A 72,089-nucleotide genomic window follows, 5' to 3' on the forward strand; every position below is an offset into this window, starting at 1 on the left:
AGCTTTTACCCACTTATGCGCATCTTCCTTAACTAAATAACCTCCCGTTCCAGCAGCTTACGATGTTCGGTGCCATAATAGCTAAATGGAATCTTTCCAGAGTGACTTGAGTGTGGCAAGAGAGAGGGCGATCTTGAAAAAGCTTCACTCTGACACAAAAGAAATTTCTGGGCAAACGGAGCTGGGTGGGCAGAGTATATAAAGTCAGAGCGCTCTAGTACTTTGGAGAGGCACCAGCAGCTCTTATTTTTTCAAAAAGCAGAACTTCCCCATTCGAAAACCAAGCTCTTGTTTGTGAAACAGAATCTGTAATCACAAAGTAAAAAGAAGCTTTGATTAAAAATATTAGCTAGGGAAGTCAGTGTTTCATGAATGATGGTGTTTGTTCTTTGCTACTGACCTGCCATCTTTTAACATTATTGTTTTTCTAAGATATGAGCTATAGAAACACATGTTGCACGCCTACAACAAGAATTCTGCTGCAGAGTATAAGACAACCATCTCCAACCCTACAATCATTGAGACAGATGCACCATTTCTCTAGCAAACCTCATCAGTCCATGCACCTATTTTAGCATTTCCCAAACTCTTTAGGAGATAGACTATAATTGTTCAGGTACAGACAAGTTACCAAGGAGGCACCCACTCCATGTTTGCTGCAGGCAAAAGATTAACAACAAAGAAGTTCTGTTTATAAGCCCTGACCCATTATGTCATAAATAATCTCATAAGGCAGCAGATGTACTGATGGAGCTGTATGGATTAAGCAAAATCCTAATAAGCTTCAGTCTAATTGAGATTTTCTACTGAGGATATATTATTGCACAAGTGGATTTTTGGAATAAGGCAACTTTAAAGTATCTGTCTAGCCATCATATTTATAGCCTGTACTGTCTGTAGAGATTATGCCCGTTTTCTCACAGAAAAAAACATGTGAAGCAGGTAGGGTTGCCAGCCTCCAGGTGTTGGCTGGAGATCTCCCAAAATTACAACTGATCTCCGGCCAACAGAGGTCAGTCTCCCTGGAGAAAATGGCTGGTTTGGAGGGTGGACTCTATGGCATTATACTCTGCTGAGGTCCCTCCCTTCCCCCAAACCCACCCTCTTCAGGCTCCACCCCTGAAATCTCCAGGAATTTCCCTACCTGGAGCTGGCAACCCTAGAAGAAGATCAGTTTGAGCCACAGTGACTGGCCGAAGGTCCCCCAATGAACTAAAAGAGGATTTGAACCCAGGTCTCCTTAGCCACTGAATCACACGTGTAAGGTTGTCTCCAGGGCTTTTTTTCTGGGGAAAGAGGTGGTGGAACTCAGTGGGTTGCCCTCGGAGAAAATGGTCACATGGCTGGTGGCCCCGCCCCCTGATCTCCAGGCAGAGGGGAGTTGAGATTGCCCTCTGCACCAGCGGCACGGAGGGCAACCTAAACTCCTCTCTGTCTGGAGATCAGGGGGCGGGGCCACCAGCCATGTGACCATTTTCAAGAAATTCCGGAACTCCGTTCCACCATGTTCCAGCTGAAAAAAAGCCCTGGTTGTCTCAATTACTGACACACACAGCTGGCAGACAGAGGAAGTTTTAGGCATCTGAGTTTATCCAAGTACTGTTCCAAGTTTCAGGCAACACTCTGGGCTTTGCATCCAAAGGGCCAAACTACAAGTGACGAATTACACTTGCCTGGCAAGTGAACAGACTCACGTGTATTCCTCCCTGTTCACTTGCGCTCCACTTGATCAAGTGGAGCGCAAGTGAATGGCAAGTGAACAGGGAGGAATAGACGTGAGTCTGTTCACTTGCCAGGCAAGTGTAATTCGTCACTTGTAGTTTGGCCCTAAGTCACTTATCTAGCAAGATGTAGTCTGCTTAGCAATTTATTATTTTCTCCAAATGTAACCCTAATTTTTATCCTTTAGTAAAGTATTTTTACAGAGCTACACTGGAGTGTGTGTTTGTGAATCTGTTCTCATTACTTCCAATGCGCAATCTTTGCACAAACTCTGCTATATTTTCCTACACAAAATGCAATCAATGAATCTAATGGCTGTTATGTACAGGATGCACCTGAATGCACTGTAGCAAAGAAGAAGGGATGAGGTGTTCAGTTATTCTGTATTTGACAAGGAGGTTATCCTAACGAGGCAACCTGGACCCTGCAGGTTACATAAGATTTGCAATGCCATCCTAAGCAGAGTTAAACCCTTCTAAATCCATTGAAAACTATCAGAAAGATATAACACTGCTTAGGATTGCACCGTTAGTTTGAAGACTGTGCATGAGAAAACGCATCTGAAAGCTGCAACAGATTTGTTGCTCACGATCAAGACACAACCTGGCCCTGCAGAGAAGTGACTGCTGCAAAGCTGCTCAGCACAGCTCCCATGACAAAATTTGACCAAAAACATCCAGATGATGTGATTAGGCACGTGGCTGCAGTGTGAAGTTTAAAATATTTGGTGGGTGATACAGCCCCGGGCTGCCTGTCAACATCTCTGATTTGCAAGAATATCTATGAATATCAGATTTGAGGGGGGGAGATTTGGGCTTAAGTTACAAGAGGGTAGATTTCATTAGGAGCAACTTCTTCAAGGCACGAGTGGTTCACCCTAGGAAACTATTACCTCGGGGAGCCAGAGGTGAGACCCCTTCCAGCTGGATCTCTTCCACTCTGCCTTGGGGGCTTCCTGTGGGCCTTTATTTCTGGCCGCTGTTGCAAACAGGATGTGTGCCTAGCAGCAAGTGATCTGATGTGATGTTCTAATTCATTCCATCACACTGAGCAAAGATAGCCAGTCTTAATGAAAGAGCGAAAGTGTGATAGTGGCGACCAATATAAATCAGACCATTAGCGGCAGCGAGACAACACCTCTGTTACATTACGGAAGCCTGTAAATCAAAATGACCGCATTGATTTATGCATAGGGCCTCGCTGTGCGGTAAACAATCGATACGACAATGCAAAGAGCTTTGCTGTTCCCCAAGCCAAAGTGGCTCCTTCTCAGCTCTGCCCTAGCACTTGTGTGACTTTATTTTTCTTCTTGATTAAGTGTGTAGTTCCCCCCCCCATCACTTCCTTCCCCCCCCTTTTCATTACCTGGGTATAAAACAGACTGGGGGGAGAATGCTAAAAGGCACAACAGTCTAAAAAAAATAGACTAAAAAATGACAAGCAATTCCCTGTGCTCGTGACAAGCAGTAGACCCCAAAGTAATAACTGTCTTCTGCTTTTTTCAGTGAATTAATGCATTTTCTTTGCAGTGGAGCACAAAACGAGACTAGAGATAAATATAAAATAAGCTTTGACCTATAATTGCTGCAATTCAAGCAGAAAGCAGATTGTCTTAGACAGATGGAAAGGGCAAAAGATAAATGCCTTCCCAGCTCACCTGGGTCAAAGTTAAATAGAGCGCTCCCAGTCAGCATTGGAGGAGTAGCTTGCTAAATGAGCAGCCATGATTTGCATTACATGCAGCCACTTGTCTGAGTGGCAGGAAGTTCCAGGGGCAGCACTTACCTTGGAGGAGGAAAGCGCTGGAGATGTACCCCATTTTTACAATATTTGTTTTATTTACAAATATACAAGCAGAACAGAGGTGGAGGTAAAGTGGCATTCCTACTGAGAAGCAGATCCACTAGCCTCTAACAACAACAACAACAACAGTAATAGTAGTGGTAGTAGTAATAAACAGTAACAACAACATTTGATTTATATACTGCCCTTCAGGACAACTTAACACCCACTCAGAGTGGTTTACAAAGTGTGTTATTACTATCCTCACGATAATCACCATGTGAGGTAGGTGGAGCTGAGAGAGCTCTGAGAGAGCTGTGACTGACCCAAGGTCACCCAGCTGGCTTCAAGTGGAGGAGTGGGGAATCAAACCCAGTTCTCCAGATTAGAGTCCTGATGGTCTTAACCACTACACCAAACTGGCTCTCCAGTACCAGATCCCTGCACCCCTAAGGCCTTTCAGCCAACTCCCAGCAATGTCCGTCAGCATTTCTGTCTGTCTTTTCCACCATACAGAAACAGTTCTTTCTTCAGATACATCTTCCCCCTCTCTTAAGCTGAAAGGGGTGCTGCCTCTTCCAAGGCCTGATGGCTGCTTGGATAGAGCTACTTTTCAACAATTGAAGAGATAATTTTCTGTCTTTTCCAGTTCTTTTGCTAGAAATCCCTCCACTTTAGGCTGGGCCCATTAGACAGACTGCCTCCCAATATTTAGAACCCAATCTCAGGACAATATAGTCCATTGCAAGTATCATTATAGTAGACTGAAACACTGAGGGTAAACTCCCTTGGTGTCTCAAGCGGGCTAAAGCAACATCATTTTTTTTTCAGAGTTAGTATTTTGCTCCGTAAATAAAATGCAGAGAGTATTCCAAAGGCGCAGCACCCATGCGGACGGAACCACACCAGGTAAGATCAAAGCTTTCCCCTGTCAATGAAAGCTGAAGAATTTTGGGGATAGATTTCAAAAAGGGTGACTAAATGAAAGGGAATTTGATAGGATATGAAATTGTGAGATACGTAATTAGAGAGAGAATTATTATTTCTGGGCACAGGGAATGATTAATGTGGAATTCACTGTCATTGGCTGTGGAAATGGCTATGAGCTAGCTTAGATATTTTGAGGGGAAAAACAGATACCTTCTTGGAGGATGGATCTATCGATGGTGATCAGCCACAACACCTAAACAGATCCAGAGGAGTTAGCCGTGTTAGTCTGTAGTAGCAAAATCAAAAAGAGTCCAGTAGCACCTTTAAGACTAACCAATTTTATTGTAGCATAAGCTTTTGAGAACCACAGCTCTCTTCGTCAGACGCATGGTACAGAAACTGGTCAAATACAGAAGAGGAGGGGAGATAGGGGAGAGAAGGAGACATATATCAGAAGGGGACAGGATGCCTCCCCGCTAATTGCATCCTGTCCCCTTCTGATATATGTATCCTTCTCTCCCCTTTCCCTCCTCCTCTTCCGTATTTGACCAGTCTCTGTATCATGCATCTGACGAAGAGAGCTGTGGTTCTCGAAAGCTTATGCTACAATAAAATTGGTTAGTCTTGAAGGTGCTACTGGACTCTTTTTGATTTTAACACCTAAACAGAAATTTTATGGCTGGAGGCGCTGTGCCACTGAAAACCAGTTGCCGGCCAGATGAAGAGGGGAGACTCTTGTCACCTGGCTGGCGAGTGCTGGAAACAGAATACTGAAGTATTTATTAATCTAGTGACATTTATGCCCTGTCTTTCTCATTCCATGGGGACCCAAAGTGGCTTACATTATTCTCCTCTGAGTTATCATTACAACCAACCCTGTAAGGTAGGTTAGGCTGAGAACATGTGACAGCGAGCTTCCACAACAGAGAGTCTCTCTACACAAGACATCTTACATGGGGAACGCTCAAGTGAGAGATCTCACACTTGTTCTCCCATTGTGGAGACACGCGCACCACTAAGGAGAGAGAGTACACTTGAATATAAGACCACGCGGAAAGTAAGTCACTCGAGCATCCCCGTGTAACATGTCTTGTGCAGAGAGACTCAGAGCAGGGATTCAAACCTAGGTCTCCCAGATCCTAGCCTGACACTCTAACCCAACCACTATACCATGCTGGTTCTCAGACACTCATCCGGAAAGTCAGCATTGACTTTTCTCATGGAGCACTGATAGTTCTCAGTGTTCCATGAGATTTATAATTACCAGAGCTTTCTTCGGTATTAAGTTCCAGGGATACAGTGATTTACTAGTGAAGTGGTCTCTAACCGAAACGGTGTGTATCTACGTATCCAGGAGTATCTGAGTATATTTACACACACATTCTCTCTCTCTCTCTCTCTCTCTCTCTCTCTCTCTCTCTCTCTCTCTCTCTCTCTCTTACACACACACACACACACACACACGTAGATTTCCTTGAGTGTTTCATCTGTGTATCCCCCTATTTCTCCAGCCACCTCTTAGAATGTCTCTGCATATATTTCCTTCCATCTACCCAGCGAATTCATTAGCGCGCTCTCTCTGTTAAAAGGAACATGTCCAATTCATTACGTCCCCATCCGTCTAGCTATTAGCAGATCCTAATCATGATAAATGGCTTTTTATCCACGCGCCCCTTGGGGGATTTCCTCCAAGTCCCGAGCTTGACTCAGCGCTCTCTTTCTCCCGCGTCGAGACCGGGCTTGGACTCCCTTCCTCCCTCCGCACATGCCTGCCCGGGCCCCGTCTTCTTTCTGCCTTCCCCGCTGCTTCTCCTGCGCCCCTCCCCAGAGGCAGCTGCCTCGGAGGGGGCGGGCGGCAGGCAGCTGCGCCCTGGTTCCCAGCGAGCCGCGGGCAGCCTGGGGCGGGCGGCGGGGCCGGGCGGGCGGCGGGCGGCTCCTTACCCCGAGAGGGCTCGCCGCACCCTCCCGAGGAGCTGTCCGGTCTGGTGGTGCTGAAAACTCCACCCGCCGCCGCTGCGCCCGCCCCGGTGGCGCTTCTACGCCCAGCGCTCCAAAACCGGGTCGGGTTGAGGCGCTTTCTGCAAGCCCCTCGCCCAGCATCCGCCTCCTCCATCGCGCTTGCCCCCCCCCCAAGTACCTGCTCCTCAATCGAAGTTCCTTCTTCCCAGTTGAAAGCCAAGGGGAGTCCTGTTTGCGGGAGCCCCCACCCCCGGTCAGATGACTGGAGAAGTTGAAGAGGCACCATCTTCAAAGAGGAGCCCCAAAAGAGCGGTGCCTGTGCTCCAAGCAGTGGAAGGATCTCTCCAAGAAGAAAAAGGCAGAGCCAGAGTTCACACCTAGGCAAGAGGTTGATCCTCCTTAACAGTCTGAAAACTGGCCCCATGCCCTTGGGGGCATATCAAGAGCCGCGTCTGCCTCTTTCTTACTGAGGGGGATCCAGAGACCCTTTGTTGTGGGGTCTGGAAGGATCCCAGCCTCGCCTTCTCTTTGGGTATTCTAAACAGAGCACCAGTGGAAAAGGGAAGTCAGTAAACAAGCTTGGAAGAGCGAGAGAAGCAAAACACCCTGGAAAGTTGTGGATATACAAGAGGAATTGCTGCTGTATCTGCTATTGGCACTCTTATGGCTTGAAGGTAAGAGCAGAAATGTCAGGGTTTGCCTTTATGGAACAGACTCTTGCAAAATCCACAGTGTTGGGCATGAGTGGATAACTGATAAAATAAATCTATGGGGGTGCACAAGAGAATGGACAAGTCTTCCCCAGGAGGCAAATTTATCTTGTATGAGAACATTGCTGGAGAGGGAGGCTGAATATATTTTCATTAGATATGTTTGTACGACAATGGAAATAAGGAGGGAGACGGTTTTTAGAGATGCTTCGAAAACTGCTATGATACTCTCTGATGACATTCTGAATTTTGATCTGGGTAGTGGTGGAGAAATCTCTTTGTGGTGTGTTAATGCTACCTACTTCTCTTTCCTTCTCCAAGTCGGCTTTATGGGTGCTTAACTGTGATTATCTGTTAAGTGCAATTATAGGAACTGTATTAGGGAAGCTGATAGAACTAATATTTCTCACTCACAGGGATAAGACAGCAAAGTTGTGGGAGGGTGGGGGGGGAAATAGCTCCTGTGTGGACAGCGAATCCTTATTTGGATCATTTTAGATTCCCAGCCCAGAAGGGCTAGTGAGGATGATCCATAGGGGCTAGTTTCCAAAGCCTTCAAGCCCCCCCCATCAGCTTGCGAATAGGATGATCCATGGGGGCCAGTTTCCAAAGCCTTCAAGCCCCATCGGCTCCATCAGCTTGCGAATTCATCCCATCATCACAGGAAACAGCAGATTAACATTTGTTATAATTCATCATTTAATACAACATTTGAAAATGCATGAAGCAGTTTTACTCTTCATCTTGGCTGCTGTCACAGCCCAGGGAAGTCAGTTGCTCTTCCCATTTTACAGATGGAAACTAATGTGAAAGCAACCTTGTTGTTCTCCAGCATGCATTGTGGTTGCTTGGCTGTCAGGTTTACTCTCTCATTCTTCCCCTGGAAATCAGTGGGAAATATTCCATGACAGTTTTGAGGGGAGGTCTCATGATCTCCAGACATCAGATAGCAACAGAAGAATCCGAAATGTTAACAGAGAACTTGATTGGAAAATGAATTAGAAAAGCTGGATCTCTGTCAGAGTATAAGAATTTTCCCCATACAAATTGTTCCAACTAACCCCAGGTTCCCATTTGTTATTATGTGAATGAGGTGAACACAAATAGACCCACCAGTAAATCCCAAGATTACAGAGGCTGGACAAGAAGCCTCCCAGTGTCTGAAGGAAATGTCCAACTTCTGTATCCACGATCACTCCATTTGTATATTGTGTTAACCACAGCCAAGATCATCTTTAACAATGCATGGGACTGTTTGTGTATAACTTAAAGGAGCTGGGGAGAACGCGCCTTGTGTGAATTGCGCCCTTTTTAACCGGCTATGAAACCACAGGGCAAGACAATGTGAGATTAATTTAATGTTGTGGTTAAAAACTTTTGATTTCTTGTTGTAACATTTTGTGATCATATTGAGAAAGGGCAAGGAAAGTTGTCGATAAAAAAGTAGCTGAGCGACACACCACAACCAGCCTCTTCTCAGTAGACATGTGCTGTCCGCACTGGCAAGATCGGGATGCTTTTTAAGAGCTTTGCTCATTTATTGCATGTAAATATGATTAATCACTTCAAAGCCCTTGACAATGTGTAGTCTCCTATTTATGTATTTTTACGCCTTTTCAAACAACTCTTGGTGGGTTGCTAATGGCAACCCAGAAGGAGTTGGCTGCTTTTTTGTCTTTTGTCCGCAAAAGAAGGAATTGCTCGATACATAGCAAAGTCTTGTTCATTTATTTCCCTGGAGGAATGTGGTTTTCTTCTATGTACAAGGAGAATGAGAGATTTGTTTTTCTACTTAGGAAACCTCAATTAACATTTAATATTAATGCCATATCAAGGGAATGTGTTCCTTTTTTTAAACACCCTTAGTTGCTGTTTGATTTTGAGCAGTTAAAATACAAATAATTTACAATGATACTGTGTACTGAAGCAAGCGAACAAGTCCATAAATTCTTGATGTTGGCCTGAGAAAGTTGAGTGTTGTTTTTTTTTAACAAAATAAGATCAAAAAGAAAAACGAGGAGTTTAAACAGAAGTTCTGTTGATTGGACTGCGAACTGTGCCAGCAGAGATGATTCTGGGAAAGATTTAGGATCTTATCTACCTCCCGTTTGCACTGTTCAGAAGTTATCTCCGTGATAATCGAGGGAGCTGCATTTCTGTAGGATATCTAGAGGACCTAGAGAATAAAACTCTCCTTAGATAACAGAAACCCCCGTAGCTTTCTGCGCACAAGCTGGCACATCCGAATTACTTCCTTCTTTATGCAGAAAGGTAGAGTCTTTTAGCTTAGAAAATAAATACAGTATGGCTAACATCATAAACTGTGTGAGGAGATGAACAATTCGTCTTTAAGATGTCAAAAGACACCTTTTTGTAATCGCTGGAAATAGACTACCAAAGCAATCCCTTTGGAAAGAAAAATAAAGTTCACATTCCCCAAACACCAAAACTTGGAGGCATTTTCAGAGATGAATAGTTTATTGGTGGACAACAAAGCAAAAGAAATAACTCTTTGGAGAAGTTAAAATTAGCCCATAGGACTCAACGTTGTCATAGAAAAACTTGGATGAAGATACGGGGCCTTTTGCTCTTATTTCTAATAGCTATGGTCAAGTTGGCACTGACTCCAGCATACCTTTGATTATCGCATACTATGTACTACCAACCAAGAATGAATCAGGGCTTTTTTTCTGGGAAAAGAGGTGGTGGAACTCAGTGGTGGAACTCAGGACTACACAATGGTGTCACTTTGGGTCAGCTGGAACAAGGGGGGGGATTTTTTAAAGTTTAAATTGTCCTTGGCGAAAATGGTCACATGGCTGGTGGCCCCGCCCCCTGATCTCCAGACAGAGGGGAGTGTAGATCGCCCTCCGCACCGCTCCAGCGGCATGGAGGGCGATCTACACTCCCCTCCATCTGGAGATCAGGGGGTGGGGCCACCGGCCATGTGACCATTTTCAAGAGGTGCCAGAACTCCGTTCCACCATGTTCCAGCTGAAAAAAAAGCCCTTGATGGTATTGCTGTTTTTTTTAAAAAAAAATCTTTTGATATAGCTGCATGATAGATGGTGGCCGTTTCCAGATGGCTTACCCGAAGCCGCTCCATGCAGCAATGTTGTGGATCTTGCCGGGGAAAACACGAAATATCGCGTTTTCTCACGTGAGTTTTGTGCGACGTCGCACAAAACTCACGCGAGAAAACGCGATATTTCGTGTTTTCCCCGGCACGATCCACAACATTGCGGCATGGAGCGGCTTCAGGTAAGCCATCTGGAAACAGCCAGCAAGTGGGAGGGCAAGTGGATCTGTCCAAATAGCACACTGCCTGTCCTCTTCAGAGCAGCATCTCCATAACAATTGGAGCAAGCCAGAGACAGGCAGCTTCCTCTTAATCCTGCTGGCTGTTTTCTTTACCCCCATTTCAGTATTATTTTCTAGATAGGCCGCTGGCTTGGGGACTTCTTGATGGCCTCTGGTGTGCTTTATGCACTACTGACTGGCCTGACCGTTTCCTCATAGGAATTCTTACATCCTCTGTGCATATTGCAGGATTGGCCAGTATTCCATGTTGGCGGCTCGTGGCGGCAGGAGCTAGCTTCCTTTCCCCACCCAGATAAGGGCTTATAGACTATGCATGTATATGCAATAGAGCTTTGCATTTCGTGTTGTCCAGATCTCACGAGCTCTCAATTAACCTTAGCAAGCCACCCTTAATACCACAATACTGATTTCCGTAGCCTACCTATTGCTCTGCAGCCATCCTAATACGATCTCAATTAAAGAAAGAGCGCACGATTTCCATGTGCCACAAGTTTTTTCTATGTGCAGCAGCAGCTGGTTCAAGACCTTACTCATTATTAAAATGATTTTAATTTGCCAATTGATTATCTCCCCTAATAGTAGCAAGCATTGCTGTGCTTCTGAAAGCAAAGTGACTCTAGTTAGCATCTAGTCAGATTTGTACTATGCTGTTCTCATAGACCATGTAGTAATGCAAAAGAGCCCTTTTCTGCAGTTTTCTGGGCGAAGGGTGACCCTGGCATGAGAATGTGTGCTTAATGAGAGGAATAGAGGGAGGTTCGCATATTAATATCTATTGCTTGATTTCTGCAATGTGAAATGACACTTTGTGTGTGTGCCAAGGGGCCACGTCACAGTTCTTAACCCAAAGGCAGAACTTTCACATTGCCTCCAACACAATACTTTTCAATCAGCCACGAACCTTTAAAGGCTGATTTACGCCTCTGTGTAATCTGGGGCTTTTTGTTAGCAGATGAATGTGATTCCACTTAAAGATTATTTGGGGCGGATGTGGCCTGGCTTGTGGTGTGATATCAGTGAATTATGGCCCAGCTTGCTCATGCTGGTCCTCTCTGGATAGCTCAGTCATCAAGGGATAAAGAACTTGCATGTTGGAGGGGGCCAATCCTATGTCCAGATCTCACAACTGAAAAGACTTCATTTCTGCAGATCATTAGCTCTGTGACATGCCGGTTGCTGGGAGATCAGGCCTCCAGACAAGACTTCCTTGTCTTTGCCATTTTGAAGAGCGTTTATTAAAAATATTTGGGCATGCTGATAATGCATAACTGTGTACATCTGCAAAAAATTATCTAGTTATGATTATGCATTTCTGCTGACAGTAATTTCCTCTGTTACTAGCCAGTGGCTGAATGGTAGAAACAGGGTACGCCACCTTCCTGAACACTTAATTAGCATCCTTTCAACAGCACACTTAAGAGCCAGGATGTTGCACTAGGAAAGAAAGGATCGGCGCAGGGAGGTCTGGGTTCAAATCCTTCTCTACCACGAAGATTGCTGAGTGACCTTGGGCAAGCCTGACTCCCTCATAGGACTATTCTGCCTGTGCATTTTTATCCCGCCCTTCCTGCAAGCTCAAGGAAACATCGTTCTCCCTTCCGACACATTATCTTCACAACAACTCTGTGAGGTAGGCCAGGCAAGAGAGTGAGTGTGCAGCCAAAGTTCCTCCAGTTTGCTTTATAGATACAGTCCAAGCCTGGCATTCTGGCCCCTACAACACACTGACTCATGGTTGGGACAGAATTCAGGAGGACCTGTTCTGAATTCGTCAGAGCCTGCCAGAGGGTGCCTTTGAGAGTCACTCATAGCAGCAAAGAGAGGCTTTTTTCTCTGCTACCCCTTTGAACACTGAATCTCAGCCAGCGAAATTATGTAGGAAAGTTTAGGATGGACTGAAATAGAGATTATGATTTAGTCGTAAACTATGACACTTTTTTTTTTTTGCAAGATTCTTAGCGGATACAATCTCTCCTATCTGGTGTGACTTGAATGCTAACTTGGAAATGGGACAAAGCAGTAGAGGTGCCAGTAGGAGCATCTACTCAAGTCGTTATGGACAGATTCAGATCGGCCCTTCGGAAGGTTGCTCACAAGGTTCCTGGGGCCGTGAAAGCCACCCACCGCCTGTAAATGAGATGCTTGTACCCGCTGGGTTGTCAAATCTTGATGGGAGAAAATTGCCATTCCTCTTGCTAAGCTAGTAAATTGGTTCCTACCGGAAGAAAGTTGAGATTTTCAGAGTGCAAGCTTTCGAGAGTCAGAGCTCCCTTCTTCAGACACAAGAAGAAGGGAGCTCTTGTGTCTGAAGAAGGGAAGTTCAATACCAGCCCAACGCCCTGCTGTTCCAGCTAGCATCAACTCTGTCTCGTCTGGATTAAACTACTGTTTGTTCACCCTCAACCATACAATCACATCCTCAAGACACTGAGCCAAGACCTTCAGAGCTGTCTCTGTAGACTTAGAAAGTGAGAAACAAAGCTCAGTGCAGCCACATTTCAACGACAACCCACTCTGAATCTCCTGAGGAGTGAGCCGTGTTAGTCTGTAGTAGCAAAAATAGAAAAGAGTCCAGTAGCCCCTTTAAGACTAACCAACTTTACTGTAGCATAAGCTTACGAGAACCACAGTTCTCTTCTTCAGATGGAGAATCTCCTTGAGATCTTGCCCAAAGTTTAGCATCAAGATTAAAGAGAAGCGGGAGGTAAAATGGGCCCTCGGGCAACCTCGCATATCAGGTCCTGACTAGCTGATTCTGCCTCTCCTATGGAAACCCCTTGCTTCGGACCAACAAGAAAAGAACAAGAGCAGCTGAGGGTTATCGGATTGCAGACAATCGATCAAAAGATCCTAGTCAACCTCGTCAAATGCCGCTGAGAGGTCTAGAAATATCAGCAGTGATAGATTGTCCTTTTCCAATTGTAGCCAAAGAGCAGCAATGGCTGGTTCAGTCCCCGCCTGAAGACTGCTACAGAAGCATTTTTAATAAAACATCTGGGGTGTGTGTGTGTGTGTGTGTGTGTGTGTGTGTGTAGCTCAGTGGTGTGACACTTGCTTTCCCGGCAGAAGCTTCTCTGTTCAGTCCTTGGCATCTCGAGTTAAAGAGTCTCAGATATTAGGCCTTGGGGACCTGGAGGGAAGCAGCCAGTCAGAGAAGACACGAACGATGGACTGGGGAGGGGGCTCGGTTTCATTTGTTATTTATAACTGGTGCATTAGCTCACATCAGCACCCTTCTGCGCAACAAGCACGGACAGTTACCAGCGACAGAAGCCTTATTATTAGTGTCTTCAAAGCTGCTCATATGGCTTTTGGGAAAAAATGATTAGGCAGAGTCAAAGAACAGCTAACTAGCTAGTGTGGCTAAACAGAACAGAATATTAGACGGTAGAAGCAGACCATAAAAGATCAGGATGTTCGTGGCCACTTTGAGGATCTCCCGAGGCCTTAGGCTGGTTGCTGTTGGGGGCAGAATGCTGGATGATCAGATCCATTCGGTCTCACGCGTAAGGTGACCCCCCCACACACACACACACTGATGACAATCTCCCATGGTGAATTTCTCAAGTGGGATGTGATAGTGTAACCCCCCCAGAGTCCCGAGGGCCAGACGCTGTATGAATCCTGGAGCTTGCTTGTTGCCTTAGGAGCAGTTCTCCTTTCCTCCTGGCAAGACAAAGTGGGGCAGCTCTGTACTAAGGTGCTGGTCTCAGGCAGTCAACGAAGAATTCAGCTTCCAGCAATTCCTGATCTTTGCTCTTCGTTGCTTCTTCAGCTCTTCCTAGCTACTGCTGTTCTCCCAGGAAGAAAAGTTCAATTCTTCCCAGCTAGCAGTTTCAGTTCTATAACTTTCCTAGATCCAAAGCTCAAAAAAAAGCTTTATCTTCCAAAGAATACTAGCTTCACCACTCTTCTCTCCCTTCCAGTCTTTTCAGCTAGCCTAGTCCTGCATTATACCACCTCTCCAAGTCATGGTGACCTTTTCTAACACATGCCCCATGAGCCTTTGCTAAACATGCAAATTAATACAAACCTAGGAACTCATCAGTTATCTACTAGTCTGGTCTATCTATGAATCTGCAGTCTATTAATCAGACCTAGGCCCTAGGCCCCAAACCCTTTTTCCAGTACAGGCTTACACGGGTATTTGGAGGCTACAAATAACTACGTCTTTACGTGGTTACAACTGCTCAGTGAACTTTTAAAAAATGCAATTCAGACAGAGTGGGGCATATGATACTTCCAGGGTTTGGTGGTATCAGACCAGTTTATGCATTCCACAGAACCCGGTGATAAAACATTCCAGGTTTGTGCTGCAGGAAATGAAGCTTTAAATGTATATTGGAATTCTCCTCTGTGGGGAAAAAGAAATCCCTGCATGCCAAAAACCTAGCATACCAGGGAAAGGGTTTTGGCCTGGGCTTCCCCTGCCAAGCATCCTGTTTTTCTACCTGCCCCTCAAAATGCAATCTTCCACTTACAGTCTAAAGAATTACAGGCCAGCAACAGTTTTTTGGAATATATGACGTGGCCTTTTCAGGCAGAGGCCGAGTGGGAAGATCTTAAAACAGCCTTAGAGCAAGCTGAGCCAGGGAGCCTTTGCCGTAGTGGCCGAACCACAGGAGCGGCTCAGCTCATTCCCAGGTAGGATTGCCAACTCCTGGAGTTTGGGGGTTGGAGACTGAGAGGGTGGGGTTTAGGGAGGGGGACCTCAGTGGGACATAATTCTATAGTGTCCCAAAGCTGCCATTTTCTCCAGGGGAACTGATTGCGGTAGTCTGGAGATCAGTTGTAATTCTGGGAGATCTCAAGGACACACCTGGAGGCTGGCAACTGTATACCTGGGCCACAGCAAGGATGATACCCAGTCGCTGCCGGAGGCCCCTTGGTCCAGCTTGGCCCTCACACCAGTGGCCCTTCAAGACTGCAGCTGACCAGCACTTCTAGTGGCAAGTGAACAGTCCAGTCCTACTCACAACAACATCCTTTATGAAGGAGGAAGGTTTTGTTCAGTTCTGTGAGTCCACATAAAAGCAGTCGATGCCTCTCCCTTCAGCTCCTCTTAAAAGACCCGCCCTCCTCTCCCAATTGTTTCTTTCCCATTATAAGAACTTCAGCTGGCCCCCCACGTGTCTATTTTTAGCACTGCACTATTTTTAAAAAAGGAGATGTAACTGCGGTCGGTGCTGTCTCTTTTCTCCTTATCTCCTTTCTCATTATCTTCTCCTCTCTCCGAAAGTGATGTATTTCTGGTTTCGATCCCCTCCTCCATGGAGCTCTGGAGGTGGCAAACATGTGGAGAGCACAAAGTTGTGATTAGCCCATTCAGAAAATGCAAATGCTGTCTCCTTCTGGGCTGTGTAGCAAGCAAGATGGTGGAGGGAGAGGACTAAATTGCAAAGCCAGAACCAAAGGAGGAGGCCACGTTTCGATGTCGCCACAACAATCGGGAGTGGAATTGTAAATTTTTGGCAGTCGACAAAGACACAAAATTAACATGCTGAGTGTGTGTGAAAGTCCTCCGTGGCACCTTATCAGTTCACAGTCCAGGCCGGAGGCAATAACATATTATGCCCAGTCAGGTTTTGCAGCCAATATTAATTTTGTGCCGTGGCATACTTATCAGACTGTGAGCGCCCTCATTTATCTTGAGTGCCAGACCAACTGCTGGGAAACTTTGCTTTCTACAAGGTATGTGAAACATCATTTTGCCTTTGTGGCTCAGGATGTGAGTGGCTGTTTTAGGTAGTCTAATTTGCCCCAGACCTACTTGTACAAGTAATGGAAGATGTTTGTGAAAAGTTGGTTGGGGTGATGGGAATTCTTAACTCCTGGGTCAGGAGGCGTCTCACAGATTAGCCACCTAAAGAGTGGTGTTTCCCACCTGGCAGTCTTTTTTCATAAGAGATTATGGTTCATGTATCGGTCCATGGGGCAGGATGTACAAATGAAGAGAAACTATACCTTTTATTGGCCCATTTTAGACTGCTGAAGGAAGTCTGCAAAATTTTGGAGTGTCCAGGAACTCTTGGGAAGTTGAGAGCATAGTGTTCTAGGCTTGGTCCCATCTATCTTGCCTGCCTAAGGGACAGTAATGCATCTTAACAACCCCAGATATCTCCTCAATGGGTCTTGCCTGCCAGGAAATGGTTTGTTTAAGTGTCTGCCAGCCTCTGGGAAAGGTGAGCATCCTGCGTACCTGAGGAGAGGGAGCAGAGAGGTGTTGATGTGAAAAGGAAGTGCAGTTGAGATGCTGAAAGATAGACTGAGAGCGGAACTACAGGTGACAAAAGGCACAGGTTGGACACTAGTCAGCTTCCCTCAAGTTTTGATGGGAAATGTAGGCATCCTGATCTTGCAGCTTGGCTCTCTGACTGCTGTCCAACGGACTTTTCAACTGTCACTTGTCCAACATTCCGCCAAGCTGCCTACATTTCCCATCAAAACTTGAGGGAAGCTGACAAGTGTCCAACCTGTGCCTTTTGTCACTTGTAGTTCCGCTCTGAATCGCTGAATCGCTTTCTCTCTTCCTCCCTCTCTAACTGGGGATCTGAGGATCGGCTGCCCTCTAGGAGCGCCTCCACCTGTGTATGAGTAAATAAATCAAATACTAAGGAAATGCCAAAAATCTCTTGAGGCTGCCTTGTACTGAATCAGGCTGTCAGTCCATCAAAGTCAGCCTTCTCTACTCTGACTCCCATTGGCTCTCTAGGGTCTCAGGTGGAGGTCTTTCACCTTACCTACTGCCTGATCCTTTTAGTTGGAGATGCCAGGAATTGAGCCTGGGGCCTTCTGCCGGTCAAGCAGATGTTCTTCCACTGAGCTACGGCCCCTCCAGTGTTTCTTCCTCCCAAATAGTAAAGAAGTAGCACCTTTAAGACTGACCAACTTTATTGTCACATAAGCTTCTGCAAACCACAGCTCTCTTCATCAGATGCATCTGACGAAGAAAGCTGTGGCTCTCAAAAGCTTATGCTACAATAAAGTGGGTTAGTCTTAAAGGTGCTACTGGACTCTTTACTATTTTGCAACTACAGACTAACATGGCTAACTCCTCTGGATCCTCCTCCAAAGGGAACCAAACTGAGGTCCTGAACCTGGAACTTTTTGCCACAAACATGTAACCTCTTAGCTTTTTATGCATTTTGCTACTCTGGTCCATGTCTAGTAGTATGGAAGAAGAACTTACAGTTGAACCCTGGAGCCTGTTCACACACACAAGCCCCTCTGCAATAACCAACTGCACCAGTCCTGTTCTGAAAGAGTGTTTTCTGACTGAAGGGCAGGTTCACACATCCAGCACAATCAAGCAGGGAATCATTTCCTGAACTGGGCCTCTTCAGGCAGTAGGAGGGTGATTACAGAGGAAGGGTCCTGTGTCAGTTCAGCTTGCCCTCCTTGGAGCCTGTCTGGCCATCTTCTATTCCGTGGCTCTGCTCTTTCTGAGGTGCGCTCATCAGACTGGACCTTTCCCACCAAGGGCCCAGCTTTGACACTCTCTCCCTGCAGCTGTTCCCCCAGAGTTCCATTTTAGGCACTGGAGGAAGACTTTCCATTCTCATAGATCCAGAGGTGTTAGCCGTCTTAATCTGTAGTAGCAAAATAGTAAAGAGTCCAGTAGCACCTTTAAGACTAACCCACTTTATTATAGCATAAGCTTTCGAGAACCACAGCTCTCTTCGTCAGATGGCATCGCCAGCTTTCGAGAACCACAGCTCTCTTTGTCAGATGCGTCTGACAAAGAGAGATGTGGCTCTCCAAAGCTTATGCTACAATAAAGTTGGTTAGTCTTAAAGGTGCAACTGGATTCTACTATTTTCCATTCTTGTCTTCGGGCTGATTTCTCCCTCCCGTTACTTTCTCCTTCCCTCAGCGGAACCTGCCACTTATTAATTTTAGGTCCTAGTTTTTCCACGTGGTGATTGTAATGTTGATGCTTCAAAAGAAAGTTGATGCTTCTCTGTTCGGTTTACTGATTTTATGATGGCTGCATCTTCTTTAACGGCCACCTTATTATGGGGATTTGAGGATTTTTATTGCACAATTGTTAGTGTTTTTATTACAAATCTGAAAAGTACCTTGGGAGTCTTTGTGTGCTGAGCGATGCCGGCTATTGATGCTTTAAATAAGCAAGCAATTCATCTGAATGCTCCCCAAACATTAAAAAAAAACAACCCAAACCCTTTTCTTTATCCTGCTAGTTTTTGATGTGCACAGAAAAGTTCTTCGGTAAGGGGGCCATTCGCTTCTTGATGCCATGCCAGGTCAGTTACAGCAAATCGGCTGCTATTCCCAGGGATTTCATCCTGAAAGTAGGACGGACGAGACCTGTGGGTCTGCTCACCTGGCAGTCAGAGGGCTATTTCCTGAATTCCTCCGTGCAAGTAAGCAGGTGATGAACTTCTCCTCCCCTTGGGCTTGTTAAATGTCTTTTGCAATTCAACAGGAGCTCTTCGGCTCCCAATGAAATCAAATTGACTGGCTGAACTCCCCCCCCCCGAAATGCACAGAGATGGCAAAAACCATTAAAGCTTTTTCAGTTAGCTTGGTTCTCAGGAGGGAAACCCAAAGTCAACAGTTCCTTGCGTTTCAGCTTGGCAGATTGTGCATCTGTTGTGCAACCTGCGAGGGTGGTCTGGCCGACTCTGTAGCCGAAGGGCCCCCACCTATCTCTCTTCCATGCTTTTGTCTATCTCTGCACTTTGGGATGGGTTCTCGGAGCAGCTGGCATAAAAGGGGGATACGTGGCTGGGTATGGTGGCAGCCCCCTTCCCTGTGATGGAGGCTTCTCCCTTGTGGGTGGGAGCTTCTACGACTGGCCCATCACCAAACCAGCCCCGAATAAGCATCTTGGTGGTGGTGGAAAGTGCTATCAAGTCCTAGCTGACTTATGGTGACCCCTGCTGGTATTTTCAAGGCAAGAGACATTCAGAGGTGGTTCGCCATTGCTATGCCTCTGCATAGCAACACTGGTCTTCCTTGGAAGTCTCCCACCCAATTACTAACCAAGGCTGATCCGTTTAGTTTCCAAGATCTGACAAGATCAGGCTTGCCTTGGCTGTCCAGATCAGGGCAAGTATCTTGGTATTAACCTTTAAAAGAAGCAGTCTCTTCTTTTAGAAGAGCGATTAAACCCAGGATGAATCAGAAAAATACAACAGATGCTACGATCAGCAAAAGACAGTAGAGACCCCCTCACCTCTGCAGGAGTATACCGCATACCCTGCAGCTGTGGACAAGTTTACATCGGGACCACATAGCGTAGCATCCAGACAAGAATAAAAGAACATGAAAGACACTGCAGACTTGGACAACCTGAAAAATCAGCAGTGGCTGAACATAGCCTAACTCAAACAGGGCACAGTATCCTATTCCAGGACACTCAAGTACTGGACAACACTTCCAACTACTCCGTCAGATTGCACAGGGAAGCCATTGAAATTCATAAGCATAAGCACAATTTCAGCAGGAAAGAAGAGACTTTAAGAATGAATAGGGCATGGTTTCCAGTCCTGAAAAACACCAGGCTAACAAAATACTCTACACCCTACAATAGCCCTGCAGATAAGATTAGCATATCAAGCATAAATCCATATGCAAAAGAACCTCCTCAGGATACAGTGAAGCCTCCCGCCATTAGCATTCCACACCCTGGGAAACTCTTACAGGATGACTCAGCCCAACCCTACCTTCCTGAGTACATACAAATTACCTGCCAACTTCTTTTCCACACTGTGACACTGAGAGATCTCTGTCTTTCGGAGCTACACCTCTGAAGATGCCAGTCACAGCTGCTGGCAAAACATCAGGAACTACAATGCCAAGACCACGGCTATACAGCCCGGAAAATCCACAACAACCATCGTTCTCCGGCCGTGAAAGCCTTCGACAAAGTACATACATTCATCCCGGAGAGGCTGGCTGTGCAAAGAAAGTCAGCAGCTTCCAGCAGTCACAGTGCCCTCAGAGACACCTGTCTGTTGGATCTGAGTGGTGTGGCCTTTGCTGCCCTGCCATGGCACAGAGACGTGTGAGCCCTGCTGGCCAAGGGGGAAAGCGGAGGCAGAAGTGAAGAGGGTGAAATACAGTGGCAAAGCTACGAGCTACGGGTTTATCTATTTCCCACTTCTGCACCTCTCACGCCCTCTCTAGGTTCATTTCCTTTAGATTGCACCTCCTTCTGATATATCAGTGTGGACCAAGGGTTACATCAGTGCCTAGTTCTCGTGGCTCCTCCTTACGTGCCCAGGGTAATGCCGATCACCACCTTGGGGTCAGGTAGCAGTTTTCCCCAGGCCAGTTTGGCTAGGGATCCTGAAGGAGTTTTGCCATCTTCTGGGCATGGAGCAGGGGTCACTGGGGCAGCCAGGGGGGTAGTTGTGAATTTCTTGTATTGTGCAGGGGGTTGGACTAGATGACCCTAGAGGTACCTTCAAACCCTATGATTCTATGATTCTATTTCAAAATAACAAACAAGGCCTGGGAGGCGGGAATGGCTCAGTGGGAGAGCCCCAGCTTTGCACGCAGTTTTAATCCACAGCATCTTCAGTGAAAAGGAGGTGGCAGCTGGTGGGAGACCTTCCCCTGCCCAAGAACCTGGAGAGCTGCTGCTAGTCAGGGCAGGCAATATCCATCGAGATGGACCAAGGCTCCGACTCGCTTGGGCTCAGATGTCCTCAGGAGGCCCTGTGGTTCAGTGCTTAAGCATCCCCTTTGTATGCAGAAGGTCCCGGGCTGATTTGATGGCATCGCCTGTTAGCAGGGATCTCAGGTAGCAGGAGTGGGGAAGGACCCTTCTCTACCTGAGTCACAGAGAACCGCTGCCGGTCTGAGTATGGCGCTCAATGGACCAATCAGGGCTTTTTTTCAGGTGGAATGCATTGGAACGGAGTTCCGGCACCTCTTGAAAATGGTCACATGGCTGGTGGCCCCGCCTCCTGATCTTCAGACAGAGGAGAGTAAATTCCCCTCTGTCTGGAGATCAGGGAGCAGGGCCACTGGCCACGTGACCATTTTCGCTGAGGGCGATTTAAACCTTAAAAAACTCCCCCCTTGTTCCAGCTGACCCAAAGTGACATCATTGCATGGTCCCGGGAACATGCGCACACTTTGCACACGCGCATGTGGTACCAGGGGCACCACCTCCCACCAGGAGTTGCCCCCTGTGCTGGCAACCCACTGAGTTTCACCACCTCTTTTCCTAGAAAAAAAAGCCCTTGGACCAATAATCTAATTTGGAACAAGGCAGGTTCACATCTTTCCATTGCAGCCAATCTCTCATCCTTCCTGATCTTATCATGAGCCCAGGGGCGGCTGGGCCCGTCTTTTGCAATTTGTTTGGCACGGCACTGAGTTGCATGTGCCACATACATTACGGTTATTGCTTGTTCGTAAAATCAGGATTATTATGCCATCCCACAGTGACAAAGCTCTGAAAATTCCGTGCCTGGAAATATCAATCCATTTCTCTGATTCCATCTCTGGCCACAGGTTTTAGGTTAATCAGAGAAGCGATAAGATGGATCAAGGGGACTATTACATTAGCAAAGCAAACTACACAAAAAGTCAACCCAGGACAATGCAGGGGCGGTGCTGAGCACAGTTGCAGCCTCTCAGTGCAAGGGACAATGCTGCGTGTTTCCCACTGGATAGGACACAAAAGCAGAGTTGTGCAGACGGAGTTTTGTTCTTGATATCTGTGGAGCACCACTTCATTTTTGCATTTGGAAATTTACCTTGCATCTCCCTAGGACTCTGTCGTGGGGACATCAGTATAATAAAATGCTCCACAGTTAAGGAAGGGGTTTTCTTTTACAGGCAGCGTAAAAGAGCTTGCAAAAAGAGATGTTCTATGATTGAAAAACTTCATTCCCCAGATTTCACCACATTGTATGGTGAGCCAAGAAATAGAACCTAGGGTGGGACTATGTAGATGAAAGGGTGGAGTTATATACTCCTGTCATGAACTCAGAGGGTGGCCTTAGGAAAGCCACTCCACTCAGCCCCAGCTCCCCAGCTGTGTTGTGCGGGTAAGAATAACACTAACTTTGTTCACTGCTCTTGGTGGGGCACTAAGTGATTGGGCTGCAAATCAGCACTCTGCTGGTTCAAATCCTACTTCTGCTACAAGCTCAGCAGGTGCCTTGGGAAAGCCACTTCTCTCAGCCCAGCTCCCCAGCTGTATTGTGGGGATAAGAATGACACTGACTTTATTCACTGCTCTGAGTGGGGCACAAAGTGGTTGGGCTGCAAATCAGCATTCTGCTGGTTCGAATCCCACTTTTGCCACGAGCTCAGCAGGTGCCTTGTAAAAGCCGCTTCTCTCAGCCCAGCTCCCCAGCTATATTGTGGGGATAAGAATGACACTGACTTTGTTCGCTGCTCTGACTGGGGCACTGATCTGTCTTGAAGAGCAGTATATAAGCACAGTTATTATTATCAAGAGTTCCTAATTTCCACTTCCACTGTTACATGGAACTGGGTTGCCAATCTCTGTGCTGGGAACAGGGCTTGCATCATAGACATGCGAGGGTACAGCAATATCTCTGTCTCTGACTTTTCAACATCTGCAGAACATGGTAGGAGATGGCTTTCGATTGAGTAATGAAAACTGAGGCTCTGGGTGACCCTCATTTTTATTTTAAAAAAACCCTCTCTCGTTAAATCCCATCCCACCTCTGCAGGATTGCCAGCTCCATATTGGGAAATTTCTGGACATTTGGGGGCAGGAGCTTAGGAAGGGTGGAGTTGAGGGATGGGGGGAGCTCAGCAGATACGTCGTGTCATAGAAGCCGTCCTCCAAAACTGCCATTTCCTCCGGGGGAACTGGTCTGTGTTGCCTGGAGAATACTAGTTGTTATGGGAGAGCAGCTCCAGGCCGCACCTGGAGGTTGGCAGCCCAATTCCTGGGAGGAACTCTGGGGTTCCCCCTGCCTTCCGTTTTATACTCAGAGCCACCCTCTGGGGTAGGTTGACTGGCTCAAGGTCTCCCTGTGATCTTCAAGGCTGTGTAGGAATTTGGATCCTAGTCTTTCATGTACCAGAGCAATACTCTAAGCCCCACACTGGCTCTCTTTGGGCTTCTTAAGTGTATCACAGTTGGGGGGAGACACACCACTCTGAGCTTTACTGCTAGGTAAAAGTCATGTTCACGGAGAAATACAGAGGGGCCCTTTCCTGAAGAAAGGTTATTCTTCGAGAGAGGTCCCAGCAGCGTTACACCCTCCTCAATCCATTGCAGTCAATGGGCTTGCAAAGATGCGGCTATTTTGGACGGCACTCTTCATCTCAGACAATGGCTGATTCCACACGGCTTACCTGAAGCCGGGACATTGCGAAACGTTGCGGATCATGCCGGAAAAAACACGGAAGATCGCATTTTCTTGCGAGAGTTTTGCATGACGTCGCGCAAAACTCGCGCGAGAAAACGCAATCTTCCGCGTTTTTTCCAGCATGATCCGCAATGTTACGCAACGTCCCGGCTTCAGGTAAGCCGTTTGGAATCGGCCAATCTAAAAGCAATCTTTGGGTGATCTGCTTGATCTGTTCCTCATTTTAGTCAGAAAAGAGAGTGCCTTCACTCCTGGAAATCTGGAGAAAGCTGAGTTATTCCAACGTGCTGTGGGATATGCTTTGCAGATCTTGCGAGACTTCCTCTCTACTCAAATGACAAACTGCTACTAGTTTCCCACTTTTCTTGTCTCCCCCTCCAACGGCTACATTCTCCTTTTCCTCTGCAAATTAACATATATCCCATAATGAAATTTTATGTCTAATTCATTGGGTTCATTTGAGCTGTAACTGCCCCCCACCCGCCCTCAGCTCTGCAATTACCCACAACCAGGCCTTCAGTAATTAAAAACATTAGTGTACCATCTGACGTCTGTGTCTGAAAGAGTATACACTCCCAAAATAATGGGATGGAAACTTTTAATGAATATATGGAACACCAGTAACGACTTTTCAGAATGAACTGAAGACAATGCGAATGTATATTTTCTCATGGGGGGAACGATATTTTGAGGCTCCTAAAGGTGCAATTTAACACCCCACACACACACATACACACACTCCAATGACTTGGAATAAGGTGGGTAATGGACTGTATTTTTCTCTCCAGCTCCAAGGAACGTAGACAGTTGTGAGAATGCAGCCTGTAAAACGCTTTGTAGATGAAAGAGAGCAGTTATTGGGAATTGAGAGAACATTTAAGGAGAATATAGGCTCACAACGGCCATAAAAGCAAGATTGGTGTGCGCACACTTTGACTCTCCCTGTTTACAGTTTAGTCCTTATTTTCCAGGGACCTGCCGGGGATCCTTCTTTACATTTCTGTTAATTAGTACTAGTAACTCCCTTTTCTCGGGTCTAAGTTAAAGCTTGGGGTAGTGTGCGTGCCATATGCATGTGGACACGATGCAAGTGCATTGCTTCTCTTGCATCCATCCACACCCCACCATCCAGATACCAGATGTTACTGAATATATTTTGAGTTGCCGCTTAGGCTGCTGTATAATAGTGTCTGTCGTGGGACGTTTTCAGCTCTTACAGTCAGTCGAGCACATCCCACTCGTGTAGGACAAGTCTTTCCGCTGGAAGTGAACCTAGCATATGCAGCATCGAGAAGAGGGGTGAGAAATGTGTAATTGTCACCCAAGTGGGATCAGGCAAATGGAAGTACGAGCCAGTGTGGTGTAGTGGTTAGAGTGTCCGCCTTGGACCTGGGCCACCCAGGTTTGAATCCCCAATTTGCCATGAAAGCTCAGTGGGTGATCTTGGGCCAATCACATCCTCTCAACCTACTCTACTTCACAGGGTTGTTGTGAGTATAAAATGGAAGAGAAGGACGGAGGCTGCTTTGGGTCCCTGCTGGGGAGAAAGCCAGGATATAAATGGAGTAAATCAATACATAAGAAAAGAGCACACACATGAGTGTTTCCCTGTTTTTACCTGTGAGATGCTGGGCATAAGGTTTGCAGGGGCACAAAGCAAGGCATCAAAGGTCATGTTATTAAAGTACTGGCAAATGATGTTATATTTTTTGAATAATCAGGCATGTTTCAAGATTGGGGAGGGGATGAACAGTTAAATCTCAGTTTGTTCAGAAATGCCGTGAAGGGAGCAGGCCAGGCAGAGGTTACATGGATGACAGAGAACGAGCCCCAGGCAGGAATACGTGCGCATTGTGTGCAAAGCAGAGTAAAGACAGAGGTGTATGTCAAGGGACAGCATAGACATAGGGTTCAGGGGACATCTAGAAGGGTCACACCAATCTTGATAGCCCTTAAATTCAGCCAGATTTCCCCAGACAGGGTCTTCCTCTAAGCTTAATTTAGCTGTCTTAATTTAGTGGTGACTGCTCCATGGTCACCCAGCTGACCGTGGAGTGGGGAATCAAACCTGGTTCTCCAGATTAGAGTCCTGCCGCTCTTAACCACTACACCAAACTGGCTCCCACTCCTGCCATAAGCTCAGTAGGTGGCCTTAGGTCAGCCACTCCTCTCAGCCCAGCTCCCCAGCTGGGTTGTGGGGACAATAATACTGACTTTTTTCACTGCTCTGAGTGTGCACTTATCTGTCCAGAAGGGCAGTATACAAGCACACTGTTGGTGTTGTTATTCCCTCTCTGATCAATTTTCCCCTGCAGCTCAGCATCACCCTCCAGAGCCGCTTTTCCCCCTTTGAGTGGGAGAAACAAACTAGGACTGCCTCTCCTCCCCACTCAAGTATACTCAAGGGTGAAAAAACACCTTCGGCTGGAGAGAGATTTTCATATAAAGAAACAGAGGAAAGGGGGTAATCAACGTGCTCCCTTTCACCCTCCGATACTGGGCAGGCTGGGGTGGAGGAAAGGGCTGCTGAACTCTGGACGGCGCATGCCTTGGGCTTGTCTACAGATGTGCAAAATGCATTTCGGTCATGGGTGCTGGCCACACCAAAGTCTCAGAATAAAGCGGAGGGTCTCCCCTGCGGCAGATGACACAGCAGTTGCGATAGAATTCCTGTGATGGTCCCTGCCTCAAATAATCCTCCATAATCCAGTGGCTGTATAATCCTACGTTTACTCTCCCGAGCTTTCAAAAGATAGGCTGCGGACAGAAGGAATACCTGTAACCAGGCCGCGCCAGATGGATTGGGATGAGCAATCATGACCTTCCGCTCTGGTCAGGGGCTTGACATCTTCCTCTTTACACCACCGCACAGGCTCTGTGGAATTCATTTGAGCATTGGCAGGAGACACGCATAGCCTGGAGCTGGTTTTCTGTACCAGAGTGAATTTCAAGCTTTCATCTCCATGCAGGGAACTCTATAATCGTTACTGCAGGAACAAACAAACATGACCCTGGGTTTCCTGTTGGTGATGTCTGCTGCCTTTGATGCCGGGCCCAGAGGTCAGCGTGATCTTCAGCAGGCATCACAAAACGGGGCTTGTAATAACCTCTTCTTTCCTTATCTAAGGGTTTTACTTGTGGTTATGCCAATTTAATTTAATGTATTGGATTTGCTGCCTGCCCTCCCCGCAAGCGGGCTCAGGGCGGGTCACAACAGTATCATAATACAATAAGTTAAAACAACAATACACAATAATAAGACAGAATAACCATTTCAATACAGATTTAAAACCACATATCTAAAACGCAGCATATGATGTTCGATATCATGAGGGTTGGGCAGGTAGATAGCCAAGTATGTTAACAAATTGCAGACCACAGCAGAGAAGCTAATCGGGCAGGTTGCCCATGTCTCAACCACTATCATAGGCCTGGTGGAACAGCTCCGTCTAACAGGCCCAGCAGAACTGTAACAAGAGCATCAGAATGAGAGAAGAGGCTGCAGCAATTTTCTCAGAGCAACAGGCATAGAGGAGGGTGGAACGATCCCATCGAGTCTCTAGTCTGCAGACATGCTTGCAAAGGAGCAGTCCCAACAGGTGGGGTGTGGCCGGAAAACAGGTACCCTACATTAAGAGTAATCTGGCAGTGGAATCAACTGCCTAGGGGTATGGTGGCTTCCCCCTCATTGGCAGTCTTCAAGGAGAGGCTGGAGGAACGCGTGTCTGGGATGCTTTAGGCTGTTCCAGCATTGGGAAGGGGTTGGACTAGATGGTTTGCAAGACCCCTTCCAACTCTAGGATTCTATGGCTCATTTTTATATTTGTTTCGAGAGTGTGTATGTCACCTCTCTGGAATCTGCTTGAGGTAGCTCGCAACTAAAATGGGATAAAAGAAAACAAGGCTAAATGCCAGTGGAACAGTGGGAAAATCCCTGGCTGAATTTGCATGCAAAATGCATAGGTGCTTTTTTCAGTATCCATTCAATCCATTTGCATACTGCAGGGCTGGCATTTGGCCTTGCCTTCGTCCACCTTGGTGAGTGGTGAAGCCTCTTTGTTTTCTTGCTAACAACTCAAAACAACAACGTATTAACAAGTAAATAAAAACCAGCCAAGCCCACAAAGACAGGTCAATAAACAGATGTCAGAGCGTCAAAAAATTTTTTATCTAAAATGATGTTGATAGAACAATCCTTGAGCTCAGAGTACACTATATAAAATAGATGTAAAAGATTTTCAAAACCTTAATTAAAAGTTGGAGTAAAGAGAAATGTTTTAGCTCGGAGTATAAAGGTATGTAAAGTAAGTGCCAGGTGACCTGCTAAAAGGAGGGTGCATTCCAAAGGTGAGGTTTAACTATCTATATTTTTCAGGAAAACCCATGAGGCCAAACATTTCATTCATTCATTCATTCATTCATTCATTCATTTCCCTCGTATTCCACTCACCTTGGAAAAACAGGCTCAGAGAGGACCACATCAAAATAGAAAACAAGATAACAGTAATTAAAAAAATTTCAATTAATAAAACATAGTGGCATTTCTATTGCACAATCCCTCAGCAGCCAAAAACCTGTGGGCCCAGGTGGTGAGCTGCTTGATGTTCAGCAGACCAGGAGGCCGTTTAGGAGGGGAGGGCCGCTTGACTCCACCATCTTATGCCTGGTGGAACATCTCTGTCTTTCAGGTCCAGCAGAAAGATAATAGATCCTGCTAGATCCGTGTTCCTATAGACGGAGAGTTCCACCAGGATGGAACTCCTATAGCCTCTCTCCCTGAAAGCAAAAGGATGCTGCTATAACTGGCCCCGATCGAGGCAAGACGGACCTCCCTGGGGCCAGGTACCCCCAGCAGATGTTGGTCTGCCGAATGAGGGGCTCTCTGGGGAACTTATGCTGAGAAGGTTGTGCTGTTCCTTTAAGAGCTGCATAGCACTGAGACATCACCACAGCTCCTTCATGGGGGAAAATCCAGAGGAGTTAGCCGTGTTAGTCTATAGTTGCAAAATAGTAAAGAGTCCAGTAGCACCTTTAAGACTAACCCACTTTATTGAATCATAAGATTTCGAGAATCGCAGCTCTCTTCATCAGTGCATCATCAGATGCATTTGACGAAGAGAGCTGTGGTTCTCAAAAGCTGATGATGCATCTGACGAAGAGAGCTGTGGTTCTCGAAAGCTTATACATCAATAAAATTGGTTAGTCTTAAAGGTGCTACTAGGCTCTTTACTATTATGAGGAAAGTTGTATTCCGTTGAATGCCATGTGAGTACCTGGAACGAAAGTGGCTGAATATATGGTACTACCTGAGTGAGATCCTGGGTCCATCTAGCTCTGTATTGTATGCTGTGATGGGCAGCATCTCACCAGAATCTCAGGCAGGTGAAAACATTTCCTAGCTCCTGAGAGCCTTCACGTGGACACTGAACCTGGAGCCTTCTGCATGCAAAGCAGCGCCTGTCGCCGTGCTATAGCCTCTCTCCCTGAAAGCAAAAGGACGCTGCTACACAGCGACATATGAAGCTGCCCCTATCCTGAACCGGGCTGCTGGACTTTCAAGAGCAGAGTTGTCCAGTAGCACCTTTAAGACTAACCAACTTTATTGTAGCATAAGCTTTTGAGAACCACAGCTCTCTTCGTCAGATGCATGCATGCATCTGACGAAGAAAGCTGTGGTTCTCAAAAGCTTATGCTACAATAAAGTTGGTTAGTCTTAAAGGTGCTACTGGACTTTTTACTATTTTGCAACTACAGGCTAACACGGCGAACTCCTCTGGATCTAAGAGCGGAGTGGTCTGTTCTGACTGGCAGTGACTCTCCAAATTCTCGGGGAGAAGGATGTTAAGCCACGGCTGCCTGATCTGGAGGTGCTGCGAATCAAACCTAGAACCTTTGGACTGCAGAGCAGGAGCTCTGCCTTATGGTACAGTCTAGAAACAAACCCAGGCCATGGAATTTATTACTGGTAGTGCAGAGGAAATTGCTGTAAATGCTCCATCCTCCTCTTAGCTGGGTGACCTCTCTTCTCGTTAGAGGGCCACTGAACCAGTCTCAGCTAGTGCATGAAAAGGCTGTTACCAGCACAACCTGCATGGGTCTCTTCCTCTTTCTATCATTGTGATGGGTGAATTTTATAAAGGGTGTTTCCAGTAGACTGGCAACCTGGGAAATGGTTGTTAGGATACAACCAGCCCGTGATTCTTAATTGCCTTCCCCAGTCCTAACGAAGCCCGAGACATGTCTTTATTCCCTCTGGCTCCCAGCAAGAGATGGAGTATCTGCGACTCAGAACAGGCAGTGGCAGGCATGACTTTCTGTCCCAGCTTTTCACTTGGAAAGGAAAAACAGCGTCTGAGGTACCAACGTTTTAATTTTTAAAGAGCATTTGGCACGGAGTATTTTTAGGCACACACACTTTAAAGCTATGCAAGAATTGCTTTCAAATATCAACATTTAGAACTGTTGCAGAAATGGTATTTCATCGCACAAGCTGTCAAAGGGCAAAGAAACTGGAAATGGCATTTAGAAACAAAACGGCTGTTTTTTGAACCGGGTCTTGAATGTGATGCATTTAACAGGTGGTCACAATTAGTTCCAGGCTGAGAAAAGCTTTATCTGCCAAATCCTGCAAGCCAAGCTGCTGTTAGAAGCGCCAGAGCAGGCTAGGCCAGGATTTTCTTTCCTAAGCAGCTGCTGATACTGTTTTGAAGGTTAAGGGGCGGTTTGGCCCAGGACAATCATTTTTATCCCTGCCGGTGTGTTTTGGGTGTCATGTGCTATTCCAGCTGGAATAAAATACAAGGAAACAAAATGGCAAGACAACAGGGACTTTCGCTTCCTGCAATATGTTGAGGCAGGAGGTCAGGAAAGCTATGCAAAGAGCACATTCTGTTTACACGTTGCTTTTATCATTCTCAGATTCAGGTTAGCAAAGCGGAGGTTCAGGTTATGTCTGTATCTTTGAGATACTGTTGATGGCTTAACATAGCACCTTTCTTGAACCATTGTCAAAAACATCACCCACCACTTTGCATGGGGGTAAACTTTAAAGGTATCTAGTTCTTACCAGCCACAATCCAGAAAACAATATGATACCAGGAATACTGTTGTGTTGTCCTTGATGAAGAAAGAACCATCTCTAGGTTGTTGTCTCACTCACAACTAAAAGGGATTCTTTAATAGCATTAGATAGCTAGTAGCTAATGGCTGCTGAATACACCCTCGCTTATTGGAGCTGATGATCCTTCAGGGAAACAATTTGGAGTGGGAATGTAACTAGAACTACACAGTTTGCTTTTGGGATAGCTGGAGAGATGTGTGGGGTTGGGGGAGAATTAACATTATCTGGCCAGCCTGCTTGCTGTGTCCAACCTGTATCTATCTATCTCCAGCCGTGGGCTCTCAGCACTGACTGCCAGGGGAAAGGGAAAACAGCCCAAGGGAGATAAAAGACATACTAAAGTTCACTGAGAAAGCATCCTTGGAAGTGTGAAATCCAAACTAACGGTGACTTTATCAAAGTACAAAGTTCAGCAGAGACACTTATCTTAAAGCCAGATAAAAGCAGAAACAATGCACTGGTGTGTCTGCTCAGGATGCCATCTATCTATCTATCTATCTATCTATCTATCTATCTATCTATCTATCTATCTATCTATCTATCTATCTATCTATCTATCATCATCATCATCATCATCATCATCATCATCATCATCATCATCATCACCACCACCACCACCACCACCACCACCACCACCACCACCACCACCACCACAACAACATTCGATTTATATACTGCCCTTCAGGATGACTTACCACCCACTCAGAGTGGTTTACTAAGTATGTCATATTATCCCGACAACAAAACACCCTGGCCGATTCCAGACGACTAACCTGAAGGCGCTGCATGCCGCCATGTTCCGGATCGCGACGGGGAAAACGCGAAATATCGCGTTTTCTCACGCGAGTTTGGCGCGACATAGCGCCAAACTCGCGCGAGAAAACGCGATATTTCGCGTTTTCCCCATCACGATCCGGAACATGGCAGCATGCAGCGCCTTCAGGTTAGTCGTCTGGAATCGGCCCCTGTGAAGTCGGTGGGGCTGAGAGAGCTTTGAGAGAGCTGTGACTGACCCATGGTCACCCAGCTGGCTCCAAGCAGAGGAGTGGTGAATCAAACCTGGTTCTCCAGATTAGAGTCCCGAACTCTTAACCACTACACCAAACTGGCTCTCAAATCTGTCTGTCTGTCTGTCTGTCTAGCTCACACAGCTATTGCCTTAAGCAGAATTTAAAATTGGGACAACCTTACTTAATATTATTTCTCTGATATTTAATTATTGCCCCTATATATTTTGCCACAGAAAGAGCAATGGAATCATTTTTATCTGATAATAACCATGTCACCTGTGCTCTCAGATTAGGTAGTTCCATATTTTTAAGTAGAGAGGTAATTGATCTAATTAATTAAGCTAATTAATGAGGTAACTAATGCTAGGAAAAATAGAAGGCAGTCGGAAAAGAGGAGGGCCTAGAAAGAGTGGCAATCGGCAATAGAAAACCTGGATAAAAAACTTTTGGAGGTGATTAAAGAATTTAAAGACATGAAATTGGAGCTGATCAAAGAGGTTAAACAGACAGTAAAATCGGAGCTGTCAGAAGTAAAATCGGAGCTGTCAGAAGTGAAGAAAGGTATGGAAACAATACAAAGTGAATTACAAGGGACGCAGCAGAGAGTTAAAACAGTAGAAGGAGCGATGGAGAACTTAGCAGATACGCAACAAACAGAGATGAGGCTGATGAGGGGAAGGATGGCGGTTGCGGAAAGTAGACATATGGAGAAGCAGCTGAGATTTCGCGGCCTGCCGGAAATGGAAGGAAAGACAGCGCAAGAGCAGATGACGGAGGTGTTAGCTGAATACCTGGGGAAGGAGGAGGAGGATGTTGTGGCTATCCTAGATGTGGCATATCGTGTGAACTCGAGAATTGCAACCCAGAGAAAAGTACCAAGAGACGTGATTGTACAATTTACAACAAGAAACATGAAAGAGAAGATTGTGACTAAACAGTTTCAAGATCCATTGGAGATCGATGGCAAGACAATCATTATAATGAAGGAACTACCCAGATCAGTGTTACTAGATCGGAAAAAATATAAAGTGCTAATCCAGATGCTGAAGGACATGAAAATCAGGTACAGATGGGAGCTCCCAGAGGGTTTGTCCTTCGAATTTGGAGGTGCCAAAAAGCGTATCAGATCTGAGCGGGAGATGGAGCGATTTATAAGGGACAATGAAAAAGACTTACCAACAAGATTATGAATATGGAGTGTAAAGTATTATCTTGGAATGTAAATGGACTAAATTCACCGAACAAGAGAAAAAATATTTTTCACTGGCTACTAAAACAAAAATGTGATATTGTTTGTTTGCAAGAGACTCATATTCGAAAACAGGATGTAAAATATTTAAAACTGGGAAAATTGGGCAAAGACTTTGTAGCGGCCTCAAGTAAGAAAAAAAGAGGAGTGGTGTTGTATGTAAAAGAGGAGCTACAACCAAAATTCATAATGAAAGATGTGGAAGCCAGATTTGTAGCAGTGGAATGTACTTGGAATTTAAAGAGAGTGTTGGTAGTCGGAATCTATGCACCCAACGGTGCAAAAGAGAGCTTCTTTGAGGATTTGAGGAAGCATTTAGATGATCTTTCATATGACCAGATAATTCTTGCTGGAGACTTCAATGGAGTGACAGACTTGGAACTGGATAAAAAGACTACAATGGCACAAAAGAAAAGAGGACTATTACCAAAGCTCTTTTTTGAGTTGATTCAACAAGAGACTCTTGAAGATGTATGGAGAAGAGAATATCCTAAAAGTAGGCAGTTTACTTTTTATTCTGCAAGGCACTCCACATTATCAAGAATTGACATGATCTGGGCCTCAAAAGATTTGGCGTTATGGACTAAAGATGTAGAAATAATGCCGATGGTAGGCTCAGATCACAACCCAATTATGTGGAAGCTAGGGAAAAGGAGAAAAAGGAAAGCATGGAGAATAAATGAGGATTTGTTACAGGAAAAAGAGAATATGGAAATATTGAGAAGAGAGACAAAGTTTTTCATACAATACAACGTGAATAAATAAGTACCAACTGATAAAGTTTGGGATGCTTATAAGGCGGTTATAAGGGGCATACTAATGGACTTAAATGGTAGAGCAAGAAAGAAGAAAGAGGAGAAGAGACAAGAGATTGAGGAGAAAATAAAAACTAAGGAAATACAGTTAAAAAAGAGACCAGGGAAAAAGAAATTATACCAGGAAATTAAAATACTGCAAGAACAGCTAACAGCAATGAGTAATAAAGAATTGGAGTGGAATCTCAAAAGGCTGAATCAGAAAGTGTTTGAGGGTGCAAATAAACCTGGGAAGTACCTGGCATGGCAACTGAAGAAGAGAAGGGAAAAGAAAACAATAAATAAAATTTGTGAAGATGACAAAACGTATTTGGAACAGAATACCATTAGTAGAGCCTTTTATAAATTCTACGCTAAACTGTATAATAAGAAAGAAGTAAATAAAGATTCAATAGCGTCATATTTGGAGAAAATGATACTTCCAGAAATCTCGGACGCTTGGAGAAATAAACTGAACAGCGAAGTAACGGATGAGGAAATAAGTAAGGCAATACAATCTGCAAATCTAGGAAAGGCGCCAGGGCCAGATGGACTTACAGCTAAATTTTATAAGACTATGGCCAACGAGCTGGCACCATTCCTAAAGGAGGTGATCAATGGAGTTCTAAGGGATCAAAGGATTCCAGACACTTGGTCTGAAGCGAACATATCATTGATCCCAAAAGAGGGCCAAGACTTGACTAGTGTGAAAAATTACAGACCTATATCGTTACTCAACAATGACTATAAAATTTTTGCGAAGATACTGGCGGAGAGACTGAAGGGGTGGCTTTCGGAAGTTATAGAGGAGGAGCAAGCAGGCTTTCTGCCAGACAGACAAATAAGAGACAATTTAAGGACAGTGATTGATGCTATTGAATATTATGATAAGCGTTGTGATAAAGAGGTTGGTTTCTTCTTTGTTGACGCTGAAAAGGCATTTGACAATTTAAACTGGGACTTTATGTTTGCCACTATGGAAAAGCTACAATTAGGAGAAAGATTCATCAGAGCAATTAAGGAAATCTACAGAGACCAGACTGCAGCAATTGTGGTGAATGATGAACTGACTAAGAAATTGACTATAAGCAAAGGAACAAGACAAGGTTGCCCGTTGTCTCCACTGTTGTTCATTTTAGTATTGGAGATTCTGATGATACAAATACGACAAGACGAGGAAATTCGAGGAATAAAAATAAAGGACTATTCATACAAGGTCAGAGCATTTGCGGATGACATAATGTTAATTGTAGAGGACTCACTGGAGAACATGCCAAAAGTGATAGATAAGATCAAGGAGTTTGGAGACTTGGCAGGTTTCTTTATTAATAAAAAGAAGTCAAAGATACTATGCAAAAATATGACTAAGCAGAAACAACAATTGTTAATGGAAACAACGGATTGTGAAGTAACAAGTAAGGTGAAATATTTGGGAATTGAACTGACTGCAAAGAATATAGATTTGTTCAAGAATAATTATGAAAAACTATGGACTCAGATTGAGAGAGACTTGATTAAATGGAATAGGCTCAATCTGTCATGGTTGGGTAGGATTGCAGCGGTTAAAATGAATGTGTTACCAAGAGTGATGTTTTTGCTACAGACAATACCAATCATCAGAGACTCTAAACAATTTGAAAAATGGCAGAGGAAAATATCAGATTTTGTATGGGCAGGCAAGAAGCCTCGAGTGAAAATGAAAGTTTTACAAGATGCAAAGGAAAGAGGCGGAATGCAACTGCCCAACCTGAGACTTTACCACGATGCAATCTGCCTAGTTTGGCTGAAAGAGTGGATGACATTAAAGAACAAGAAACTATTAGCCCTAGAGGGATATAAAAAAATATTTGGATGGCATGCATACCTATGGCATGACAAAGTAAAGGTCAACTCGATGTTCCTGCACCATTTTGTACGGAGAAGTCTATACACAATCTGGAAGAAGTACAGAATTTACCTACAAGAAGGAACTCCTTGGTGGGTGGTTCCATATGAGGTGATAGACCCGAGAGCTGTTGATAACGAACGACAATGTTTGACTTACAAAGAAATAACTAAAATAGAAGCATCTAAACTTAGAATAAAGACGCAAGAGGAACTATCACCGAACTACGATTGGTTCCAGTATAGACAGATCAGAGATTTGTATAACTCGGACTCTGTAAAGGGAGGTATACGAATAGAGAATTCGGAACTAGAGCAGACCCTTCTTAAAGAGGACAAGAAAAGAATATCCAAGGTATACCAAGTACTGTTGAAATGGTATACTGAGGATGAGACAGTTAAAACACAAATGGTGAAATGGGCTATAAATTTTAACAAAGAGATAACAATGGAGGCATGGGAATACTTGTGGAAGACTACAATGAAGACAACGACATGTACAAATATTAAAGAGAATATCTACAAAATGATCTATCGTTGGTACATGACACCAAAGAAGATTGCGCTAGGGAATTTGAACACTTCTAATAAATGCTGGAAATGTAGAAAGCATGAGGGCTCCCTCTATCATATGTGGTGGTCGTGTGAGGTAGCTAGGCAGTACTGGGGGGAAATAATAAGAGAAATGAGTGAAATTTTACAATTTCAAATAAATAAGAACCCAGAACTCCTGCTACTAAACTTGGGAATGGAGGGAATTCCAGCCCATCATAGGACGTTGATATTTTATATGACAGCAGCAGCCAGACTTTTGTATGCGCAAAAATGGAAAGTACAAGAAGTGCCAACTATTGAAGATTGGACCTACAAATTGCTGTACATGGCAGAAATGGACAAGATGACAAGAAAACTGAGAAATCTGGACTCAGGGCAGTTTAACACAGATTGGGAGAAGCTGAAACAATATCTGGAGAAGAAATGGGAGGTGGGAGGAAAACTGTGGCAGTTTGAGAACTACTGAAGTATAATAAAATGTAGAGGGGGGTGACTTTACCGGGGGGGGAGAGATAAATGTGAATTTATAAGCAGTTAGATTAACAGATTGATACATACATAGATATATATAGGTTAATAAATAGAATATTGATAGAAAATAATTAATGATAAGGATTAAATATAAGGATTGAGTAACCAACAATATTTTCTTTCTTTGATAAGATTTGTATAATGTACCAAACTGAATGTACAGACGAGTCAAATTGATTGACTATGTGACAAGAGTTATATAGAATTACCATAAAAAGATAGAATGAGTAATATATAGAGAATAAGTCAAATTGTTTGATTTAAATGTGTAAGATTTTTGTGGTTTATGATATATAGGTTTATGATATATAGAAATATTCAAAATTGGAAAAAGGGATAAATTGTTTATCTAAGATGGAACAAAGACTTACAGTTTGGGTATATAATAAGAAAAGTAGTTAAGGATGTACTGCTTAGTATAATGGAGAATATATATTTGTTTTAGATAGAGAAATTTAATAGAAGTAAGGGAAAAGGGACAAAGGGTTGGAAAACTGTTGGAAGTCAACAAAAGGGGGGGAAAGGGAGGGGGTTAGAAATGAAAAATTTGGGGAAAATTGAATGTAAATGTAAAAATAACGGATTCTAACCCAATAAAATTTTTTCAAAAAAAAAGGAAAAGAGGAGGGCCTAAACTGAGATGGCTTGACTCACTCAGAGAAGTCTCGTCCTCCAGTTTGCAGGATCTGAGCAAGTCTGTTAACGATAGGATGTTTGGGAGATCTTTCATTCATAGGGTCGCCATAGGTTGGAGGTGACTTGATGGCACATAAAACACATTAAACATCAACTCATTAAATATGAGACACTCTATAACTGTATGTTCAGGGGATTCAGTTTTATTATACGGGCACCTGCATGTCCTGTTAGGATATATGGTACTTTCTCCTATCTACCCTCCAAAACTACCAAGGGGAGAGCGTTCATTCTTGCCAGAGTAAAAGCTCTTATAAGCTTTGGTACTGTCAGATGATAAAAACACCTTGGCAGGTGCATCGGAAGGGCAATACCCAAATGGTCGAACATACCCTCCACGCCCTAACAGACATCCAATCCGTATATTTATCTGTAAGCTGGTGAAAATGCCACGCTTCTCTGGGGCAATCTCCTCACAGAGAAATGAACCACGTCAAGAGAGCTTCAGATGGGAAGAACGCCCTCTCCAGTGTTCACGTCTCACTTCCTTTATTAGTCCTCCGCTCCCCCACTTCCTCCATCGTAGGGTGTATGTGGTTCCCTTCTTTAGATATGGGCCCTTTTCACACTGCTTACCTGCTGCCGGAATGTCGCAAAATATTGCACAAAACACGCAGAAGATAGCATCCTCTCACGAGAGTTTTGTGCGACATCGCGCAAAACTCTCGCGAAAAGACACTATCTTCCATGGTTTTTTCCATGATATTTCGCGACATTCCGGCAGCAGGTAAGCAGTGTGAAAAGGGCCCTGGTGTTTCTCTGGCAGCATCCCAGTCTTCCTCCCCCCTTGTTGTATGCCTGGGTCTGAGTCCCAAAGGTGTGTGAAACGGGGAGAATGGAAGGCAGTCTCCTTCCATAACAGACAGCTGCCCACCCTCTTTGATTCTGGATGAAGACTATGCCACAGCCCTGATGGATCACGTGGGTTGCCTGGAATTAGGAGATCTAAGATAGCATGCCCTGTCACATTACATCATGTCTGAAAGTGGCCAAATGGCTGGGAGGAGATTCTTTCCTTGGCAACCAATTTTTCTCTCTCCATCTCTCCCTTTCGGGGGGCTGTTCAAGGAAACAGGTCCTTTCCTTGGAATGCCAGCTGGGTGGGCAAAAGGAAATGCTAGCACCTGGTTCCTGTTTGTGGGCTCTTTCCTTCCCCACTTACGTTCTCCCCCCAACCCATCCTGGTGAGAGCTAGAAATGAGAATTCACTTTTAACTCCCCCTTTTCTGTTAGTTTAGCTAGAGGCTAAACTATAAGGGGAAGCCCTGGGTTTAAATGACACCCCCACCATGTTCTCACTGGAGGGCCTGTCTGAATCGTTCAAATGGTCTTCCAGCTTCCATCTCCTTTGAGTTAGTATTGACCTAGCTTAGGGACTACTGAGATGTGCTTTAAACACACTAAAGAATGATACCAAGGCTAACCACAGTATTTGTTACAAAGTTAAAAAACAGCATGCATAGGGACTGCTGAACCTGGGCTTTGGCTTGCAACCTTCCACCCATCTTTTATGGACCTCCTATCCAGCCATGAGCCTAAAAGGGGCCACAGCTAGTGGATTAGGGTGCCAAACTCCACTTCTGCCCCCCCTCCCCTCCATAGCTATCTTCACTCTAAAATGTAAGGGAGGCACCAGCTATCCCCATTGTAACTGCTTGGGATGCTCATAGGTAGTGGGGCATTCAAAGGCAATGTCCCACCTCCTAAAGTCCCTCTTACTTTTTTTACAACTGCACAGTTACAAGAAAAAATGTTAAAGGGGGGGGGGTTCGCCTGGGAAAGAAAGGAGATTGACGAGCAACAAGATTGCTGGGGCTGAGTCAGCTAATTCCTTCCTGACCAAATCCACTATTTTCTACCCTGCCCTATAATCTTTTCTTGCTGAGCTCTTTGCATCTTTCTTATTTGTTTCTCTCTTCTTAACATCTGCAGTGATATATGGGCCTATTGGGCAAAAAAACAGCAGTGAGATGGATATTCTTTTAATATTGCTGGATTGTTTCCGATAGGAAATTTGCCTAAGGGCCATGGGGGGCAGAAGAATGAATGCCCACCAGCATACAGTTGCCAGATTATGAAATTCCCGGAGCGTAGAGTCTGGGGAGGGTGGTGTTTGGAGAGCCAGTGGACTTCAGCAAGGCATAATGCCGTAGAGTCCAGTCCACCCTCCAAGTGAGCCATTTTCTCCTCGAAATCTGATTTCAGTTGTCTGGAGATCAGTTGTAATTTGGGGAGATTTCCAGCCACCACCTGGTGGTTGGCAACCTAATTGCAAGCTGTAACTTGCCTGTGAAAAGGAATGCATGCCGTTGAGCATATCCAGAATGCCTGTGGCTCAGTAATGAATAACCGCTGTCAGACCCCTTTCCTCTACTATTTGAGGCGTTAGGGCTAAAGGACTGAAGAGGCATTGCACACAGGCATATTTAAACTCCAGAAGATTTTGCAACAGAAGTGTTTTATTATAGAAAGCCAAAGGGCTGAGGGGATGGAATATCCAGACAGTCTTAAGCCCCATTGCCTCTTACTACAGAAAAATTCGATCTTTGGGAAGGTCTAAATTAATCTGTGCCAAGAAGAATAAACTCTCTGAATGCTGAGAATACGAACACTCTGCACATGTTCAGAGGGCTTTTCCCTCACTACACCATAACCACACACAGCTACCTACCTGGTATTTGGGGATAAATTTCTAGGTCAGAGGAAGTGATTTGCAGGCAGGCATAACTGTAGAATTCCCCTTTTAGCAATTAAGGTTCCGATTAATTGCTATCTCTATTAATGAAGCCCTGACCTGGATAGCTTAGGAGAGCCTGATCTTGTAAGATCACAGAAGCTAAGCAAGGTCAGCCTTGGTTAGTAATTGGATGGGAGACCTCCAATGAAGACCACAGTGGCAGAGGCAGGCAATGGCAAATCACCATGAAAACCCCTCCAGGGGTCGCCGTAAGTCAGCTATGACTCGAAGGCACTCTATACCACCACCATTAATGGGACAGAATATTTTTTCCCCAGGCAGTGGCAACCTTACAAAAAGAAGGCTAGACAGTCTTGGTAGATGTTCCTGCTCTTGCAATCTGAAAGAGGACCTTGGAATGAGCTTTTCCCCCTCTTTACTGCAAAGACTTTTCTATCTGTTTAAAGATCAAAGATGCAATCTGAGCTCCGTCTCCCACCTGCCAGAAACACCTTGAGATGTCAGTGATCACAGTGACAGGTAAGACTTTGGGTTCAGGTGAGAACATCTCAGAAACACGGGACAGATTAGGAACAAGTAGATTAGTTTCTGGGTAGCCTGGAAGTCATCAGTTTCCCCTTCATTTTATTTTTTTTTTTTAAATCAAAGTTCTTGTTCCAGAGATAATTCTTAGAAAGAAACATGACAGATAAGAATTCCTGTACTGCAAATGGTTGCGCAAGAACATTTGGCTACAACACAGGGGAAATGCTCGGAAGAAGGACCCTACAGTTTATACCAGAAAAACTGCCACTGCTTTTAATCCCAGCTCTTCAGTGTTATTTGAGTTATGACGACCAAGGGTGCCAGCTGTCCCACCATCCAAAATTGGCCCAGACAGTTTGGAAAGTGCGTGCATTGATTTGTTATTATTTCCATCTTGCTTTTCAGCTTAAAATTGGCTCCAAAACGGTCTAATAACATTTAAAATTCAGCTGGAATGCCGTTAAAATTGAGTACAAAACTTTTCTTAAAGAGGGGATTCTCACTAGCTGAGCTGATTGGGTCCAAGAACAGTGAAAGGGTCGCTGGACTGTACCTCTCCTCCCTCTGATGGCCATAGTAAAACTGTCAGTGAGGCATTTCCACCCTTGATAGGCCTGGCCCTCAAGTTCAAGGTGTTACTGTTAACCTTTAAAACTCTTAACAGACTGCAATAGGGTTGCCAGGCCCCCTTGATCTCCCAGTGGGAGATTGGGGCCTGGCTCTTACCTGGGGGGGGGGGGGCGCATGTGCACTCCTGCAAGCACGATGACGTCGCTTAGTGATGTCACCACATAGCCCTTTTGGGCTCAGATCGGGCCCGTTCTGGGCCCCTGCGGAGCGCAGGAGCGTTCCTGCACTCTGCAGTGGCCCACAATGGGCCCAATACACGCCAAAACGGGCCCAATCCGTGCCCATTTTGGCACGGATCAGGTCCATTTTGGCACAGATCGGGCCCGTTTAAGGCCCCTGTGGAGCTGCGATCCACAGGGGCCCACAACGGGCCCAATCCGCGCCCGTTTTGGCATGGATCGGGCCCATTTTGGCATGGATTGGGTCTGTTGTGGGCCCTTGCGGGGCGCAGGAATGCTCCCGCGCTCCACAGGGCCCCTGATCCAGGCCAAAACAGGCCTGATCCTGGCTGCTGCTGTGCGCGGGGGTGCGCAGCACCGCAGGGGGGCGCGCATTGAAGGTGCGTGCCCACCCCGCTGACCAGGTAGGTGGGGGCGGGGGTGGGATCCCTAGACTGGGACCTGCATATCTTTGGAACCATCTCTCCCTGTCTATTCCCTGGAGGGTGTTACACTCTGTAGACCAATATCTGCCGCTGGTCTCTGGCCCCAAGGATGTTCGCCCGGCCTCAAACAGGGCCAGAACCTTTTTGGCAGGACTTATTACAGTTCCGCCAGGCCTATGAGAGTGGTTGAGGAGCTGGCGAACTCTCCTGCCGGCCCCTGGCCTCTTTTGTTCCACTCCACTTTCTAATGAGATTTGTTGTGTCCACCCAGAATGATATGTATTGGTATTTTATTGTTTTATATGATTTTAAACTGTAATTTATTGTACTTATTGTATATCTATCCTATTGTTACTTATTAGATTCAGGATCCAGCCTGTAATGAATATGAAGGGGATCTATTGGGAAAGGGGGGTTGGGTGGAGGAGGAGCACCTTAGGGTTGCCAGATGCGGCCTGAAGATCTCCTGGAATTACAACTGATCTCCAAACTGCAGAGTTCAGTTTCCTGGAAGAAAATCTCACCTTCAGAGGGTGGATTGTATGTCATTATAGGGACAGGGAACTGGTTGGAGGACCGCACCCAAAGAGTGGTGGTCAACGGCGTTTCATCAGATTGGAGGGAGGTGTCCAGTGGGGTGCCGCAGGGCTCGGTTTTGGGCCCGGTACTTTTCAATATTTTTATCAATGATCTGGATGAAGGGATAAATGGGCTACTTGTTAAATTTGCTGATGATACCAAATTGGGAGGCGTGGCAAACACCCAAGAAGAGAGAGTTAAAATTCAACAAGACCTGAATACTCTGGAGAAGTGGGCGGTTGTGAACAGGATACAATTCAACATAGATAAGTGCACAGTATTACATCTGGGCCACAAAAATATGAAGCACAAATACAGGTTGGGGGATACACTTCTGGGCAGTAGTATATGTGAAAGGGATCTTGGGGTAAGAGTGGACTGTAAACTAAATATGAGCAGTGTGGTGGCAAAAAAGGCAAACTCAGTCTTGGGTTGCATCAAAAGCGCCATAGCATCGAAATCGCAGGAGGTCATAGGCCCTCTCTATACTGCCTTGGTCAGGCTGCACCTGGAGTATTGTGTGCAGTTCTGGAGGCCTCACTTCAAAAAGGATGTGGACAAAATTGAGAGGGTGCAGAAGAGAGCGACGAGGATGATCAGGGGTCTGAAGACTGAGCCGTACGAGGAAAGGCTGAGGGCCTTGGGAATGTTTAGTTTGGAGAAGAGGAGATTGAGGGGGGACATGATTGCTCTCTTTAAGTGTTTGAAAGGCTGTCATTTGGAGGAGGGCAAAGAGCTGTTCCAGTTGCCAGCAGAGGACCGGAAGCAACGAGCTTAAATTACATGCAGAAAAGTACCGGCTGGATATTAGGAAAAACTTTTTCCCAGTCAGAGTAGTTCAAAAGTGGAATCAGCTGCCTAGGGAGATGGTGAGCTCCCCTTCACTGACAGTTTTCAAGAAGAGGCTGGATGAATATTTGTCAGGGATGCTTTAGGCTCATCCTGCATTGGGCAGGGGGTTGGGCTAGAAGGTCTGTATGGCCCCTTCCAGCTCTGTGATTCTGTGAGTATACCTTGCTGAGATCCCTCTCCTTCCCCCTTCCAGGCTCTCCTCCAAATCTCCACAAATTTCCCAACCCAGAGTTAGCAACTCTAGGCACCATCGACACATAAGGCATACTTGCATGCTCTCAGGACCAATCTGACCAGCAAAGCTTGTGCATGCGTGTTTCAAATCCCAACATATGTAGGGAGCTCGAAACCTGATTACTGTGGCTCAGTCTGTGACGAAGGGAAGGGAAATGTTTCTTGACAACTGTGGCTACTGACCAGCGGTGGGCTGTAAGGGCTCTGTTCTAGCAGCCCCTAAGGACCTTGGGAGGTGAGACCTGCTCCTTGGCTGGCAGGACCGGGGCTGACTGGATGCCTCTGGAAGCTGCAACAGACTTTATTTATTTATTAGATTTTTAGTCTGCCCTCCCCGCCAGTCGAGCTCTGAATGGTAGTAGCAGACATACATTGCTGGGAGTTGGTCAAAGGACCTTGAGGTGCAGGATCAGTCTCTCTCCTCGGGATCTCGTGCAGAGTGGTGGAGCTGCTACCTACAGGAGTGCTGCTTTGCTTCCATCTATGCTCTGATTGCCTATTTGTAAATGTAACAAATCCTATAGAAGTGTCATAAGCCTCCAGCCCTCTCTCCACCATCCCAGGCAAGTACTAGCTTCCGGCATGTCTTACTGTTTGTTTGTTTGTTTGTTTGTTTGTTTGTTTGTTTGTTCGTTCGTTCGTTCGTTCGTTCGTTCGTTCGTTCGTTTGTTCGTTCGTTCGTTCGTTGGATTTATATCCCACCCTCCCTGCAAGTGGACTCAGGGTGGGTCACAGCATCATAAAATTGCAATTTCTTATAGTGCAAAATGAAAAGGCATCTTGCTTTTAGCTTTTTCTGCCTAACCTTTCCTTCTGGAATTCGTCTCTCTAAGCTGTTCTGGCACGGGCTGAAGTGGTTGCAGCAGCGCCAAGCTGGGCACTACCACTGCCGGACCCTTGGGGATGCATAGGCTGAAGGTGTTTGGTGGTGTAACAAATGCTTCCATTCCTCCCTGGAGCTGGTGGCTGGGCTTTCCTGGCTTCAGCAGCCCTGGCTGGGAGCCCCACGCCCTTTGCTGATGCACACCACCTCTGTTGGCTTTGCTCTGTGCCAGCCACTCCTAATTATGTCATATCGGCCTATAATACGTGGTTTTGTCTCAGGCCTTCAGAGCTTGAGACGATGGCCTGTTTGAAGGACGTGTGGCTTGCAACTGGCATTCATTCTGTATGAAACCAGGCAAATTCCTCCAACATCTCTTCAAAAGTATTTTCTGAAACGTTGCGGACAAGCTGGAGGCTGCCTTTCCTGACAGGAATCATCTTGGTTGCCCCCTTCTGTGCTTTTTTCCATCTCTACAATATCCTTTTTGCAATGCAGTGACCACAACTGCACACAGGACTCCAAATGAAGCTTTTTAGATGTATACAGGGAAATTATAATATTGGCTGTTATATTTTCAATCCCTTTCCTAATAACCCTCAGCACAGAGTTTGCCTTTTTCACTGCTGGGGCACACTGGGTAACGTTTTCATCGAGCAATCCACTATGACCTCCAGTACTCTCTGTCTCAGCAAGTTTAGACCCCATTAACATATACTTGCAGGTGGGATTTTTCGTTCCAATGTGCATCGCCTTACGCTTGCCTACACTGAACTTCTTTTGCCACAGTGCTGCCCACTCACCCAATTTGTACAGATCTTCCTGGAGCAGGAACTTCCCCCAAATTTCCAGGAATATCCTAACTAGAGATGGGCACAAACCGCATTATGAGCATCAAAAAACCCACGAAAATGGCCATCGTGCGATCGTGACCTGGTGGATCGTGATCATCCACGGCCAACGATCCAGTGGTCGGGAGAGGCCTGGATCGTGGCGTTCGGGCTCGGTTCGGGAATCCAGACACTCAGGCGCCAGCAATCTATTCCCCTGGCAACGGAGCCAGGGGAATGCCTGAACTCTGTCTGCGCTCCTTCTGTCATCCTGGAAACCCAAATGGAAGCCCAGCTTTCCTTGATCAGCAGGGCTTCTTACCAACCATGGAGCTGCAAAGCAGTTACAAGTTGGGAGAAGACACCCAGGGGAGGGAGGGGGAAGGGGGCATTCTGTAGCCATGAGCACTCCAATCTCATCCCTGCAAACCCTGGTAGGCAGCTCGGATGGCCAAACACAGACCTCCTGTGTTGCTGAATGGGACCCATGCTTATAAATAGCCATGGGCTGGGAACAGCGGTGCGCCCCGCTGCATTTTCCACGATCCACGATCCAGGTTCGGTTCGGGGATGGGAGATGGTCGTTGCTGTTCGGGAATTCGGGATCGTGGTCCGCACCGAACCATGATCCGCTGGTTCAATAAATTTTTTTGGTTCGTGCCCATGTCCTAACCTGGAGTTGGCCAATGGTTCTCTCTAACCTACTTCACAGAATTGTTATGAAAATAAATAGAAGAGGGAATGAACCACGTTTCCTCAGGGGCAGGGGGGGGATAAAAATAAAAAGGTCCCATCTTGATCGAGATGGGCTTGGCTACTTCCTGCCCTTCCTCCAATAAGCAATTGTGACTTGATGGGGCTCAAAGCAATCTCTTGCACGCTCCAACAAGCTGTTACTTGCCACAGAAAAAAACCTCCCAAACAGCCACCCAACCCCAGTTTCTTCAAGAAAATGTCCACAGGCTGTCTGGACTGTAGCCTAAAGCATGAACCTGGAACTCCGCAACAATGGGAAAGGGATTGTTGCTATTTCTAGGCACCATCCAGTTCCCCTAAGTTTGTGGTTTGATTTAAGGGATCTGATTCATCTTATGGAACAAGCGCAAAGCACGGCGAAGGATGCAATTATCCAGAAATGAACTGCTAGGAGCTGGCTAAATATTATGGCATCCAAAAGCAGAGTTGTGAAAAGGTTTTCTAGGGAGCGTTTCCTGCTCTGAGCCCAGCACTAAAAGCATTCCCAGGGGGGTGGGGGCTGCAGAGAGCATTTCTGAGGGGCAAATCAGGTCCTGCAGCTATTTTAGGGGAATGTGTGTGTCTAAACACAGTGGCTGTGCCATTGTGTGTGATGATGCTATCCTAGCAAATAATAATTCCCAAAAAATCTAACCCTGCAGTTTTTACACAAGCATCCCATAGGGCTGTACACAATTTAAAATGAACTGCATTTCCTGTGCTTCTGCCTGTGCAGTAGCAACATCTGGCATGGGGTGGCTGGCCAGTAGCTGTGGTTGGCACAAGCTCATGCTCGATCTCTTTGCTGGGGCTGAGTATGCCCCAGAGCCATCACAGCAGGGCATGCGTCATTTAAAATCAGCTCCTTTTCAAGAGCATGTGATGCTTCTGCACCTGTACATTGGGCAGCATTTATTGTGTTGGTGCACGCTAAGAATTTTCTGGATCAAGCTACCATTCCCAGCTGGCAGTGGAAGACCATGCAAAATAATTGCAGTCCAGTTTTGGACACACTTGGCTTTGGGAGTCAAGCAGGCAAAATGAGCAAAGCTGGAATGTGACAGAAACAATCCTTGTAGCTTCTTTCCGCCCCACACCATAGCCGGACTCAGACAACCAAAGGTTGCAGGGCCAGCCAAAGGGCTTTTGGGACCCTAGGCCAGCTGGTGCAGGACTGCAAAGGAGGGAAAGAGTGGAGCCCAGGCATAGCGGAGCTGAGAGCTGCCTGTTCTTCCTCTAGGACCACCAACTCTGGGTTGAGAAATTCCTGGAGATTTGAGAGTAGAGCTATGGGAGGATGGGGTTTGGGGAATGGCGGGACCTCCCCAGGGATGTGATGCCATAGAGCTCACCCTCCAAAGCAGCCCTTTTCTCCCAGGGAACTGGTCTCTGTAGTATGGAGATCAATTGTAATGCCAGGGGAATTCTAGACTCCACCCAGAGGACGGCAACCATCTCTTCCTCCCTCTTTCCTTTGGGCTGAGGGGCAAAGGAAGGCAGGCCTGGTGACTTTGGTAGTGGTGCTGGGGCTAGGAGTGCCACTCGGGGCTGCTGCTTGTCACCAGCAAGGCTCTTTTTGTGCCCCTGCCCGCTGCTGCCCGAGGCCATCACCTAGGTCTCCCAGAGGGCAGGCCAGGCCAGGCCACCTCTGGCGGGTTGGTTGGACAGGGGACAGCTACAGGAAAGCACCATGAGCCTATGCGTGTGTGAAAGATTTGAAATGCAATTTAGAATCACGGTGAGGGCTTGATAAAAAGCAGATTCCCCCCCCCCCACCCAAGGGGCTTGCTACTCGCAATTTGTGATCAGAGTGTGATTCAAGCAGAGGACTGATTGCATATCCAGTTTTAAAAATACTTTCACTGCAGCAAAAATCTAGCGAAACGTACCTTTGATCTTGACTGCACAAGCAAAGTTGTTGCCGGTGCCAGTAATGTCATCCATGGTTAGGGAGATGTGTAGGGTTGCCAGCTCCAAGTTTGGAAATTCTTGGAGATCTGGGGGATGAAACCTGGAGAAAGTGGGGTTTGGGGAGGGGAAGGACCCTGGCATGGCATAATTCCATAGAGTCCACCCCACTAAAGTAGCCATTTTCTCCAGGTGAACTGATCTATGTGGCCTGGAGAGCAGTTGTACCTGGAGGCTGGCAACCTTAGAGATGTGCCATGGGATCCTTTGCAGAGCTGCAAAGATTGCTTTGCTGGATCAGACCGAACTCCTTCTAGCCCAGAATTTCATTTCCAGAAGCTGCAAGCCTCCCCCCCCCCACCTCTCTCTCTCTTTCACACACACACACAGATGTCATGGTTTGATTCCAGCCTCCAGTACGTGCAACTAGTCCTGTCTCTGAATATTGCGCTTTAGCTCTTCCACAAAGAGAACTAGCCCCCTTTTAAAGGCATCTAAGATGGTGGCCATCACCATATCTGGGAATTTTACAAGAAGATTGTGAAGGAGCCACTCCTGCTGTCTGTCCTTAGCACCTAGTTCTCGGAGGTAGACTGCCTCTGAACATGAAGGTTCCATTCAGTTATCGCTCCTTGTCCTCACAACTAGACTGATTAGACTGCAGTCTGATTCAGCGAGTTGTGATCCGGCATTCTCCAGGGGAGCGCCAGGCCCCTTGCATGTCATTGCATGCATGTGTGTAGCATCCTGCTGTGTACATGAAGCATAGCTCCTATCCATGGCAAGAGAGGGTCTCAAAAGCCCCTAGTAGTTGGTGGGCACATTGCCAAGCCTCAGCTTCCCAGTCTGAATGGACAAGGCGCCACTTCCTGTCCAGTTTTCCATGGCAGGGATGTCCCACCTCTTCCTTGATGGTGGCTGCTGTGCCAGACCTCGGCTAGGAGGGGGTGGCGGCTTTCTCTGCTTTCAGCAGCCTCCCCCTTTTCAGGTGGATGGCTCCCCACTTTCCTGAGAGGCTTTCCTCCAGTTTGAGGATCAGTCTCTCCCAGTGTAGAACACAAAACTGCCTTTACAAGTATAGATAAAGCACGGCGAACAAGAAAGCAAAGCCCAGCTGGTCTTTAATGGCAATGTTTTATTATTTAAGTGCTGACAGCATGTACATGTCGGATCCTGCCAGGCAGTGCCTCTGGCTTGATTTCATTAAAAATGGCTTTGGTTCAGCAGGCTTACCTTTGGAAAGTGAGTTTCATAACTCTTGTCAACAATTGATATACAAACACCCTTGTGCTTTCGTGTGCATAGAAAAAGAGTATTGGCTGTTCACAGTTTTCTGACATGACCCGACATCCCATATAGATGTGCTAATTGGCTACTGAGAGGCATGCTGTACAAGATTATTTTGGTTTTGGTGTTCAGGAGCTATGCTGGAATATAAGATAAATTGCCACCTTCCTAAATCATAGAATGATATGGTTGGAAGGAACCTCTAGGGTCATCTAGTCCAACCCCTTGCACAATGCAGGAAACTCACAAATACCTCCCCCCTCCCCCGCACCCCCTGTTCCATGCCCAGAAGATGGCAAAAAACACCATCAGGAACCTTAGCCAAACTGGCCTGGGAAATTTGCTTCCAGACCCCATTTTGTTGCTTATAAACATCATAAAAGGAGGGGAGGTGAAAAATGCATTTGTTGGCCCCAGATCTATGATGTGTCTCATTTTTGTACTCCAGAACTGCAAGTCAGTACCAAGGTAATAATAATAAAATTTAATGCATCAAGTAGTGGGGAGTTAATCTCCAGAGAGCTGCCTTTTCCAAATAATGCATGAATTCACATTCTCAGACCATGGCATAGGGTTGTGCGGGGAGAAGAAAGAAACGCTCTGGGTTTTGCTGAAATTTCTCCATTTACAAAATTTATATCCCACCCTTCTGCCCTCATCAGGCCCACCTGATTAAAAACACACACAATAAAAACACATCTTAAAAACAATTAAAACAAAAAAAACCCCCACATCATTAAAGCAATTAAAAACAGAGCTAAAATACATATAAAAACAAAGGGCAGGAAGGAGGGATCACTGAGGGAAGGTCAAACGAAACAAAAAAGTCTTCACTCAGTGGCAGAAGATGGCAACAGAAGGGGGATAGAAGAGTTCCCATAGTTTTATTGCCATAACTGAAAAGGCCCTTTCCGGGTTGCCAAACTGCCTAACCTCAGAAAGCGGGGACCCCCAAAGTGGGGCCTCTGAAAATAACCAGAGTGCTTGGATAGGTTCATAAATGAGGAGGCAGTCCTTCAGGTATGCTGGCCCCAAGGGTGCCATAGGTGCCCTTTTGAAGGGACTGCCAGTGAAATCCTGACATGACCTAACAATGGAACTGACTTGCAGGGCCTTCGTAACACAGTTCCAAGTTCATTGAAGCTGCTGCAGCATAATGGTTATGAGGCTGGGTTGCGAGTCAGCAGCACACCACAGGTTCAAATCCTGCTACTGCCATGAACTCAGCAGGTGGCCTTGGGTAAACCACTCCTCTCAGCCCCAGCTGCATTGTGGGATAATAATAACCTTACTTTGTTCATTGCTTAAGAATAGGGTTGGGAGGTACTTCCAGGGTCATCTAGTCCAACCCCCTGCACAGTGCAGGAAATTCACAGCTACCTCCCCTCCTCACACTTCCAGTGATCCCTGCTCCATGCCCAGAAGATGGCAAAACATCATGATCCCTAGCCAAACTGGCTTGGGGAAAATTGTCTCTTGACCTCTTGAGTGGGCACTAAACTAGAAGATGGTATATAAGCACATTGTTATTATTACTTACCACTCATCTCATTTATGTGGGCAGAGGTCTCCAAGAGAAGATCTCAATAATCAAGCAGGTTTGGACAACAGCAGGCTGTCCTCCAGTTATTCTGGGTGCAGGCGTCGAGGGCTTTAAAGGTCCAGACCAGGGTGTTGGATTGGGTCTGAAAACAGACGGAGAGCCCACTAGTAAGGAAGGGTCAGTTTGTGGTCGAACAGTCTCAACTCCCCTTTGAGACCAGGGCTGGTCTCAATCCCTTCTAAACTCATCCTTGTCTCACGGTCAGGCCAACTCACGTCAGCAAATTCAGGGCTCTCTCCATCCAGAAATCCGCCTCTTGCTTCTGGGTCGCAGGTATAAAGGACTTGGTTTAAAAGAGAGACATTTGGGGATTTTAGCAGCTAACTGCCATGCCTCTTTGTTATCCCAACTGGCAAAGGAATGTCTGTTCAGGAAGGAAAGAAGGCATCGATACTGCCTCAGCTAGCTGGCGTAAGGTAAGATTAATTTCACTATTGATAATGGTAAAGGTAGTCCCCTGTGCAAGCACTGAGTCATTACTGACCCATGGGGGATGTTGCATCACACTTCTCCAGTTGTCCACACTTTACCCCCAGGAAACTGGGTACTCATTTTGCCGACCTTGGAAGGATGGAAGGCTGAGTCAACCTTGAGCCGGCTACCTATTGATAATGATGATAGAACTCCATTCTCAGGCACCTGCTCTGTCCCAGGTACAAGGCTCTCAAGTAGCAGAAATGGAAAGGTTTGGGGGAAGCACTGCTACCGGTTGAAATTCGGTAACGTTGGCTTGAAGGACCCACGGTGAGATTCCACTTAAGGCATTCTTCACATTTTCTTCATCACACCATTTCACTGGTTGGGACTTCCTTCTGGAAAACGGCTCTTCCTTCAGCATTCAACAATCTCTTTCCCTCCTAATTTGCAAGTGTTAACATCACCAAATTCCCTAGGAGGATGGAAAGCTACTTCACGTGGTTCTGGCCATCCTCTTGTGAGCTGGAATCCAGGTGACCTGGTCTCTTGCCGGCTCTCTTGGGCTTATATGCCTTTCCATACAAGAAAGCAATTTTCTGTCCGAAGAGCCCCCCTCCCGCTTGGAGCAAAGCCCATGCCCCTTGGAGCAAAGCAATAAACTCCTGAATCCTCTTTTCTATCCCCCGGAATCAGCTACATTTTCTTTATCCCCTTCTCTGAAATGAAAGTAAAGGTTAAAGGGGCTGTAGGGAAAGAGTCTGCAGCTGCGATAGGGAAGAGCTTTAAATCAAAGCCTGCAGGCGTTCTCCAAGATGCTCACTCCACACCAGTTACAGCACTGGGGCATTTTCCTGGGCTCGGAACTTGCAAGTGTATTTAAGACTCAACTCATTGACTTAAGGTTGTCCATAGCTGAAGTAGTGTGGGGGAGGGTCACGAACCTCAGTGTGTTTCTGCTCCAGACTAAAAACTGCACAAATGTCCAGTGCAGGCAGAAAAATGTCATGCCTGCCAAACACTCACACATACGAGCAGTGTCTTGATGTCCAAGCTGTTGCACAGTTGTGCCAGCAATGTTCCCGCGAGACTGCCCAGAGAGGCATCTGGGCTTTTGAATGAAGAGCACGGCAGGCAATTAAGCCAATTTGGGAGGAATAATATGTGTGTGATCTGTAACAATGATTTGGCTCATCATTGAGAAAATCACACAGTCCCCACTTGTTGATGTGTTCCCCAAACAAGTGATGCTAGCATGCAGGAAGGGAGAAATAAGAGCTGCGCAAATGAACTGGAAAGCTTTCAACACATATTGAGATCGATCTTCCTTGGACTACACAGGTGCAAATCGGGCACCTTACCCAGTAAGGTGCCAGCCTGACTGCCAGCAGCTCCCTCACTCCTCAAGTCGAGGCTTCACTCTGCCCTGCTCACATGAACACACATGGTCTTCTATGGAATCGGTCCTTCGGCCCCTCAAGGGCAGTATTTCTCTGACTCAAGCATTGGCTCTGCGGGGTCTCAGGTAGCGAGGGGTCTTTCACGTCATCTACTGCCTGGTCCTTTCAACTGGAGATGCTGGGGATTGAACCCGTGACCTTCTGCAAACCAATCAGGTGCTCCATCACTGAGCCACGGCCTCTCCCTAGAGGCCACCCTTGAGATACAATGGAATCTTTAATGGCCTGCCTGCAAAACATGCGCCCTGCCACTCTGCCCCTCCCATGCCAAAGACATTTAATTTTAAGCGGGGGGATTCAGCAGGAGCAAATATTTTTTCCCCTGCATAAGTAAACTGTACCAGCTATAATTCCCCCTCTATAAGCAAAAGATATTTGAGTCCAGTCTACTTACACATTAATTAATTTAATTTAATTTATTTTTCCCCGCCCTCCCCACAAGTGGGCTCAAGGTTGGCTACGACACTATAATAACAATAAAACAATTTAAAATACAATACATAAAAGTAAAAACAGTCACAGAATTACAGAATCATAGAGCTGGAAGGGGCCATACAGACCTAGTCCAACCCGCTGCCCAACGCAGGATGAGCCTAAGGCATTTCTGTAACACATTATCATCACATTATCGAGTAAAAACCAGGTTACTCAAGACGCCTCTCCGTGTTCATCATACACCCCATCACTCAAGATGTTATGAGGTAGGGCAGGCAGATGATATATGATGTCAATAACTGGTGTGCCACAGATCACAGCAGAGGGGGCAGTTGGACAGTTTGCCCAAGCCTCAGTCACAGCCATAGGCCTGGCGGAACATCTCCGTCTTACAGGCCTTGTGAAACTGTAAGAAGTCCTGCAGGGCCCTAGTTTTGACAGAGAGGGAGTTCCGTAGGCAGCCTTTCCCCCCCAGCCAAGCCTCAGGTACCCCAGAATTTGATGTGGGGATGGGATATAAGGGGCTGCCCAGGCTACCAGGACATGGTCTGGTTTTCTTTCCAGTCTCCTCCTGAGATTGTATATATGGGTCCTGCAGGGCCTCAGATTGCAAGGTAGTACTAGAAATCATGTTTGATCTTGTTCCTCCTGTCTGCACAGACCCCTAATGTTCACATTCTCCACCATTCAGGGTTACACTTGCTCCCCCCACCACCATCTTTGTTTCCCTCTTCCTCTGTGCATGTGCAGATATCAAGAGGAGTCTCTCTTGCCCTACCTTTGCTTGAAGGGTGCGAGCCAAGCTTGGACCCAGTGCCTGAGGTGGCCCCACCTCTTGGGCCCCTGCATTAAATTCAAATGCAACCAAAGTCATCTCACGCATATCGTTTTGACAGACGTTGGAGGCTGCGGGGGTCAGAATGGCACCCAGAGCCCCACCCCTTCACGTGCCTTCACCAAGGGCAACCGGAGAACAGCAAGAAGTGCTTTTGCCTCACTTAGCATTCCGGTCCCCCTCTTCTCCCCCCTTCCGCCCCCTGTGCATTGAATCATCGGAGCTAACATTTAATTAATTTGTGACACTTTGACAGTTTGCAAGGAGGCATTAGTAGTTCTGTCAAGCTGCATTGGTAATACTGTCAAGAAGGCCCTTGGGGAGTTATCAGCTATTAAATTTTATATGCCTACATTTCCAAAGTGTGCCACACAGATTGTTCTTTGACTGAATCAAGAACTACACAAAAGCCCCTCGAAAGCCCCTCATTATTCTCGGGAGAATTTGATATTTGCAAATGTTTTGCTATCTTAGTAACTTTCCCTTTAAGAAAAGAGACACACCCTCTTTTTTGCTTTGTCTTGCATGAAAGCGCACGAACTCTTCAACTGTTATTTGCTAGTACATTTAACAAGGAATTATTGACTCTTGAATCTAATTGTACTTGGAATGAGAGCTATACGGCTACGAGCCCTTCCTGTTCCTTATGGTTAGTTCCTGGGTGGTTGGGAAAACCTGCCGTTTCCCCAAGTCTCAACTCAGCGACGCTTCCCCTTCTCCTCATTCCTTAGGGGTGCCAAAATCAAACTGCTATCAGCAACCCAGGTTTAACATTTTATACCCGCCAATTTTAATTGTTTTGATATAATGTTTTAATGTTTTTATAATGCCTTTACTGTTTTAAACTGTTGTTAAACTGCCCTGAGCCCATCTGATGGGGAGGGCGGTACAGAAATGTGATAAAATAAAATAAATAAATAAACTCTGAGAGGCGCCACCTAGTTGCTGCACCTTCACTTCGACAAACTAACGGGGTGGGGGTTGGTGGGAGTGATTTATCACAACTTCACAATCTTGAGCTATCACACTCCAAGGATAACTGCCCCTCCCTGAGTGATTCCGCACATGTTGGATAATGCACTTCCAATCCTCTTTATAGATCACTTGGAATGGATTTTTTTGTGTGTGGAGCAAAAAATCCACCTCAAACTATTGATAAAGTCCATTATCCAACATGTGCAGAATCACAATTCAGATAGCAAGACCACATAGTCATGTTGTTTTTCCAGAGGCTTAAAGCATTAAATTTAATAAATGAATAAAAAGAATACACATGGTCTGTTCATGCAGTCAGGCTGAGCAAGGGTACAAAGAAAACATGCACTCCCCTTTTCTTACACCTGTTATGTATCCTAAATTATGTTTAAATAGGACAGGTTAGCTGTCAGCATACGTAATGTTTCCTTGGCCAAGGAAGCAAAGGGAAAGGGAGGGGAGTGAACAAACACAAGAAGCTGAGGTCTGTAGCCATACTGGGATTAGGTCGAGACATTCTCCCAGTAAAGGAAGTAATGGATCTCCTGCTCAGTAGCCAGGCCCTTTGCCTCTTCTTGCATGTTTGTAAATAAAGCAAATATTACTCAAATGTCATAAGGCTCCATTTCAGCCTTCTCTCCTCCAAAGGAAACCAAATCTGCACTCTGTTCCCCAGAACTTTCCACAGTGCAAACAAGAAGGTAGCCCTTTGCAATTTTACAGTTGCATCCAGGCTCTGTCTTTGCACTTTCCCTCCCCCGCTGAAACATGAAAATTTGGGCAGGTGTGATACTCAAAGCCTGGGCTTGCACATGTACAGTAGAAATCCTGAGTATTTTTTGGTTTGCAAAGTAAATTCCTATGCTTCAAAACTCCTTTCCATTTTAAAAACAGTTTGCCCCAGACCAAGCAGTATGAGTGCGGAGAGCAGGGGGCTGCTTGGGAAACCACAAACCCAACTTTCCACCCCAGGCAAGCAAAGCAAAACTAGTTTGACAGTTGCTTGAGTCAGAAATCCCCTCTCAAGGAACCTAACCCTGTGAAAGGCTCCCAGGTCCCCCAGTTTTCAATTGTTTGGAGAAGCCGTTTATTCTGCACGCTTTTACAAAGCCAAAAGAAGAAAGAAAGCCTTGAGTGCATTATTTCCAGCAAATGAGTTCCAAGGTACCTGCCTGTTGTACACCAGATCAGATCTCTGACTTTACTTCCTAAAAATTCCAATTTATTACATACTTGTTTGCGCACCAGCAGTCTCTTTTCACGCAAAGGAAACTCTCCCACGGCCCTGAAACACAGCAGGATTTCATTAGCCCCGTCTTAATAAACAACCTAGGTTAGTATAATGGGCAGGCACTGCTAAGAAGTGCATTTCCTTGCAGGTACTCCATGATTCAGCAGAATCTTCCCAAAGCCCAGCATTAGAGATTCCCACACAGCCGCTTCACTTTCTTGCCGTGTTGCTACTGGACTTTTTGCAATGCACCGAGGCTGAGGACCCACAGGCCATCCCTGGCTCTGATGGTGGGTGATCTCCTAATGTCAGCCAGCCTCTGCTCAAGAACATCACAGTAGGTAGCAGTCGTTTGGTCCCCAGATCCAGTTCTCCAGCCAAACAACTGTTGCTAGTGGCTACCTATCAGTCACTGTGTTCGATTCAAGGTATTGGTTATTACATACAAAGCTGTTCACGGCCTTGGTCCGGCATACCTACGGGACTACCTCCCTTCCTATGTCCCTCCATGGCAGCTTCACTCATCCAAACATGGCCTCTTGCAGGTGCCACCCTGCACATGGGTGAAATCAACAGCAGCCCATACACGGGCTTTCTCTGTGGTGGCCCCTCTCCTGTGGAATGGCCTGCCTGAGGAGTTCAGGAGAGCCCCCACCCTCCTGGCTTTCCGCAAATGATGCAAACCCAAATTATTCAAAAAGGCTTTTTACTCAGCTAGGAGGGCTGTATTGTAGGGAGGGAGTCTCAGAGTTAGGGACCATAGACTTCACCACTATGTTGCCTTGCATATTATTTGTTGCTTTGAATATGTACTCCTATATACGTCTTGTGCTTCTTGTTGTCTAATGTCAGTCCTAGAATTGATTATGTCCCGTTTCAGCAATTCTTCAACCTTGCTAATGCCATGTCTTTGTAAACTTGTGTTTATTTACCCTATGACATTGTTTATGACAATGTCCTTGACACTGTATGGAAATATCCTTGATAACTGTATGGAAATGTCCTGATAGTGATTGTATTAATCTCACAATGTGTAATCCGCCTTGAGTCTCAGTGAGAAAGGCAGACTATAAATGACACAAATCAATCAATACATAAATAAATAGTGGCACATGAAGAGGGCACTAAAACACCGCAGGGGCTTGGCTCACTCCTGGCAGCTGGCATCAAGAGCCCCTGTTTCTGCAGGGGCTTGGCTTTCACCCAGTTGCTGGCAGAGCCAAAGGATATGCATTGTGGCGAATTGGCCATATCTGTGGAATCTCAGGGTCTGCAACATGGCAGGTGCGGTGATGTGGGAGCTAGTATGAGCTGGCCCCAATGAACCTGTCGCAACAAGTCCAGTGACTGATGTGGAAGCTGTCCAGGTGGGGAGGGTATATCAGTATGAGAATGTCCTGGTAAAACTTCGCTGGTAGAACATCATAGCTCAGACCTCAGGGGAGCCATTTCTGATGAAAGGGCTTGTACTGGGTCTAGGGTTGCCAGGCCCAGGTTGGGAAATTCCTGGAGATTTGGGGGGTGGAGCCTGGAGAAGGCAGGCTTTGGGGAGGGGAAGGGCCTCAAAATGGTATAATGCCATAGAGGCCACCCTCCAAAACAGCGCTTTTCTCCAGGGGAACTGATCTTTGTCACCTGGAGATCAGTTGTAATTCTGGGAGATCTCCAGCCACCACCTGGAGGGTGGTAACCCTAATTGGGACCCAAAAATGCTCTGGGCAAAGTGCCAAGGATCCCTTTGAGTGCCAAAAACGTCCAGCTTAGTGGCACATGGAGAGCTGGAGAGATTTTTGGCTTAGTGAGTGAGAACTCCCTTATCTAAGACAAGATTCCACTGCCCCCGTGGAATGAAGGCAAAGGGTCATTTGCTAATCCAGCCGGGGATTTTGCTGACTCTCCGGCATGCCGAAACGAACTGCCCGGCTCTGCGAACCTAGACTGGGTATTTTCTCAACCTTAATGAGTTTTTTAACCTTTATTAATGCGTTGCCTTCCAGCCAGAATGACTCCCAGGGTGATTTATGTTAAAAACAAATTTAAAACCATTCCGTTTTGACTACTCTGACCTTGAACAGAGAGGAACGTCTCTGCGTCTGCTGACCCTCCAAAGGGCAGGAGCCCAGCATCCGTTGCTAAAACCCATGGAAGAGAGATGGGATTAGGTTGCTAAGGAGACACCAGCATCACCCTTTATTAATTTAAGAGTAGGTCAAGGGTTGTCTTCATAACAGGATCTCAACAGGAAGATTTCAAGGAGCCGCTTGTCTCTCATAATCTATTATTTATGCACCAATTTGAAAGGCCAATGGAATGACTTAACACCCTCACAGACGCACTGAACACAGTTTCTAACAAGGATCCGGAGTGTAGAGGAGAGAGAGGTTGTAGGCAGCCCTTCTGGGCCAGTTATGGTCAGTGGACGGAGCTGCTTTTATGGTCCTCAAAATGTGAGTATTGGCAGAAATTCAGGTGGAGAAGAACTGGGAAGGGGGCTGCTGCAGGAAGGGCTAGTCCTGAAACAGAGCCAGTGTAGCTTTTGAAGCCTGCAAAGCACAGAATGCATCAGGATAGTTGTTTACACCATCAAACACCACCAAATTCGAGACCCGTCTTCTAAAATTCTGCCTATTGTTTCTTATTTTAGTGGTTATCTCCAGTATGGTTGCCAACTCAAGGCTGAGAAATTCCTGGAGATTCGGGATAGAGTCTGGGGAGGGGAGAGTTTGGGGAAGGGAGGGAACTCAGCAGGGATGTGATGCCATAGAGACCATAATCCAAAACTGTCATTTTTTCACCAGGGGGAATTGATCTTTATGGTCTGGAGTAGAGATGGGCATGAACTGAATTACGAACCAAAATTAAGCACGAACCAGGCCGGTTCGTGGTTCACGAACCACAGTTCGCCAGATCCCATTTCTGGCGAACAGCCACAAACTTTTAGGCTGGTTCATTTGGTTCATTTTTTGGTTCATCACTGCAGACAGCCTGGTGCCAATCAATCCATTTCCTAGGCAACAGGGGATGGACTTCCTGCAGACCTTCTGCTGACCCGGAAGTGAACTTCTGGCTCGGAAGTGACCTTCTGCTGACCCAGAAAGGTTGAGCATGTCCCAGGAACCATGCAAGGTTTAGAGAAGTTAAGATTCTGTAAAGGAGAGGTGGGATGAGAGAGGGCGGTGGGGCAACAGGTCTGCTCATGCCCTGGGAGTGTGTAGAATCCTGGAGGGAAAGCTTTGAGGGGTAGTCACTTCCAGATAGTTTGCCTTTGCTGTCATTCCAGTGGGCTTCTAATACCATTCCTACTAATAGAATATGGCTGATGCCTTTGCTAATCATTGAAGCAGCAAAACGGCACCTCCCAAAAGCATGAGAGATAGATCTCTGTACATGCATGCACCAGCTATGCAGGAGAAGAGGTAGCTCTAACACACACAAAAACCATCAAAAAAGCAGACCACCTTCATTCTACCGATAAACCACAGTATCAGTCATCATTCTTTACGCAATGGTTGCCCTTTTTGAATTACTTACACAATACTAATCAACTGCCTAATGCTGACATCAATACTTTTAGCTTCTTAGCTATATTATGAGAATATCTCCTCACTGTTCCCCCTTGCACTGTTTTTGTAGTCTATTACATTGACTTTGTTATTGTTATTGACCATTCCAAGGTTTGTTTCTTGTATTATTGTTATGTGTATTTATGAATGTTGTAAATTGTAAAATGAAAAATAAATAGTTAAAAAAAAATGTCAGGAAGGAAATCATCCCAACGGGAAGAATCGGGGGGCTTCACCAGTTCCATCCTGGCTGCGTAAGAGCTGAGCGCAGGTTCAAGATTGTCTCCCTAGAGACCACGATCATACGGGCTAATAAGGAATGGATATTGGGGGTGGGAAAACAATGCTCTCATGTGCACGTCCTCTGATCCTAGGGTTCTCAACCTCCAGGAGGTGGCTGGAGAGCGGGAATGACAGCTGATCTCCAGGCCACAGAGATCAGGTCCCCTGGAGAAAACGGCTGCCTTGAAAGGTGGACTCTATGGCATTATATTCAGATGAGGCCCCTCCCCTCCCTAAACCCTGCCCTCATCAGGCTGTGCCCCCAAATCTCCAGGAATTTCCTAACCTGGAGTTGGCAAACCCTACCTGACCCTGACTCCCAGCTATAAGCTAGATTTGGGGGGGGGGAAGAGGTTTTTGCTGAGGCTGCTCAGGTGCCGCTGGGAGCAACATGCCCAAGTGCCTGGGCTTTTCCTTCTTGCTGCAGTTCTTTGCTCACAACACTCCACTGCTGTTCTGTGGCAGGTTGGCAGGTCGGGGCTTTGCAGGCTGCTACCATTCTCCCAGCATCTGGAATTTGCCATATCTTTGTTTTGAATGCTGCTGTTGCTATTGAAAGGCAGCCAGGACTCTGCAGCCTCCCCAGAGAGATGGCGTGGTTCCATTTTGAAGAAAGGGGAGGCATGAAAAATTCACGTAGTGAGCAGAGGGGTTAGGTACCAGCTCAGTCATTGCATGCTGCATACAATGATGCCCCTCCCCCACCCGCTAAATAGGGTGGTGGTAGTTTGCATTTAATTCCTGCCTGTCTCTCTAGGAGGGAATCCAAAGCAGCTGACAATGTTCTCCTCTCCTCCATCTTATCCTCACAGTGACCCTGTGAGGTAGGCTAGGCTGAGAGAGTGTGACTGGCCCGAGGTCACCCAGCAAGCTTCCATGGCAGAGTGGAGACTTGAACCTGCATCTTCCAGATCCCCATCTGACACTCTAACCACGATGCCATGCTGGCTCTCTCGCTTGGACCCCCCCAGCCATGCTGCCTGCTTTCCTGTAGGGCCACTCACCTTCCTCTGTGAGAATGGCCGGGAAAAGGGAGTCACTTCTCCTATCTGTCCAACATTGGCATAGGTATCCCTTGGCAAGGAGTACAATAATCTCTCTGAGTTCCAGCCCTGTTGGAGAGGAGAAAATGGTACAACCAGCAATATCTTTCCCCTTGTAATAGATGGAAAAGAGTAACAAATTGAATAAGCGATGCACTGGTTTTTAATAATGAAACCACATTAAGGCTGATTCCGCACACGTTGGATAATGCACTTTCAATGCACATTATCAATCGTTTGAGGTGGATTTTTTGTTCCGCACACAAAAAAATCCGTTCCAAATGATCTATAAAGAGAATTGGAAGTGCATTATCCAACGTGTGCAGAATCACTCCAAAGTTTAAAAAAAAGCCAAAAATAAAAGCAAAACGCATTGGCAGCAGCAGCAGCAGCAACCTTTATTGGCATTGCCATTGTCCACAGTGCGCTGGCACACGACCTGCCATTTGGGTAGGTCAACTCTACCTTTCACTCTGCGGGATATATTCCAGCAAGATGTACGGACTATACTTCCATCTGGAATACAAGGAGGGTGTGCAAATTCCACTTCAAACAGCAATTGTGTGGAAAGCAGCAGTAGCACTCCTTCCTCCCTGGTGTATTGCCACATCCTGGCAAAATAGCTCAGAAGGTCCCGAGTGGGCCGTGCTGTGGAAAGCAGAGTGCCCGGCTTGGCTGCCAGTCTTTCTTTCGGTTGGCTGGGTCCTGACACTCATTTTCCCACCATGGCCTCATCCACCCAGGAAATCAGAGTCAAGCACAGTTCAGGGCCGATAAATGAAGCTTTTCACTGTCAAGTTTCATTAGGATCACTACGACGCTGCTCACAAGGTTTTGTTTCTGAGGATTTGCTTAGCTCCCACCCGCCCTTCCTTATGGGAAAAAGATCAAACTCCGGTTAAAAGCAAGAGGAAGAAATGGGAAAAAATACAGAAAGCCTATCTGGGCAGAACTGCTTGTAGAGAGACTGGCCAGCAGCTGCAGACTAACAGCAGAGGCAATGAGGCTGGTCGCCCACCGAGACTGGACAAAGGAAACAGAGAAAAGGAGGGCTTGGAAATCGGGCCCTGGCACCAAAGGGATCTAGGAAATAGAAGAAGAGGCCCCGGTCCGGAAGAGAGCGACGGGGGAAGTATAGGGCTGGTGTGCACATTCAGAAAAAACAACAACACTGTACACTTTGGGGGAGGAATTGTATGAATGACAAAAAGACCCTGCATATGGAAAGTTAGCATGGCGTGGTTCTTGCCAGCTTTCAATGCAATCCAAAGCAGAGTTATTCCAATCTAAGCCCACTGAAATTGATCTTAATGGGTTTAGACTGGAGTACCTCTGTTTAGGATTGCACTGTTTGGGGACTTTCTGATGCTGGGATGCTTTAAAACATGCTGGTCTCTTCACTTGCATTTCTAAGTGGCACGTATCTGCCTTATTTTGTCCAAATTAGTTCAGAGTTCGGGCTCAGCAGTGTAGAGCTATGCAAGTGAGTGTCCGAAGCTGCAAGTAGTTACAGGTTGTGAGAGAGGAAGAATCCAGGGCGTCACAGAAATGTCCTGCCGGGTGCGGTTGTAAGCACACTTAAGAGGCTGCCCCACGAACAGGAAAAGTGCAGTTCAGCTGATAACAGCTTCTCCCAGCAGGGGGATGCACGGAGGAGGAAAACTGCAGATATTTTCACCCAAAGTTATCAAAGGCAAAGAGCCTGCACTTGGGGAGGGGAACGACACTCTCCAGGGCCTTGGTCAATTGTGTCGGTGTGCTGTTGCCTCTTTCCTTGGAGAGCTCTGTGACATTTCTTTTATTTAAATTACAAGCAGGCTTGGAGGCTGCAGTTGCCCTACAGTTGGTTTACCTGGTCATCCCTAGCTGTTTTTTTGCTAGTGGGGAAAGGGGTACAGAGCCCCAGTTCTGTCCTAGGGAGAAAAGTACCATGGAAGAAGGTGATGTGGATTGGACAAAGAGCCAGTAGGAAAAGCCCCATGCCGCTGGTGCCCCATAGCCTCCAAGAGTTCTTTTAATTTAAAAAGGAAAGGGGGGAGTCACAAGGCCTTGTTTCCTGAGGCTAAAGTGGTCCTTGTATGCAGGGCTTTTTTTAAGCCGGAACACGGGGGAACGGAGTTCCGAAACCTCTTGAAAATGGTCACATGGCCGGTGGCCCCACCCCCTGATCTCCAGACAGAGGGGAGTTGAGATGGCCCTCCGCGCCGCTTGGCGGCGCGGAGGGCTATCTCAACTCCCCTCTGTCTGGAGATCAGGGGGCGGGGCCACCAGCCATGTGACCATTTTCTCCGAGGGCAACCCACTGAGCTCCACCACCTCTTTTCCCAGAAAAAAAAGCCCTGCTTGTATGTAAGAATTTATATTGCTTTTAGCTTAGGGGAAGGAGAATAGAACACTCTGGACACTTTTTCATTTGGAGTTCTGAGCGTTTTGGCAGCTGTGTGACTTGTAGTAAGCACAGAACGTAGCTGGTTTGCAAAAATGGAGAGAGGTAGTTTGTACAAAAGAGACATTTCAGGATGTAAATTTCTCCACATATGAAATGTATATTTAAACAAATGCTTCCTAACCATTTACAATCCGCCCTGCTTTTGTAGGATGATTTGTCGGCATTCGTCAAAACAAAACGGCCATTTCCTTCTTGCATTGGTAAATCAGTTCTTTTTCCCAAATACATTTGTCATTTTTAAGTGCTTTACCTGAAATGTTTGGACAAACACATCTTGCTAAGTGAGTTGCAGGTTCCCTTTTAATTTGCACTCTTTGTCATTTATGGTCCCTGTTGTTTAGTTTGTCGTCAAATAAGCTTTCTCTTCGCCCACCGTGAAGCTTGTTAAACAAGGAATAATGACTTGCATGCCATCTGGTGTAAATTTTCAGATTGATAAAGTGGCTTGAGAAAGCCTGTGATTCAAGACCGTTCCTGTCAATCCATCAGAATGTAACTGGCCTGAGCACACAGGGCCGAACACCAGGGCAGCACAGAATGCAAAACACAACCTGAGAATGTCTTTCTGCTCAATCTGGCAGTGGCTCCAAGGAAGCATTGCTTGGATGGCTAGGCAAAGTCAGATCACCTTTTTTTCCCCTTCTCAAGTTGCTTCCTTTGCGGGCTTAGGGAAAACTGGCTGAAACAAACGTTAATGGATGGTAGTTAGGTAGAGCCAGTAACTAGGTAGTTCATACACTTCACCAGCTGGTGGAGGGGTGTGTGAAGAGAAGCAGCTGGTGAGATCTGGCAAGAGAAACCACCTGACTACGGAGGAAGAATACAACAGTAGTCCCCATTGTCATCGGGGCACTGGGAACTAGTTCAAAATTTTTTCCAGTCATATGGGAAAACTGCAGCTTTCTGACATAACACCTACAGAACTGCAAAAGGCGGCGTTACTTGGAACAGTGTATATATTACACAGATACCTGGCTGATACTGAGGTCCCTGGTAGAAACTTGTATCAGCTTAGTAAGGCCAACCAATGATAACATGTGATCTTTATTATTGTTTGTGTTGTGCGCAATTCAAATCATCATCATCATCATCATCATCATCATCATCATCATCATCATCATCAGTGGTCATTTTGTAGAAAAAGAGCTGGAGGAACTCATTAGCATAACTCATTAGCATATGCCACGCCCCTTGCCATCACCGGAAGTGTGTCAAGGGCATAACTGATTTGCATATACCACACTCCCTGACATCACCTATCCTGGCTGCTTTGGACCCAATCCTGGCCATTCAGGGCCGAAATTGGGCCCAAAATGGCAAAAAGGGGCTCAAAATGGCCAAAAAGGGGCTCAAAATGGTCAGGATTGGGCCGCTGCTGAGTGGGAGAGTGATCTACCACCCGTCAGAGGCCCAATCTGTGCCATTTTGGCCCCAGTCGAGGCTGAAATGGGCCTAAAATGGCCGAGAGTCAGGTGGGCAGGGCCATCTGCTGGAACTGCATTCCTGTACATTCCCCCTCGAAATGAGCCCTGATAATAATATAGTAATAATAATACTACCACCCTTCAGGACAACTTAACACCCACTCCGAGCAGTTTACAAAGTATGTTATTATTATCCCTGCAATAATAATCACCCTGTGAGGTGGGTGGGGCTGAGAGAGCTGTGACTGACCCAAGGTTACACAGCTGGCATCAAGCGGAGGAGTGAGGAATCAAACCTAGTTCTCCAGATAAGAGTCCCATCGCTCTTACTCACTACACCAAACTGGCTGTGTAGCCAGGAAAGAGGGGGTGGGGGTGGAATCTGCATTTTCATGGCGTATAGGCTAACAGTAGTCAGGGGGTGGGGGGAGTTCATGTTCCGAGAGTAGGTTGTTGGCTTTTGGGGATCACAGAACTCTGCAGTGGTTATCTGGGCAGCTTTTGGATTCTACTGTTCGAGTAGTATGCTTGCAAATGAATAGATATCACAACAATACCATCTTTACAGAAAGTAACTGATCCCATTAAAAGGCTGCTTCTTGGACTTCTAGGAAACAAGGGGTGAAGCATACAATTTTTCAGAGCTTGTTGATTTACCAACGCTTTGCACAAGAATATTTTGCTATGTTGAAAAAGAAGAGGACAGTGATCTTATATTGCAGCATTTCCATTGATCGTATAAAGAGATATAACGTTTCTGCCAGACACAATGATTTAAAAGCACGTTAAAAGGACATTGCTTTCTTCTATAAATGGCCAACTCACAGGGACTCTCTCTATTTACATAAAGCAAGAAAAGTGCTCTCCATGGTGCTGAAGACATATAATCTCTTTGTGTTTGTGTGGGTGAAAGAGAGAGATGAATTGCTTCCTTTTCAAGCTTCGCTCCTCAACTGTAGAAGCACCAGAGCTAACAACACATTTGTTACAGGGGAAATAAACCATTCTTGGGGTGGGGGTGGGGGGCTAAGCTTGGAGAGGTTTTTGAACATGATTTCCTGGAGAGCTTTGTCCACTGATTGTGTTGAGAAGCATGGGTCAGATTAAACAAACACTCAACAATGTATCCCAGTTGGAGTAATTCTCAAGAAGGGCTCTATCACTTCAGTGGCACACTAAACTTCAGGGATGGTGATGACAGAATAAAGAATTTGGCTAGCAAGTTGGATCCTGCTTTCCAAGTTCTTGCCTCTTGTGAGTCTCTTTGGACGCTCCCTTTTCCACATGTGGTCTAGTCCACCTGCCCTCCTCTCCAAGCACCTGCAACGGTGCAGTCTCACCTCCGACTGCTTTGCTGTGCTTCTCTCCATCCTCTCCTGTCTTCCTCTTCTGCCATCCCTCTATTGTCTCTCCCCACTTGCCTTCTGATCTCCTTTAAGCACAGTCCTGCCTTTTCCTCTTCGTTCTGCTTTCCGGATCACCATGGACTGGGATGGAGATGGAGTCAAAGGTGAAAGGTTTAGCTGAGCCTAAAGTGTGGCAGGCAGAAGGTCCTCCATGGCTGACTAGCCAAGCACAGGGGCAGGAAACTTGTATTGATACCAGGACTAGTTAAGTACAGACGGGCAGGAAGCTTGAAATGATATCAGGTTCCACTGGTCCAGAGGCTTCATATCTGCTTCTTGTTAGAGACAGGGCCGATGTTGCATAGCCACATTCCCTAAGGCAAGATCCCAGCCATGGACTTCCCAGTGCCAGACTCAGCAGGATCACATATGGGGAAAGGCTGAGGCTGAGATGCAATGCCGGTGCAAGGTCTGAGCAAAGCCAGACTGGTGGTAGAGGTCTACCAAATTATGTACAGAGTGGAAAAAGTGGACAGAGAGAAGCTTTTCTCTTTGTCCCATAATACTAACCATCAGGGTCCTCCTTGGAAGTAAAACAAAGACAGACAATGCAAATTATGACTTCACACAATGGGTAGCTGGCTTGTGCTCACTGCCACAATATGGGGTGATGGACATTGGCTTAGCTGGATTTAAAAGGAGGATGGATGCAGATTTATTGTATGTGGCCATAGGCCTTCACAATCTAAAACCATTCATTAAAAAACAGCAAAAAGATACAAGAATACAGATATAGTTATATGGATATAAATAAAATTACTATAAAATGCATTTTACCTAGAATATAAACATTAAACAACATTAAAACCGAACGGTTTCTAATCTATGTCAGGTGTTTACTCTCCTGGCTACCACATTTGCCCTTATTTTCCTAGCAGCCAGGGCATAGAGGGCCATCCTATTCGAAATAAAAGGGACTGTATCTGAAAGAATAAAATCTAATTTATCAAAGTCAGACAGAAGATGGAGACCAGTTAAAATATTCGCGAGAAATTTTCCCCTTCGTTCCTGCTATAAGGGACAATTTAAAACATAGCGTGGTAAGTCCTCAGTTGAGGTTCCACAGATACATAGCTGCTGATCGATGGGTTTTTTTGGGGAATCACCCGAGTAGCATCTCAGTTGGCATGGACTGGAAGCGTAATGACGTAAATGCTACCCTAAGCTTATAGACTGTGATATCAGTCAGATAACGTGCTCTAATGTGGTCTTTTTTGATGGTTTTGTACCATGGAGCAAATTTTGTTTTACTGATTAGAAAATTGTCAATTAGGGCATCCTCTTTGTGTACCCATTCCCTTAAATCAACATTACTTCCCAAAGGTTGGAGTAATTCGCCTGGGATGGTATATCGAGATGCAATGCCATTAAGGAAGGCCGACCGGGTTTTATCCTTGTTTTGCAGCTGGTGATAGCTCAAATAACTCAAATTACTGAAGGAACCATGGTTCGTTAGTTGGTATTTTTTCTGCAATTTGAGAATCGCTAAATGGGCACATGCTCTGATCGAGGGGAGACCGAGTTCTGCCCATAGCAAGGCAGCTGGTGTCCCTTATGGCAGGGCTAGAACACGTCTCATGAAAAAAATTTGAATTATTTCCAAATTGCTAAAAAAGGAGGATGGACAAATGTTATGGAGGACAGATTTATTAAGCATGATAACCAAATGGGACCTTTGGGTTTTGAGGCAGAATGCCTCTGATACGTTAGTGCTGGGCAGCAGTCCAAAGGTGAGGGTTATTGGTGCCTGAAGAGTCTGCTTGCTTGGTGCCCATGTCGGGAGCTGGATGTTCCAATGTGTCTATAATAAAGTTGTGTTGGAACTGTGGGATTGTAGTCCAGGGGGATCTTAAAGGCCAACATCTTGTCATCTTCTGGGCATGGAGCAAAGATCACTGGGTGTGTGTGTGGGGAGAGGTAGTTGTGAATTTCCTGCATTGTGCAGGGGGTTGGAGTAGACAACCCCAGAGGCTCCTTCCAACCATATGACTCTAAGATTTTCAAGAGTGTAAGCTTTAGAGGGTCAGAGTTCCCTTCTTCAGACACGAGTAGGAATGGAGATCCCTGAGTCTTCATATCCCAGCCAAAAGAGTGTCATATCACACAGGAGGGGATGTAAAGGTACAGTGGAGCGGGATTAAATGGGAGAAGTTTGTAAGGGGTTATGTCAGGATGTAAATATATGATGCAACTTGTGTTGGGAAGGTGGATTCTGCAAGTAGCAGGGTTCAGAAGGTGCCACCAGATGGAGCATTCATGAGATGGCTTCACCATGTGCTCATGTTCTAGTGCAATCTACCCTCATAGTCACTTTCTGCAGTAATGTGGTAGACACTGCTTGGGATGCAGGTGTGTGGCCAAGGAACTGTAGGATCACATCAAACTTCTGAACAGATCACTACACTAAGACAGCAGCTGGGCTAAAAGGTTGATGTGCCAGATGTGAGATACGGGCAACAGAACACAACTTTCACCTCTTGCAGTCTCTTCTTTTCCCCTCCTCAATACTGCAGATCTGCTTGTCAATAGCGTGATGAGTGTAGACCGCATAAAATAGCTAATCAATCAATATCATGTCTGCTATTCCCACAGCTGTCATTCTTCAGCACTTTCAAGCAGTGTCTGACAGCAGAGGCATTTCTTTTTTTCAATATAGTCCCATCTGCAAATCAAGTTATTCAGGAAAAGCTGTATATTAGAGTTAAGGGAGAAATAATTCTTAATATATCACATTCAGGCAAAAATTTTTTACTTGTAATTCTCCCCAACTTCCTCTTCCCCTATTTCCCTGTCTATGATCCCCAGCTACTTTCTCCCAGCTTAGGTTTCTTGCAGCTCCTAATAACAACGACAACATTTGATTTATATATCACCCTTCAGGACAATTTAATACCCACTCAGAGTGGTTTACAAAGTGTGTTATTATTATCCCCTGTGAAGTGGGTGGGATGGAGAGAGCTCTGAGGGAGCTGTGACTGACCCAAGGTCACCCAGCTGGCTTCAAGCAGAGGAGTGGGGGATTGAATCCCATTCTCCAGATTAGAGTCACGCCGTTCTTAACCACTACACCAAACTGGCTCTCTACAACCAACTGGCTCTGGGTGCAACTAAACTACCTGTCTGTGTATGTATTTACTGCTAATTTAACCTGCTAAAAATTTAGTTTTGGTGTTGAAAGAGATTATGGGTTCCTAGATTTTCCTTGAAGGATGGCAGTATTTTAAAATCAGTTTACATCTGTGGTGTACACATGATCCACTCTTTTTAGTGCCTTAAAATTATCAGCAAAGTATAAGATGTATCTCAGTTTTAAAAGCCAAATTCCCAAATGTGTGTCTTCTTTTTAGAATGTTGTTTTTTATTATCTTCTATCTTTGTTGTCTGTAGCTATTATGTTATTGTTTATAGTCTAAATAAAGAAAAATTCCATACCCAAATGTAGATTTGGGTCTTGAAATTTCACCAGATTTGGAAGTGTTGTCAGTCATGGCAGAATGGCTGCCTAAAGCCAAGTGGCCGAAATCCTCAGGGCAGATACATTGCTCCGTAGGGGTTTCGCAGCATGGAAGGAGTAACTGCCTCCCTCACGTAGAATGTGGTTTGCCTAGTCCCAAGACCAAGGCGTTTTTTCTGTCTAGACGTACGGAGTAATTTCCTTGTGTAGACAGGATTAGAAAGGACTTGATGCTCCCGTTTTTCCAAATCCAATTGCAATTCTCAAATCGCTTGCCATTATGTGCTTTTCTGCAGCGTTACGAAAATTTGCTTTTTCAATTATGAGGTATGGTTTTGTGGGGGAGCTTTTTACTGTTGTAAAAGTACTGTGGTGATATCCAATTAGCAGAAAGCTTTGCGAAATCGTTTTGTTTACTGGCGTGTTCTAATCAGTGTTTAATCTCTTCTCGAGCCAGCCTAGAGAAAGGCTTAATTGAACAGAGGCCACGAAAAAGCAGTGGAGCTATGGAAGCTTTAGATAGGGAGGGAAAAATCGGAATGCATTTTACTTGCATAAGTGAATATATTTAGATTGGGAAATAATCATTTCCTACACTTCGAGCCATGCTAGGCTGTGCTTGGTAGTGCTGTCCATTGAATACTAACGTGTGTGTGTGTGTGTTAATTTAAATGAGAAAACTTGCATCACAGGGAAAGCACCTTATACAACACTCCTTTGAGATAAGTCACAAAAACTGTAAAGAGTCCAGTAGCACCTTTAAGACTAACCAACTTTATTGTGGCAGAAGCTTTCGAGAACTACAGCTCTCTTCGTCATGCATCGCTAGCTTTCGAAAACCACAGCTATCTTCATCAGATGCATTGTCAGATGCATCTGCCAAAGAGAGCTGTGGTTCTCGAAAGCTGGCAATGCAACTGACTAAGAGAGCTGTGGTTCTCGAAAGCTGGCGATACATCTGACAAAGAGAGCTGTGGTTCTCGAAAGCTTATGCCACAATAAAGTTGGTTAGTCTTAAAGGTGCTACTGGACCCTTTACTAACCAAGCTAACTCCTCTGAATCTATCATTCTTACATTACAGATGGGAAACTGAGGCTGAAAGATGTTGATTAGCCTGAAGTCTCATAGTGAATCCAGAGCACACGTGGATGGCATTCTTACTTGTTCACTTCTGGGTTCAAGGATCAAGTATGCTGTGATTCCTCTCTCATTGTCTGTCTTCACATGGCACAAGAAAGTCAGAGAAAGGCTTTTAACAATTGGCATTTATTGCTTGGTCGGTAAATTTTATGGGAAGAGCGTTTGAGCAGCAGCCAGAACTTGATGGGCTGCCGTCCCATGTGGCGGCTCCTCTTCTGGGCCAGAGTCTTCCCAGGTCTCATATTTTATGGCATGGCTAATGAGGAGATGAGAGAAAGAGAGAAGTTTCAGGTGGGGTCAGAACATAGATGCAACACCACATCCACACGTGAGCACAGCAAGGTCTGTCTTTGAACCCAAGTCTTCCATCCACTGGACCGTTTGGCATGGAGCTAGTGCAGCCATGGGGGCAGACCCACGGCTGCACTAGCTCCATGGGGTTTGGGGGCAGACCCACGGCTGCACTAGCTCCATGGGGTTTGGGGGCAGACCCACGGCTGCACTAGCTCCATGGGGTTTGGGGGCAGACCCACAGCTGCACTAGCTCCATGGGGTTTGGGGGCAGACCCATGGCTGCACTAGCTCCATGGGGTTTGGGGGCAGACCCACGGCTGCACTAGCTCCATGGGGTTTGGGGGCAGACCCACAGCTGCACTAGCTCCATGGGGTTTGGGGGCAGACCCACGGCTGCACTAGCTCCATGGGGTTTGGGGGCAACCTGCAGCTGCTTCCAAGACTGACCATCTGTGTGCATTGAGGTCACTCACAACCACCTCGTTATCTGATTGGGCAGACAGGAAAGGGCACCAGGGAGGGAGTGTCTCGGTGTCCCTTTTAATGTGCGTAGGATGCCATACCGCTGTCAATACCAGTACGCGCATCTATCTTTCTAACTCTCTGGAAACGTCAATCCACCTCAGTCCAAAAATCTCAAACGGTCATTACCCCTGATTTTGAGGGGAGCGTTTAAAAAGCAATCTGGATAGCCTGGCTTACCGGAGCTCACCAGAATTTGGGAAGCTACGCAGGGTTGGCCACAATTAGTACTAGGATGGGAGTCCACTGAGGAAGACTG

The sequence above is a fragment of the Eublepharis macularius genome, chromosome 14 (assembly GCF_028583425.1).
Source record: "Eublepharis macularius isolate TG4126 chromosome 14, MPM_Emac_v1.0, whole genome shotgun sequence".
Classification (NCBI taxonomy): domain Eukaryota; kingdom Metazoa; phylum Chordata; class Lepidosauria; order Squamata; family Eublepharidae; genus Eublepharis; species Eublepharis macularius.